Source organism: Lepisma saccharinum, chromosome 3, assembly GCF_977018435.1.
Source record: "Lepisma saccharinum chromosome 3, izLepSacc3.1, whole genome shotgun sequence".
Lineage (NCBI taxonomy): Eukaryota > Metazoa > Arthropoda > Insecta > Zygentoma > Lepismatidae > Lepisma > Lepisma saccharinum.
The window spans coordinates 56,927,984-57,000,072 of record NC_139231.1 but is presented as its reverse complement, the minus strand read 5'-3'; the positions used below and the strand labels follow the sequence as shown (position 1 = coordinate 57,000,072).

Below are 72,089 nucleotides of genomic sequence, written 5' to 3'. Positions count from 1 at the left end.
GTGCCGCCTGAGACTTGATTTCCCATGAGCGGTTAGTCTATTTATAGACTAAATGGGCCTGTGTCGCTTGTTACTTCGGTACAAACCATTGCTGTCGCGTGTCGCTTCGGTTTGAAACCTCACTAAGAGGCGTGCTTTTCACCACAACACAATACGCAGATAAACGATCAACATGCTTGTAACAAAATGCAAGTCGTAAAAATCCTTTCAGGGTACCAATCCTTTCTCGTTCTGCTTGTATCAACAGGTTTCGTCTCTCTACGTCCTTCGGAAACCTACGAAGTGATACTTGACTCAATAAATTTGTTCCCGATTGAACTGTTCAACCATATGCTACACAGCTGACACTCTATTTCCTTGTAAAAGAATCTCCACTTTGCCTTTTCATATTAACGTCCATAGCATCGTAAGCGTAACCGGATGTTCGAGGGGGACAAGACGATTGCGCATGCTCCGCTGTAGCTCCGCCTTTAACCTCTTCTATAACGTTGCACTCCTGCTATTGGCTGGTCGCCAAGGACACGCTCTCCGTAACTCCGCCCGATATCGCTTCTAAAACCGTGCGTCGTTATAGATCTTATAAACCAACCAATGGACACTGACTGATCACTAATCGACTGTATGAATTGTCATACTCTGAAGTCTCATTAACCGATTTTGTTGTACAGATCAACCGGTAAATTGAAGCCACATATTTATATCCTTATTATATTCTAGAACGTTCCGCATATAAAACGATTCGTTAATATTGCCAGTAACTCGACTCCTTCTCTTATTCAAGAACGTTCCCTCTCGCGCTTTCCAGAGATTAAAAATTACAACGAATCGTCCTACTTGTGGCGCTACCTTTGTTGTGCAGCTTCCAAAAACGTTTGCTGCGACAACACCGAAAGCGCAAGGAAAGTTTCCGTGCAATATTATCAACAAAAGGGTTATAGAACATTCTCCGTCTTGTCTTTATAATTAGGTATCTCCTTAAATTATCGTCACATTATTCAAGAAGACAAAGACATAATTTTATGTAGTGTAAACTGAAAATTTCCTGTTTGTGTGGGTGTGTGTAGGGGGATCAAGCCCCCTGATCTCCACCTTGGATACATGCTATTGACAATAACAGGGTTATAGAACATTCTCCGTCTTGTCTCTTGTCTTTATAATTATGTATCTCCTTAAATTATCGTCACATTATTCAAGAAGACAAAAACAATTTTATGTAGTGTCAACGGAAAAATTTCCTGAAGGGGGCTCGAGCCCCTGATCCCCACCTTGGATACATGCTATTAACAATAACAAGGTTATATAACATTCTCCGTCTTACCTCTATAATTAGTACTCTCAAATTATCATCATATTATTCAAGTGCATTTAACCTAATTTTATCTAACGTAAAAAGAAAACAATCCTGAAGGGGGGCTCAAGGTCCTTGATCCGCACCTTGGATACGTGCTATTAACAATAACAAGGTTAAAGAACATTCTCCGTCTTGCCTCGATAATTATTTATCTCCTTAAATTATCGTCACATTATTCAAGAAGCCAATAGCCTAATTTTATCTAGTGTAAACTGAAACATTTCCGGGGGGGGGAGCTCGAGCCCTTGATTCCCATCTTGGATACGCGCTATTAACAATAACAGGGTTATAAAACATTCCCCGTCCTGCCTCGATAATTATTTCTCTCCTTAAATAATTGTCACATTATTCAAGAAGCCAAAACCTAATTTTATCTAGTGTAGACTGACAAATTTCCTGGGAGAGGGGGCTCGAGCCCCCTGATCCCCATCTTGGATATGTGCTATTATCAATAACAGGGTTACAGAACATTCTCCATCTTTCTGCGATAATTATTTCTCTCCTTAAATTATCCTCACGTTATTTTATTTCACACCACAAAAAATCAAAAACCTCATTTTATCTAGTGCAAACCGAAAATTTTCGGGGGGGGCTCGAGCACCCTAAGCCTCCCCCCTTGGATACGTGCATGGTTGCATCTGTTTGTTTTAGAGAAGCAACAAGTAGGAAAGTGAGGATTAGAAAGACAAATCTTGCTTTGGCGTTCATGCCGCGGAAAATTTTAAGAGCAGTGTTTCAAACTGTAAGCAAAATTTACTGAAGAACAATCTTTCAATATTTGCCATCAAAGCAGGGTTGGCAAAATTTGTGTGTTTTTCGAAAAAAAAAAGTTTTTTTTTGTTTTGAACCAGAACAGAAAAAAAACATGTTTTAAATAAATAAAACGTTTAAAACATAATGCCAAGAAGACTTATTTTCTAAAAGGAATCTGTTACTAGTTATAATGTAAACGCTTGATTAACTTCTTAAAATATTTTTTTTTTGTTAATCTTAAAAGTTAAATCACAGTGGTTAAATATCAATATCAAAATGTTTATTCATCATTAAGCATTACAATAATGCAATAGATGTCGTCATTGGTACAATTATAAAACATAATACAAGAATAGTATAAACATACAAATGTAAGACATAATACAAGAATAGTACGAGGGTCACTGTTTATATTTTGAGCCTTGGCAACACTGATTGAAGTTAGGCGCGATTTGACGTTTGCACGGAATCGTCTGGCATTATTGACCATAACGTACTTCAAATGTTTTGTCAATAGCTTCATTTGTGTTGTTTATGTTGCCTTGGAGATTGCGTGACAACAATAAAATGGAATTAACTCGTGAACATTTTCGTGCGATGACTTTTTACGATTTTCGACGTGGATTATCAAGACAGGAGTGCATCGATCAACTTACTTCCACATTTGGCGATGAAGCCCCATCCTTTGCCACTGTGAAACGCTGGTATAACGAATTTAATCGTGGCCGCCATTCGCTCACCGACGAGATTCGCGAAGGTCGTCCAAAATCAGCTGTTGTTCAAGAAAACATTGATGCTGTGCAAAACCTAATGCTGCAAGATCGTCATGTGACATACTGTGAGATTGAGGCAACCATAGGCATTAGTTCCACCAGTATATATAAAATATTACATGATCATTTAGCTGTGAGAAAGGTATGTTCTCGTTGGATCCCACACAATTTGACAAAAACTCAAAAAGACGCTCGCGTCAATTGGTGCAAACAAATGCTCAATAAATAAAATCGTGGTGCTTCAAAAGATGTATATAAGATTGTAACAGGTGACGAATCATGGATATATGCATATGAGCCGGAACGTTAGCAGCAGTCGACTGTATGGGTGTTTCAAGATGAACCCAATCCAACAAAAGTTGTTCGCGTTCGAAGCACATCGAAACAAATGGTCGCCTGTTTTTTCGGGAAAACTGGTCATGTGGCAACTGTGCCTTTAGAGGAACGTAGAACGGTCAACTCTGAATGGTACACAACAATTTGTTTGCCAGAGGTCTTCGGTCAAATACGGAAAACAAACAAACGCCGTCGGATCATTCTTCATCAAGACAATGCCAGCTATCACACATCTCGTCTAACAACCGACTTTATGAACAGTCAAAAAATCGAATTGATGGGTCATCCGCCGTACAGTCCTGATTTGGCACCCAATGACTTCTTCTTGTTCCCGAATGTCAAGAATAAATTGCGTGGAGAACGATTTTCGTCGGCGGAAGACGCCGTTGATGCGTTCAAAAACCATATTATGGAGGTGTCTCAAGAAGATTGGAAAAACTGCTTTGACAAATGGTTCGAACGAATGCAAAAGTGTATTGACCATAAAGGAGAATACTTTGAAAAACAATAAAGCAGTTTTCATTGCCAAATTCCTGTTTTTTCATTGTTAGGCTCAAAATATAAATAGTGACCCTCGTATAAACATACAAATATAAGGTACCTATGGACATGGGTCAACGGAAATAAAGAATATGAATGAATGAATGAATGAATGAATGAGACATAATACAAAAATAGCATGTATATCTAAATATGAAACTTAAAGCATAAACAAGCCTACATAAATAATAAATATATAGGGTGAGCATGGAGAGAACAGTATTACATATATTAAGAGTTTTAGAAATTTAAATCATATTTTCAGTGAAGAATAATTCATCTATTGAGTAGAAAACCTTTTCTCTTAGCCAGTCTTGCAGCACCCTTCTAAATTTTTCAAGAGGTGCATAGTCTCTGGCAGCTTGTTGAAGAGTTTTATTCCTATGTGTTTGTAATTATTTTGTACTTTGCTTAGTCTGGTTGATGGTGTGCATGGGCGTCGCCAGAAATGTTCCTGGGGGGGAGGTCGAATCGAAGATGTCAAGGACACCCCGTCTCCTCAAAAATATTGTGATACATATCAGTAGCATATGCAGAAGTTTGTCAAAGGGTTCATCTTAAAAATTATTGCATTATCGTTATTTTAAATGTTATTATTATTATTATTATTACTACTAGTAGTAGTAGTAGCAGCAGTAGTAGCAGTAGCAGTTTTAATTTAGTTTATTTTAGCATCCAATAAGTTTATTATATGAATAATATAGTACTTGTTACAACCAAACCAACACTGAAACTCTGTTAATTTGTAACTTTCACACGTTTTGAAGCTTCTCATACTACTACGTTTGCTGCTACCCGGTCCCGACTTTTCGGGATCACGCACACCCCTAGCCGTGTCCATTAGGTGGTAGGAAGATTTCACACCGATTCGAGCTGTGGAAGCGAGAAGCAACAAGCGACACGAGTCATACAACGAAGAACGAAGCGACAAGATGCAAGCCTCAGTTCACATGATGGCGACATCCGCTGATTATATATTTTGGAATTTTCCGACTGTTTGTGATCCCGAAAAGTCTGGAAATCATTTCCCAAAGTCGGGATCGGGACGGAAATTTCTTTCTACCGGTAACGACTTCTCTGGTTCCCTTGTACTCCTATAATTAAAAAAATATAAATACAAGAGAGAGAACCAATATAGGATATCGCATATTTTTTCCTACCACTGGGCGATTGTCATATTCCAACCTTGTGTTCCAACATTTGCATAATCTGGAAGAATTTTTTTTTTCTTTCAGTCTGTCCTCACGATTTATCCCCCACACTGTATCGTAGGCCCTGCAGGCTGCAGCAGTAGCATGTCTATGCAGTACGTAGTAGGCGGTTCGCGATAGGAAGTGATAGGATCAAAACCTGTAGTTAAAGCGGTCCTGAGTAACTACCACCGTATACCTGTTCGAGCTGTCTCTGTATCCTTTTCCTGTACGGGAAATTATTTGTGAACTAGTGATAGTGTTGTGAAGTGAACTTGTGCTTGAGTATCGAATTAAATTTACGGGACTGTGAAATAGGCCCGTTATACCATGGCCGGGAATCATACTCCGGACTCCCAATCCGACATGGACGCTGAGAAAGGTTCTAATAAACGTTCTCGCGAAGAAGTGGACGATGTTCACCCCGATAAAATCTCCAGAAGTGATACAATTAATGTGTCCCCCCAGATTCCACCTACATATTGGTATGGCACGGATATGCCGGGTCCCTACATAGTCCTATTTGACGGTATAGACACTAACGAGAAATTTCTTGCCGCTGGAAGTGTTGGTAACTATCTCCGTAAGAAAGAAGTCCGAGTACATTTAGTGGAACAATGCGGTCGTAATCGCGTCCGGGTGACTTTCCCCACCGCTAAAGCTGCTAATGAGTTTCTCACGCGTAGTGCAATGCATCATGATATGGGAGTCAAAACGAGAATTCCATTATTTATTTATTTATTTATTTATTTATTTGAGAAATCCTGAATACAGAGAGGATCCATTTTATATCAGGATATCAACAGCGATAAAAATAGAAATTAACAAATGAGAAGCACGCACACATATGTAACAAGAATAATACAATAAAAATAATAAAAATTAAACAATAATAATAAAACAATAACAAGGGTATAACAAATATTAATTTCTCTTCAGCTGCTTGATGCACGCATTTCTGAAAGCCTGCTTAGATAGATGGAAACCTGGAGGATTAATTAGTGTATTGTACCTTGTTTGTAGCCTATAGAGAAATGACCTTTGTTCTAGGGATAGCCTCGAGGCTTTTGTGTAAAAGAAGTTGTTGCATTTGCTGTTGGTACGTGGGATCCGGATGTGAAGATGTGGCAAGAGTTCGTTAGTGAAAAGTTGTCCATTCATGATTTTGAAAAGAAATGTTAGATCTGAAACTTGACGGCGAAGGGATGGATCGTGAATTTGAAGAGTGGATAGAATTTCATGTTTGGAAAAGTTTTCAAGGGCTGGACATCTATGTTTGACTATTCTGATAAAGAAATTTACCACTTTGTTTGTTCTCTTTATATTGCTATCACAGGCCATAGACCAAATACAGGAACCATATTCAAGAATAGGTACGACGCACGATGTAGAGTAGGTTTTGAGGGCAGAAACATGTGTGATATCTGTAAATCTGTAAATTAGCCCAAGGGTTTTCATGGCTCTAGAGGTTATGTAATCTATGTGGTGGCTGAAAGTGAGTTTGCTGTCGAAAATGACTCCAAGATCTTTGTGCTGTTGTACGAACGGGATGATTTTGTTGCATAATCTATAGGATGGTGCTGTAAAATTGGATTTGAGGGTAAACCTCATAAAAACAGATTTCTCGGGATTTATTTTTAGATTCCAGTCTTGGCACCAGCGTTCAATGTGTGTGAGATTGTCTTGCATGGAACAAGTGTCTTCAACTGAAGCGATGTTTCTAAATAACTTACAGTCATCAGCATACAATAAAATCGAGCATTCTGGAGAAATATATTCATGAATATCGTCCATGAAAAGAGTGAAACACAGGGGCCCTAGAGAACTTCCTTGAGGCACACCGGAAACTACAGGGAGCCATGACGAAGAGCAACCAGATATGATAACCTTCTGCTTTCTATTGTGCAAGTAAGATGAGAGTAATTTAAGAAGAGGACCGTGAATGTTGAATCTGTTTGAAAGTTTATGGATGAGTTGTGTATGAGGGACAGAGTCAAAGGCTTTAGAAAAATCTAAGTAAACGACATCCATGTCTTGCTTGGCACTCAGGCAGTTAACAGCGTTGGTGAGCAAACAAGCAAGGTTTGTGTCACATGAAGCATGAGGAAGAAAACCGTGTTGAGTGGGAGAGAGGAACGGAGTAGCATGCGCAAGGATACGATTGGAAATTATTTTTTCGGCTAGTAGTGCAAGTGCAGGAAGTAAGGAAATCGGACGATAAGAAGTAACGTGAGTTTTGTTTCCGTGTTTGAGTATAGGAACTATATTTGCTTGCTTCCATGCAAGAGGAAATACACCCTCGGAAAAACATTTGTTAAAGATTATGCTGATTGGTTTGGATAGAATATGGGCTAATCGTTGTAGAAATATGGCAGGGATATCATTAGGAGCGTTAGCTTTAGAACATGAAAGAGATTTTAATAATTCGTGGACTTCATTGCAGTTAGTTGAGATTTGAGAGAGTGTGTAAGGAGTGATGGGCTTGACTTCAGGCAGTGCAGTAGCGGTATTATTTGTAAAGTTGCTGTGAAAATACGAGTTAAAAAGTGATGTGCGCTCCTTCTTTGTAGCAGACTTACCGTTCCAGGAGACTTGAACGGGAATACGGTCGTGTTGTCGGCGTGAGTTAATTAGCGTCCAGAACATTTTGTGGTTTTTAGCAGCACTTTCCGTCACAGTTTGAATGTAATTATTATAGTCTCTTTGCATTAAGTTTTTGCTATGTTTTCTTAATTGAGTAAAAGTGTTCCGTGTATGAACGTTTGGGACTTGTTTCCACAGGATCCACGCATTCTTTTTGTTCTTTAGCGTAAGTTTCGTCTCTTCACTATACCACGATGGGAATCGGGATGTTTTTGTTTTCCTTAGGGGCACGTGATATCGTTAATTCAACGGGAAGGACTCATATTCGGCATAGCTCATGACGTGTCAGAACAGGACGTACTCGATGGTTTCGAGAGTCCTATCCCGGCCCTTTCGGCCAAGCGCATGAACAAAAAACTGTGGAAAGAGGATGGATCTTTCCAGTTAGTTCCCACTAAACTCTTTTGCATCACATTTCGCGGTAATATTTTGCCGGAGAAAGTTCTCATTAACAGTGAAATATTCGAGGTTCGACCGCGTATACGATCAGTCCAACAATGCTCCAAATGTTTCCGATACGGCCATTTAAATTTAGTTTGTAAATCAAAACCCAAGTGTGCTAAGTGTGGATTGGACTCCCACCCAGAGGACTGTGACAGTACTTTGTGTTGCATCAATTGCAAGCTACCACATTCAGCCTTAGACCGCAACTGTGCGAGCTGGCGGTTGGAATCAGCTGTCCAAACCAGCATGGCTGAAAACAATTTATCATATCGGGAGGCGAAACTCAAGCTGCAAGGCATATTCCTCCCCACTCCCACTCGCGATGATGTTTATCGACCCCGAGTGACAAAAGAGACATTCCCTGACTTGCAGACCTCCCGCACAAAACCTTTCTTTACTAATCACACATGGCACTCCTCAAACAGGACATATGCCAATATGTTTTCCCCGCTACGTAATCAACCTGACAGAGACTTTCCTGAAAATAAGGATTCTCAAACATCAATGGATTCTTCTCGCTTTAAGGTGCCATCCTTTAAGACTACTTCTCAACCACGAAACACTAAGAAATCCAAAATCCGCCCTTCTCCGAGGAAAGAAACACATCGCCGTCCGCGATGGGAAGACGATGACGTCGCAATAGAGTCCGCTGCTAGTTCATCGACCCTTACCGACCCAGAGGAAGCGACATCCCAACCCATAGGAAACAACGCCTACCCGATAAATAACACTCCTTCCCATTCTAAGAATTTCCAACGCCAATCATATGTGCACCCGATCAAGAGGCATAATAATCCACAATCGCACATTACTGAACGCCCTACCGAACACAGCGAGGTGTACCAGGCTCTTTTAGAAATGATTCCCAGCATGTGGGAAACTGTTAGACACATACGGGACAACGCCCATCGAATTCGCCTCATCCAACACATTCAATTTTTGACAGACAAACTTTTGACGTTACTCGAAGACAACGCTTAAGGTGATATCGGAAATGGGTACCATCTTACAATGGAATGTAAATAGCTTCTCCGCACGGAAACTCGAACTATTTGATTTAATTGCTGAACACCACCCGCTTATTCTTTGCTTGCAGGAGGTTAAAGGTACGAAGCACGAGAAATATAGACTTGCCCATTATCACTTGTACGGCAACCCTACGCATCAGCGTGGTACTGTCATCTATGTGCATGAAACCCTTTCCCATACCGAAATACCAATTCCACATACCCTTTCCCTCGTTCAGACCTTCCAACTAGAGTTAGTGGCTATCAGAGTCAACATTAATGACCGAAATATAGTTATCATTTCCTTATATATTCCCTCCTCAAACAACTCTCAAAGAATCCGTTTTCACGAGTTACAAGAGATCATAACCCTTGCTCCGGGCCCCTACCTCATCCTCGGTGACTTCAATGGCCATCACCCCTCTTGGGGACATCCGTACGCGGACCGTTTGGGGAAAAATCTAGATGCATGGATTACACACAACCGGTTTATACTTTTTAACGACGGCAGCCCTACTCATTATCCATTAAATAGTAATCGCCCCTCCTGTATTGACCTCACAATTACTTCTTCCCGATTGTATCATAGTTTTCATTGGATAAAGGAACAAGATCTCCGTGGCAGTGATCATTCCCCCATTTTCCACATCCTTGTTGCGTGAAAATAGGGAGTCGGTCCCAGTGAAACGTTGGACCAAAGCTTCCATAAAATGGGACGCATTTACAACACAATTTAAAAGCATTTATGATCAAACAACTCCCCACAATGACGGAAAAATAACATATCAAAATTTCCTCCGTATGATTACCATTGCAATAGACAATAGTGCCCATCGAAGCCAATATAGTAGCCCAATTAAATTTCCTTCCCTCAGTTGGTGGACCCGAGACTGTGATTTAATAAAATGTCAAAAAAAAAATCAATTAAAACGATACGAACGAAACCCCTCGCCGGGGAAGAAAATCGAACTTAGGCGACTGCAAGCTAAGGCGAAGAAAATATATTTACACGCGAAAAGAGAAGCGTGGCATTCATTTTGTAATTCTCTTGATTGCACAGATAGCCTTAGTTCCATATGGAATAAATTTCATTCTATTAGGAACCCGGCCCACCCAAAACGGAAAAATCTCGATAGACAGTGGGAAGCAGAATTCACGAAAATACTCACGCCACCCTCTGTATGCGCACGAGAGGCAAAATCCTTTGCACAGAACTTCGATTTCACTGCCGATTTCCCGGCTGTTACTGCTACCGAAATACAACAAATTTTAGAAATCGTGCCGAACACTTCCCCGGGATATGACGGTCTGACCTATGACATGCTCAAACATCTGCCACAGCAAGGTATACAATTACTTGCTCACATATTCAATACCGTCTATCGCACAGGACGAATCCCTATCGAGTGGCGTCACCACATAGTCCTCCCCATATTAAAACCTAACAAACCTCCCGCGGAGGCAAAGTCATACCGACCAATAGTATTAATACCAGTAGTTGCCAAACTTTTCGAACGAACATTTCAACATCGCATTAATTGGGCGTTGGAAAAGAATAAATTCTTTTCGCCAACACAAATGGGTTTCCGCATGCAACATGGAAGCCAAGATGCTATAGCTACCCTTACAGTTGAAATCCAAAATAGCCAGATTACTCATGATTATTGCTTTGGCCTATTCACTGACATAGAACATGCTTATGATGCAGTTCACATCCCGATCTTATATAAAATGATGGTACAAAAAATGATGGTACAACTAAACATACATCCCATAATAGGGACCATAATCTGGAATTTATATCACGAACGAAATTTACAATTCTGGTTTGAAGATAGGTTGGAAGGCCCCCGTATAGCTCGCACGGGAATCCCTCAGGGTTCGCCCCTTAGCCCCCTACTATTTAATATCTATACCCACCAAATACATCACCTAAATATGCACGGCTTTAAATTGTTACAATACGCCGACGATTTGTGCTGCTATAAATGCACCCCTGACGCCACGCAAGGCTTACTCGCTCTAAAGAAAACAGTTCCAATTCTTACAGATCACTTAGATACCTTAGGACTCACTATTTCCATTCCGAAATCCAAAATCATAATTTTTAACTCGAGAAAAATGAGCGGTTACCCTAACAATATCACAGAAATACAGCACATTCCAGTAGTCGACAATGTCAAATACCTGGGTGTATACTTTGATAGGAAACTGAATTGGACAAGGCATATACAATATCTCAAGGAAAAGGGTTTAAAAATTGTTAATTTACTCCGCTGTATTTCCACGACCAAGTGGGGAGGACACCCCCATACAATGCTATTATTTTATAAAAATTGTTTTCGTGCATTATTTGATTATGCAGCACCAGCATATGGTGGAGCCAATCCAAAACTTCTTACGTCTATCGACGTATTACAACGACGAGCCTTACGTACATGTCTAGGACTCATGCCGTCTAGTCCCAATGTTAGTGTATATTTAGAAAGCAATGAATCTTCTTTCTCACACAGACGCATCAAACTCACTGTGCAATATTTGTTTAAATCGTGGGCGCGACACGCTCATCCATTTAATAAAACATTTGCGATTCAACGACAATGGTTTGGCCTCCCGACCCCCCCCTCCCCCCACTAAACGTTTTTTTTTTCTTACAATGTTATAATATTGACCCTGACGCTTACCACCAAACTTTTACCCATCCGGACCCGCTTGTATATCAACTGAATATTCCCACAGAACCCCGAGTAGAGATACAATATGAACCTTTATTTATACTGACGGATCGAAGTCTGCAGACGGTGTGGGATGTGCTTTTTACGTACCATCTCATAACATCACCCGACAATTTTCCCTCCCATCCGATATGTCGATATTCTCGGCGGAATGTTATGCTATCTTTAAAGCACTACAATTCGCCCTGCAGTTACGAATCGATCATTCGTTAATTCTTACGGACGCATTGAGCGTACTTCAAACGTTAGCACGAACAGGCCGGGCAGCATATATATTAACGGTATTTCCTTATCTTATTCTCCGAATCATGTTAGAACTTCAACAGCAGGGTCTGTCAGCGACCTTCACATATATTCGCGCCCACAGTGACCTCAATAAATATCAAGATCGCGTTGATGTAATGGCTAAACAAGCAAGAACGAAAGAAACTGTTACCCCGATGCGCCTGCCGTACACTGACCTCCTCCCACGGGTAAAAATCAAAGTAGAACAACAATGGGACGATTGGTGTACCCAGCAACTCCTCAATACCAATACATATAGATGGCATGCACAAGTCGGCAATAAACGTCCTTGGTTTCAACACATTAACCTACCCCGTGCAGTTTTAGTGTTTACCATGCGAATGCGTACAGGTCACGTCGTTATACATCCCAGTTCATATACCGTGCCTGCAACTTCCTGTCCGTGTGGAGAACCTATTCAATCAATCACACATTTGTTCTTACAATGCCCAATTCGACAACAACATCGTAATACTCTATACAAACAGTTACACCGTGTGGGTATTCCATTTCCGATGTCCCTTTCGACTCTACTCTACGAGCCACGGTCTGATGTCATGTGGATACTGTACAGCTTTGCACGAAAAAACAACATTGTAACATAAACAAACAGACACTTGGAATGTAAACAAACTTTTTTTTTCTAAACAAACTTTCTCATAACAAACCAAATAGGACCCCTGGCAAGAAATCGCTCATAGGCGGTGTGTGCCACTCAAAGAAGAAGGAAGGAAGGAAGCAGTACAGAGTAAACTGTAAATGTAAACTCAAACTGTGTCCATTACGACAAGTTCATATTATTTCCGGTAATTTGGTTACATATAGTTTTTTTTATTATTATTATTTACTTATTTATTATTCTGTTTTGTTTTTGCACAGACTGACTAATGCAATGAAACTCTCTGTGGTTGTTTCAGCTTCCTGCGTCATTATTGTGCGTAGAGGGACAATTAACAAGACGAGTTTATTGTTTTTGACATCTGATTTTTTTTGAATATGTGTTTATTATACTATGATCATTAATTATTTATTCCGTAGAAAGGTATCAAGTTCTTTTGATTAAATGTTAAGTATCCCCGAAACGGCTGGAATTTCTTTATTTTCTTCTTTTTTACATTGGTACTTACGTATTCTGCATTCCTAAGGATTCTTGAAGGTGCCATTTCGTTTTTTCACGCAAATAATCTCAATTTTCGATATATCGAGTAATTATTATGGTTTGTTCGTTTTCGCTTGCGTTACACGCAATATGGCGGAGTAATCTTGACTAGCGTTGTCGATGATCAGTGGTTATGCAGTGTTGCAACCTTCTTCATCGAAAAATACCTACGGTACTAGTTTACTATTGTGCGGACAGATTTCTTCATTTTTACAGAAGAAACTACGGTAACATTATCGTATGAGGGAAACGGATTCCTTCAAATTTACAGGAGAAAGTACTTACGGAAATCATTTTCTTTAGCGTTGTGGAAGTTCCTGAATGTAGATTTGATCCATTTTAATGTGAATGCGTGTTGTTTTCTGCGAAAATCTCTGTCCGACACGCTGTTTCTGCTCCCGCAATTTGTTTTCTGCATTAGAGTGCAATGTTCCGTGTGTTAAGATGATGCAACCCCGTAGCCAGTGTTTCAGCCTCGCCGCGTTTTCACTAGAACATGACGTGTCTGGTATTTTTAATTATTTTTTTTTTAACTATGCTTGCCTAACCTAACCTTACGGAAAATGGTTTTTGGGGTTAACGTGAATGGTTTTTGGGGCTAACATCAGTGGTTTGTGGGGCTAACGTCAATGGTTTGTGAGGCTAACGTCAATGGTTTGTGACGTATTAGCATAATTTCAAATCCGGGCACGAAAGTAGTTATTTTCCGGTGAATGAGGTTGCAACACTGCATAAATTGACAAAACACTCTCAGAAGGCCCCCTAAACCAGTACGCTATCACGGCTATAATGTGTTACAGATTCAAAACAACAAGTAACGGTAAGTACTCGTAAATCTAAGAAATATACAGTGATATGCATTATTTCACTTTAGGAAATGTTCCACATTCGAAAATAACACGTTAGCAATGTAAAGAAGTCCGAAATAATTAACAGTTTCATAGATTGGAGACACATTTAAATCGGATATTTTGTGTTTCTCGTGGTTAGTATTTACCAATTATGTATTGCGGAACATAGTCGAAGGTGCCATTATGCTTTTTGCACGAAAACAAACACATTTTCCTGAATGCTACGGAAAGCACGTCACGGTGCGATATCACTTGCTTTGCGAATAATAACACTTCTTTTGTTTTCAAATATCAGTGTTTCCAACTCTATTGTGCATGAAAATTCCTATGTTCCACGAATTATTGGGTTTTTGAAATTATACTTTCAAGTCACGAAACATGCAAAGTTAGCCAGGTTACGTTAGTTTTGGTTTGTTTAGGTTACGTTAGTAAAAATTAAGAGATTAACTTACCTTCACAGCATCTTTCACGTATTTTCCATGACACATCCTTCTTGCCCACAGCCGGCGCTCCGGCATCCGTAGGGTAAGTAAGTTTTTTTTTTCTACACTTTCTGTCACTAACCATTCACGGGAACGAGGTATGCCTACGAGGTTAGGTTAGGCCTGTTAGGTTAGGTTCCATTAGCACTTATTTCACCCCTAAATATGTGCTTCATCATCGAAAAATGTCCTCAGTACGTTCAATCACGCAAAACCGTGCTAGCAGACAGCCGGCACTCTGGCAACCGTAGGGTAAGTAAGTTTTTTTTTTTTTTTACACTTTCTGTCACTAACCATTCACGGGAACGAGGTATGCCTACGAGGTTAGGTTAGGCCTGTTAGGTTAGGTTCCATTAGCACTTATTTCACCCCTAAATATGTGCTTCATCATCGAAAAATGTCCTCAGTACGTTCAATCACGCATATCCGGACAACATCGGTTTTTCTCGATTTTCTCCTCCAGCAAATTTTTCCTCGCCTTGGGATTTAGTTTGTTGAATTCCTTATACAATAATCCAAGGGATCTTCTGTGCCCGATAATAACCTAAAGTCAAATCCATGACATGCCATTTTCTCGAAAAAAAAGTGCACGTTTCTCGAAAAAAATCGCGTGTTTGGAAACCCTGATTCCACTAGCGAGATCGCGTGACTTCCGATGCTAGAGCCATCTGCAGGTACATCTTGAAACAACGGCATGATGTTGTCTATTTTCACAAAATGCGCAATATTATTACATGAAAAGTGATTATTTATTGTTCTGCTGCATTGTACGATGAAGTTTTAGGAAGAATATATATCGACAAAGGTTGTAAACCTTTGAGAAACTCATTTCCGTAAGTAGTTTCTTGTGTAAAATTGAAGAAATGTGTCTCCGATGCATGAAACTGCGAAATATATGATTCTTAGGTGTTTCCTTCATACGATAATACAGTAGTACCGAAACTACTTACCGTAATAAGTTCCTGTGGCATTGTACGTGTCGTGGATGCGTGGTGAAATTGAGGTAAGTTTTCTGTATCCTGGAAACGGATTTCTTCAAATTTAAGAGTTTGGGGCTCATTTGGGGGCAAGTGACTCCGGCCAATTTCTAACATGCCTTTAACAGGGAGTCTATAGAAAAAGGTGGGGAGCCGGAGGGGAGGCGGGGCCGCATTAGTGGTTGGGGGCGGTAGGTCAATTACCCCAGGGGCGGAGCCCGGAATCGGTGGGAGTTTCGATTCGAAAATTTCAAACGAAAATAGTGAAGAATTGCAATTGCTTTGATAAAAAAAAAAACGTCAATACACCTTAAGGAATGTTCCGCGAAGCAGATAGGTAAGTACCACTCATCCTGTGCACGTCATCTTCTCACAAGTTCGTATTCACAAATGATGCACAGTTACATACGTTCATTTACGTTATACTACTGTTACACAGTAGGAAAACTGCATGTTTGGAAAAACTGACCGGTTGTTACATCATCAAGCGCACACAAAATTTGGTTCACGTAGTAGAAGGACATCAATGAAACAGGTTTCGTGCATCGGAGAGACATTAATGTTCAAAAATAGATGATTTTCCGTGAAAATTCATTCAGTGAGGTGAAAAAGCACTTCCCAGACCTTTATAGAATATACAGAAACTCTTTTCGGTAAGTACTTTCTCCTGTAAAATTGAAGAAATGCGTTTCGGGGAAACTTGAATTTTACCGTCAATTGTATCAGAGATTTTAAATTTTTCTTTGAATTTATTGCTGGAGGCCCCAGGTTCAAAAACCTGGCATGGATGTGTCATTGTGTTTGTCTCATCATCCCATTCCCTAGTTCATCATTCATCTGATTGACTCAAGAGGTAGAAAAAAATACTTGAAACAACTGAAATAAAAATAAAGAATGGACCATGTGTTGTCCTGGTTACTCTGTAAAAATGAAAAAAATAGTTCCATATACTACTTCTAAACACCCAGGTTCAATAGAAAGTTGTAAAACTTTGAGTATTCATGGGTCAGTGGGTATCATCAATCCCAAAATTATTATATTTAATTTTGTATTAGAAGATTAAAGGATTATTTTTGGAAAACACTTTGTATTTACTGTTGTATTGAAAATACTATTCAAGAACTGTGTTTGTATATCAATCTTGTTCTATTTGAACAAAACCTTAAGCCTGTTTCTTTTTCAGAACGAAGACTTAGTGGGCATGCTCAATAAGAAAGCTATGTTTTATCACTTCATAGCATACTTACTTCTACAATGACAACTAACATAGAGAACAATACTGTTAGCTCTACTGCCAGAGAAGTTTGTATTCAGGAGGGAAATGAAGTTTCACCTCAACCAAAACCCAGTATATTGTTGAAACAGTCTGAAATTGATCGCATCATTAAAAAATTCAGCAAGACCAAACTGGTAAGAGAAACATGTAGAGCTGAGCTGATACCGATATTGGAACACAGATTGTGTCCACTATTTTCATGAGCCCCTCCCATACCTATATATCTGCGAAAGCAGTTTTTCAATATTTGTTGTTGTTCACGAAATATTTCAGGGCGCAATGTTACATATGTGTGTGTGTGTGCGTGTGTGTGTGTGTGTGTACACACACACACACACACATGCATACACACACACAGACAGGGTGCTCGGAATTTCCCCTTACAAATTCCTAGGGCTGATAGAGGGGACTGAGTAGACAATATGTGGAATAGGAACCCATGTCCTGAAGCTTACTGTTTCCGTGCTACAACCATGACAATGTGTCGGATGTGCTTGTGTTGGTATGCAAACGGGTAGGCAGTACATGACATCAGAAGATCACCTGATGGCACGAGATGTCTACCCTGCCACGTTATCCTGCCTGGAGCCCCATTCACGTGCCTGTGTGGCTCAGATGAACATGGTTGAGTACACGTTTGCAGAATACACGGACATGATCCGTGTGTATGGCGCAGCAGAAGGGAATGAAAGAGCAGCTCGTCGGCTGTATCAAGAGTGTTATCCACAATGTGCGACTCCATCGCATACCCTTTTTGCCAGCATTACGCAATGGCTCCAAGAACGAGGTACCTTCACTGCCAACAGGAAGGACTGTGGTGCTCCAAAGAGATGCCGCATGCCCGAATTGGAAGAGGCTGTACTGCACCACGTTGAACAGGACCCATCAACAAGTACGCAAACAATTGCATGTGCAATGGGTGTTTCTCGCAGCATCGTGTGGGAGGTTCTGCATGAGCAACAACTACATCCTTACCACCACCAACGGGTACAGGCTTTGAGACCAGCTGATTTTGTACCACGTGTTAACTTCTGCACATGGTTTCTGCATCAACGAGCCCCAGTTTCCACGTCGAGTTCTGTTCACAGATGAATGTAAATTCACTAGGGAGTGTGTTCTCAATTCTCGAAACAGCCATGTCTGGGCAGACGAAAACTCTCATGCGATGTATGTCCGGGGATTCCAGCACAGATTTGCTATCAACGTGTGGTCAGGTATTCTGGATGGTCATGTGATCGGGCCGTATCTTCTTCCAGCCAGGCTAACGTGTGCCGCGTGCTTGATCTTCCTAGGAAGAATTGGCCCTGTTCTTGGATGCTGTATCATTGAACGTCTGTGAGGAACTGTGGTTTCAGCACGATGGCACACCGCCTCACTTTATATGTGACGTTCGGAGACATCTTAACCGAAGATTTGGGCAAAGATGGATAGGCTGATGTGGTCCAACTGCGTGACCCCCACGATAGCCAGATTTAATGCCATTGGACTATTTTTTGTGGGGTCATATGAAGAGTATGGTGTATGAGACTCCTGTAGAGACAGAGAATGAACTGCTTGCATGAGTTATGGTCGCTGCACAAGAGATTGACGGGACACCAGGTGTGATGGAGCGAGTGTATCGGAACATGATTCATCGGTCCAATGTGTGCAACGACGTTGGTGGTCGTTACATCGAGCCACTGTTGTAGTTGAGCAGTGGCAGTGCTGTTTGCGACACATCCAGTGCAGAAGACAGAAACAAATTGTTGTGTTCCACTGTCGACACAAGTGTTATTGACATGTCATTCACTTCTGTACCTGACGTAACATCTCATTTGACATGGTTGTAATAAATTATTACACTTTAGGTCATCAGGTGATCTTCTGACGTCATGTACTGCCTACCCAGTTGCATACCAACACAGGCACATCTGACACAATGTCATGGTTGTAGCACGGAAACTGTACGTTTCCGGACATGGGTTCCTATTTCAAATATTGTCTACTCAGTCCCCTATGCTAGCCCAAGGAGTTTTTAAAGGGGAATTTCTGAGCACCCTGTGTATGTATGTATGTATGTATGTATGTATGTATGTATGTAGAGAAACGTTGTAGAACTTTGTGACAAGAACGAAGAGTTAGCGTAACCTGCAGTGTTGCCAGGCCCTGAAAAAAAGTGTTGACAGTGCCACAAAAAATATAGGTGGTTTTTTCGCCAGGCTTGTCGACAACTGTGAGTGGTGGGGCGGAAAGGTGGTGGTGAGGGTGAGGATAGGGGATGAGGGGCATTAATGGGTGGCCTTGTTCAGGCCTGGGGGGGTGATTGCATTCATGGTCGATATGTAGGCATCCTGGTCCACCACAATCCACCTACTCACAATCAACTCGCACCCGCCCACAAATGCAACCACCCAAGGTGCAAAACCTGCCCCATATTTATCACTTCCTGCACCCTCCAGATCCATACTGACACCGGCAAATTCACCCTCTACCCCCAAAGGAACCTGCTACAGCTCTAACCTAATTTATATCCTCACCTGCAACATCTGTGGGAGCTTCTACCTGGGGGAAACATCCACAGCCCTGAACCTCCGCATCAACAACCACCGCTCCTCCACCCAAAACCTGGACTTTGCTGTTGCCATTCACACCAATCACCACAATATTCCTTTTAATGACTGCTTCCAGGTAGCGATCGTCCACTCCTTGCCCGAATCCACCAACACCTCAATACGTAGAAAATGGGAGAGGGCCTACATATCGACCATGAATGCAACCACACCCCCAGGCCTGAACAAGGCCACCCAGTAACGCCCCTCATCCCCTATCCTCACCCTCACCACCACCTTTCCCCCCACCACTCACAGTTGTCAACAAGCCTGGCAAAAAACCACCTATATTTTTTGTGGCACTGTCAACACTTTTTTTGGGACCTGGCAACACTGCAGGTCACGCTAACTCTTCGTTTATTGTCACAAAGTTCTACAACGTTTCTCTACTCCTGAAGATGTGACATACCATCACGAAAGTTTGAAGTTTTTCTGCGTCCGGTCAGTGTTTCCTCTCTCTCCTCTTTCACTTTTTATATATATGTATGCATATATATATATATACACAACTCTTTTTGTACATTATTTACAAGCATATGATAATATTATGGCAGTAATTTTGGATTCTCTGATTTGTGAAGTCATAGATTCTCTATTGAGTTGCTAATGTGTTATTCTCACCATAAAGCAAGCAATGACTCATGAAGGAAACTTCCCTTTTGTTATTCACAGTATACACAGAGAATACTTTGAATAAAAACACAAGAAGTAGCTAGGAACCTTATTAAGGCTCAATCTTTCCCCTGATTACTTAATATAGTGGAATCCCAGTTTTTACATTCTTGGATTTTACATCCTGCATTTTACGTTTTTCGTCTCGGTCTCATGAAAAACGTAAAATCGAGGTTCTGTAGCTGGTAATTCACAGTGCACAATTCTGTCTCGGTATCAACTCTTTACAATGCCCTTTCTCCTATCCAACTAGTGTTCATGCAGGTTTGTTTCAAATGGCTTCTCAGCCATCGGAAAAGATATTTTATAATTTAAAAATAAAAAGGAGCACTTATGCCTGGCAATAAAGAAATACATGGAACAAAAAAGTACTTAGAACAACTGGCCAGATTCCTCCCCTCTCCCATACACAGCAAATTAAAACCAGAAAATGCATGTAGAATATTAAAATTTAAATATGTCAGGAAGGTGCATAATAGAAGTAATATTGTGTCCATGGAAAAGAATTCAAATATTTAGTTATATTGGGTTGATGCATAAGTTCATAGCGTTTGGGTTTGGTATGGCAACACTGCGGTGTTAGGAGTTTGTTTATCGTTTAATGTTCATCAATTGAAGTGTCATTGTTGTGCTTGTGAATACACATTGAAGTTTACAGATTTGAAGAAAGACTGTTATTTATGGGCAGAAGAACAATAAGTGTCCAGTGAGAAAAAAAGCATTTCCGATATATTTTTCTATCTGAGTTTAACATAGGGGCAAATTCAGTGGAGGAGGCTCAAAACATTTGGCCCTTCTACAGGGAGAATACCAACGGAGAAAGCAGGGCAAGAAAATGGTTTCATCATTCCAAAGAGGGCATTTTTGAGTTAAGTGTATCTCCATGTTCAGGAAAACCACTGGGCTTTAATTAAGACAGTTTAAACACTTTAATCTAAGAGGATCCAAATCAGTCGATTCGAGAATTGGCAAATGTGATGAAGTGTGACCATTCAACCATCGTGCGACATTTGCATTCCATGGGTAAGGTTGAGGATACTGCACGCTTTAAATGAAAACAACCAAATCAGCAAGTAGGCCAGGAAGACACCATCAAGTGCTGAGACATGATAATCCACACCCACACTCCGCTAACATGATAAAAGCTGCTATCGAGGAGCTTGGTTGAGTAGTTATTCCACATCCTCCTTGGGCCATCGGATTGCTACCTTTCAGCTCAATCCATCAAATTTCAAGTAAGCTCCTTTGGTAACGAAAATGCTCTTCAAACTTGGTTTGATGACCCTTTCAACCCCGAATCAGCTGATTTCTTCAGGCATTGAATTGAAAAACTGCCCCAGCGTTGGTAGAGAGTCATACACAATGAAGGATTACGGATTAATTTATGTCTTTTGTTCATCTATAACGTGTACTTGGATCGTTTATGGGAGTTAAATACAAATATGGAAGTCAGGTTGAGGCTGTGGATAAACACCTCGACCAAGTAGCATATAAAGTCTTGAAATTTAGAAACAAAGAACACTGGGTAAAATGCTCGTTTCTACCCTATACAGGGATCTCCAATAAGCCAAGATAATACTTCAAAACAACATTATTGTATTCATTTTACGACATGTAAATGCAAGAACACATTCATCGCCTTCACAACTCATAAAAAATACACACCCAGAATGTTCACTTAATAATATGTTAGTTATGCAGTATACAACATAAGCCTAATGTCAAAGTAGGTACTTGCAATCAATTGTTTATCAAGGAAAAGGCGTTACTTAAGTTTTTAGTTTCAACAATAACAATTTATTATCTAGCATATCCTCGACCACTCATTACAAACATTGAAGAATCACAATTCTTAAATTTCAATTTGTTCAGTTACGACGTTGTATTCTTCATTTTCAAGCTTTTTGCTCATTCATTTTTATGTAACAATTTTATGCAAATTCTATTTAACTTAATGAACAACAATGTTTAATTCATATACATTCAAACGTGAATCTATGCGTAAATTATGCACCTGCGCAACATTACAAATATCTTTGGCATGAATAACTATTTTCAAAAGAAACTGTTTCAAATTGGACTAGATTGTATACTTTCGTCCTACTTACGAGATTCCTTACAATTTTATTAAAATGTAACTTTCACCGTAAGACACTCAAAAATGGTAGATATATGTCTAAATGGCATGAAGGTTAAGAACAGGGGATGTATAGCGCTCTTTCACAATCTACGAAGTTTTAATACTCATGCTCAATACGCACGTAATTTCAATTTACGCTTTAAATTCAATGGTTGCATAATCAGTTCGTTTGTCGCAAAAAAAGAGGGGTGAGATAGTGTGAGCGATTAGTTCATCATTTACAACAGTTAATCCTCCACAATCAAGTACACAAATTTGACTATAAGCACTTTGTTGTATTTCACTGTCAAATCACGTAACGGCACATACTTGTTCGTTAATCTAGCACCCTTTATTCCTCTGGTAAATTTAATATAGCTTCTACAATCTATCGTGCTTCTCTTTCAATCATAAAATTGGTCCAAAACGAACAGTCAAATCCATTTATTGTAGCTTGCATCTAACCATCTGATGAACGGGTGATTTGGCCTCAAGAATAGTTCATCACCCGCATGCTTGCACATCGCTGCATTTCGTGACAAAGGGAGAAGTATCGCATATCCTCAAGTTAACCTTCCCAACTTCTTATCTTCTTAGCAACATAAATCTACGTCGCCCCAAACCTTGTTGCAAGCTTCACAATTCGTAGTTCACTGGTCGCTCCAGTCTTTCTTAATATGCATATAATCGTCACCACATGGGAGGAGAAATGGTAGGTACGCCTGTATTCGATCTAACAGTCTAAAACACCAAAAATATGTGAATTTGATTGAACAACAACTGTTCACAAGAACAAGCAATCACTGTCGTGGCACTGCATTACTATCACGTACTGCGTAACAAAGAGGGTATCCAAAGTTCACGGGTCTAAACTCGCTGCCACATGTAGAAGAACAGTCACCCCAATGCTTCATTATGCATACTGCATTGAATTGCGGAAGCACGAGCCATATTCCCAACTGACCCGGGCGATTACATAAAGAGAATGCTTCGCGTGCTTGCTCCTATCCTGTTACTCGATCAACTGGCAAAGAATAGTGTATGGGTTAAAGAGTCGGTGCTGCCATCTATTGAGAAAAGCACACCGAAAAAATGCAAACTACGCAGAACTATTCTCAAAGCACAGCAGAGAAGATTGTGATGTATTTTTCGAGAGTTGCGATGGAAAATCGTCACACATCTCAAATTAGTATTAAATAGAATGTTAAAAATAGGTTTGCCACGGTGAAAAAACACTACAAACTTATGCATCAACCCAATACATTTGAAAGTAATGAATAAATTTATTTCTATGCCAGTATTTTTATTAATACACATCTCTCAACAATCTTCTTACAATAGAAGTAATATTTACTCTTATTTTTTATGCTCTGGTGATTGTGTTTTGCTTATGTGCATTGCATATCTACTTTCTTTTCTTTTTTGCTAAACATGACAACAATGAGAGATGAGGAGATGAATTAACTCTCCTTCATGCCCATCCTCATTGCAGCACAAATGTCCCGTGCACGGTACTCAGTGCTGATTCATCAAGACCAATGTTATTTACGTCAATTATTGCTGCAAATCGAGGTTGAATTACGCTAGCACTTACTGCAAATCAGGACCGGTCACTTGAGAGGTGTGTAAGCAACTGAAAGAACTGCAGAAGAAAGGTGCCAACGGCTCTATGTTTTTGGGGAATAGTGAAGATAATTTACCTAGTGTTTCCCGACCATTATTGCACTGGTAAGGAAAATAGTTCAAAATTTTAAAAAAGGCTGCACTCAGTGCTGCCACGCAAGTTACGGAGGGTTAAATAAAAGATAAAAAAGAAAATACTCCCAAGCTTTGTCAGCATTTTACTCCTGAGTTGAGCACTCATCATTTTTTGATGTTGATTTGGTATTTTCATTTTTAATTTTACATTGCCTCTTGGTTGGCTTGAAGTAAGGTACCAGGTTTGCCACAATCAATGAAACCAGGACCAGACTGGGATACCGGGCAAATTCCCTGTGTGCCCTCTCAGTTCCTTTACAAAAACACACATTCGGTACCCTTTTTTCCCCACAATCGGGTGCCCTGTTGAGGAAAATTGTCACCACCCTCTTGGCAGTTCCAGTCCGGTCCTGATGAAAACTGTTGAGAAATGATGCAAATGCTGCATTTAGTGTTAAAATGTGTAGTCTAAACATAAGATTTGTAATATACAGGTGTTCAGTTTGGCTTGGGGCCGAGATTGCATGTGACTGCAGATGCCGAGGCATGGCTCAGATGTCAGCATTTTCAATTCATAACATCCTGCTTATTTTTACGCACGTCTTGAGCATGCAGACAATGATATTTATATTACATAACAAGTACTAATCTGTACCAAACTGGTGGCAAACTACATTCACATATTCCCAGCATCTTTTGTTGAAATTTTGATTAACAGGCAAAGTTCCTCGTGTGGGGATTGTGTCTGTAGACTATTTTTTGTGTTCTCTGTAAGGTTTCAGTTTCAACAGTTAAGTAGCTGTATGGGCTGGTTTTTGAAATGCCTACAAACAACTCAACATGATTCAGTTTTCACATAAGTGTCATATAAAAATTATTTCTTCTAACATGAACTTTTCGGCTGGCATTTCAATTGTCTCACAATTTTATTAAAACACACATTGAAATTATACAGGGAAAACTAACGCATGTGATCTATGAGAGACTTATCACACTCGACAAACGTGCACACACACAAACTGAAATTAAACACAGATAAATTACACTGCACGCTAAGAGGAACAGAGCTGTACTGATAAGCGAGCAACAACAATTAAGCCTGCAACGAGAGCTTCAGGGAGATTTCACACTGAAGAAACACACAACATGTGTAGCTTCAGGATTTCACCAATCGAACGCAGGCTTCTGAGGTCTGCCATGCCACTACACTGTGAAACGTTGCTGTTAATTGGCGCATTCCCATGTAACATGTGTCGCTTGTTGCTCCAGTCTGAAATCTCCCTCAGACAGTGTGTGGCTTTGAGCCCTGTCCTGGCACCTAAATAATCATCTTTTGCATGTCAATGTAATGGCATTTTCTTTCACAGAATGATCAAGAATAACAACACAATAACTGCACTGACAACTTGTGTCTAGTGTTTTACAATGGCAAGAAAACAGAACAAATATGAGGGCAAAAAGTCTTTGCACCTAACTATTTATTGCCAGATTACAAACCATAAAAGAAAAACAAGATATACACAATCTTCTACGTACTTTTTGCTATTTTTCCGCATAATTACCACACCTGTTGAGGAACTTTTCCCACTGTACCACAAGTTTTGAAATGCCCATTGCACAGAAGGTGGCCGGCTGATCACAGAACCAACGACGAACAACGTTCATCATCAAGAAGCTTAGGAACCCACCAACACAATACCTTGCAGTATCCCAACGAATCGTGAACAATGTCGTAAACACTACCATAGGAAATACCAAGTTCAGTGGCAATGTCCTTCAGATCAACACGTCGATCAGCTTTCACCATTTCATCAACAGGGGTAATGTTGTCCGGTGTCAGCGAGGAACGAGGTCGGCCCGATTGCTCATTGTCCTCCACATTTTCCCTCCATTTTCAAACTCCTTGCACCACCACTGCACACTTTGCACTGATAAACACTGGCTCCATTTCCCTGTGGATATCTGTGGCTGTTTGTCCTTTGCACCATAAAAAACGAATAACACTTCGCTGCTCATATGGTGTGGACTTCCTGAGCACTCCGGCCATCTTTACCAACGATAACAGCACCATGTCATGGATGAAATCGGAAGTTACAGTAGGACCGTTCCAAGAAAAGCCTACTGCATCACTCGTATATTTCACTTTTGTAATAACACTTATAACAAGTTAGAAAAAAAATTTGGCGCAAAGACTTTTTGATTTGCCCTTGTATATAGATTAAAATTTCATCAAAAGATGCTGGGAATGTGTGAATGCAGTTGGCCACCAGTTTGAACACTTCTTGTAACACAGGTTACTACTCATTATGCAATATAATTGTCATTGTCTGCATGCTCAAGATATGTGCGTAAGAAGAAGCGGGACGTTACAGATCGAAAATGCCAGCATCTGAGCCATACCTTGCCATCTGCAGTCACATTTTTCAGTTTCTAATAATTTAATTTGTGAGTGTGTGTGTTTTTTTTTTCTATAAATTTATAAGATATTTTTCACTTCTATACTAGCAGACAACACCAAATAGATACAAAATAATTTTAGCACAGTTGGAAGATGAATCTGAGGGTGGAGAATACTGGCAAACACTGAAAGTCGACGAACGAAGAACTTATATTTTGGATGTTAAAGTCAAGGAAAGTGACATGTATGTACATGTTTTGATCCTTTTCAAGATTACTACATGTATGTATGTATGTATGTATGTATGTATGTATGTATGTATGTATGTATGTATGTGTGTGTTTGTATTCAGGAAAACTAAAATTGCAGGCAATGATAGAATGTTTTGTGTTTAGAATTTAAAATTACATCTTAGTATTATAGTTAATGTTTTTGAATAGTGCTCAGCAGGGGCAGATTTAAAGTGCTGCTACCCCTGTGAATGTTTTGTGGATTGTGTGGATATAAAAGCAGTGAATGCTTTAATAATTAACATTTCTTGGTGTTTCTTAACCTTACACTTACCGTGGACTGACCCTCTTTTAAATATCTTTTGATGTTGTAAATCCTGAGACCTTAACTAAATATTCAAAGTTGCAAAGCAAAGCACATGAAATATCTCTTTAAAAGTTGCTCATCAAGTGATTTTATTGCAAGTATACAATACACTTATAACAACAATACTATACTGAACAGTGAACAATATCTCTCTCATGTGTGTATACGTATAATGAAACACACAAAGGTTGCTTTGTCTGTTTTCTCATGCCTTTATGAAGTTATAAATGGCCAGAAGGTCTAACTTAGTGCAGTTCATGTTTGGGGAATAAAAGACACGGTTGATAATAATTACACGTGAGCGAGTTACTAACGTTTTCTATGAAACTTACTTAATTTTGGTGCCCCCGGAGCAGTGACGCAACGAGTTCTCAAGCAGATGGTGGCAGTTGCGACCAAAATTATTGGAACATATTCAAGTAAGTTTCATGGAAAAGTTAGTAACTTGCTTACATCTAATTAATAATTGGTACAGTTCTTGCAATCTAAACTGTCTTTCCTTCAAAGGGGAAAGCAAATAATATCAATGAACTATTCAGACCCTTACGGGGTAAATTCTTCCCCTACCCCCAGCAAAGAAGAACAGAGCATGTACTGTCTCCATTGCTCCTGTCAGTGAATGAAAGGACTTGCCGGCAAGATCTACCAACAGTGAGGTAATTAAGAAATTATGTGTGTATATATATATATACATACACACACACACATATACATACATATAATTCACGTGCGTATATATAACTTTGTGGCCGCTACAGGAGAGGGTTGTGGGTGGGTGTCCTGACAATTTTACATGGTAAATGGGGTCAATTCACACTTCGTTTTATGTCACTCAACGTAAGCTTTGAAGAAAACATACTCTATGTGATCAGAAGTCAGACACCCTCCTGAAATTGAAGTACAAGTTTGGTCCACCCTCCATCGGGAAGACTGACAGTCAATACGGTGTTGCAACACCCTTTGCCATGATGACAGCCTTCACTCTCGCAGGCATACTTTCAATCAGGTGAAGGAAGGTTTTCTGGAGAATGGCAGCCCTTTCTTCGTGGAGCACCGAAATGAAAAAGAGGTATCGATGCAAGTCGGTGTGGTCTAGCACGAAGTCAGTGTTCCAAAACATCCCAGAGATGTTCTATGGCATTCAAATCAGGACTCTGCACAGGCCAGTCCATTAGTGCGATATTGTTGTCGTCAAACCACTCCCCCACAAGTCCTGCAGTATGGAAGGGTGCTTGGTCGTGTTGAAAGATGCAATGGTCATCCCCGAACTGGTCTTCAACAGTAGGCAGCATGAAAGTGGTTAAAATGTCAACGTAAGCTTGTGCAATTGCAACAAGGGGGCCAAGCCACCTCCAGGAGAAACATGGCCACACTAACCCCGCCACCCCCAAATTTCACTATACAGGCTGGTAGATATTGTTCACCAGGCATTTGCCACACCCTACCATCAGATCGCCACATTGTGTATCGTGATTCATGACTCCAGACAACAGTTTTCCACTGTTCTATGGTCCAGTTTCAACGCTACTTGTACCACGTGAGGCAGTGTTTGGCATTTGCCTGTGTGATGTTTGGCTTATGGGCAGCTGCTCGGCCATGGAAACTAAGTTGCACAGTCATGGTGCTTGGAGTAGATCCTGATACAGTTTGGAATTCCTGTGTGTTGGTGGCGATGGATGATTGACGATTAAGCTGCATGACCCTCTACAACACTCAATGCTCTCTGGAGGTCAACATGGGAGGTCGGTCTGCACGCTTTTGGGTTGTGCACGTCCCTTCACATTTCACTTCACTGTAACATCGAAAACAGTGGACTTAGAGATGTTTACAGAGGTTGTTCAGCGTATATTTGACCAAACGCGATTCCTCCCCCCTGCACTCAGAATGAACTCACCCAACCTTGGTCAGGCATGTTTGTCAGTGTAGTGTGTGAGCTGTAAAAGAGTGGTTGTGTTTTCTCACTGGGCCAAAAATCCCGCCCAAACTGAGCCACTTTTTGGGAGGAGTGCATTGTATAACTTTCCAAGTGTTTGCATTTTCTCGCTTGGCCGAAAATGCTGCCAAAACAGTTGCTTTTGGGAAGGTTATGTTGTAGCCTTTTATGACGCAAAGTTCAGTGTGTCAATGATCAGGAAGTAGTGTAAGAGCAAGGATTGTGACGTTAGTTTGACTTTATTCAAGAATGTGATCGGCAAGTATAAGGATTGCATGGCCCCAGCGTTCGGTTCTCCAACAAAGGGGATGAGAACACAGCCGTGCACACAAGCCACCACCAGTATGCAGGTGCAAGGTGCAGTTAACAGTTTCCAAAGACATATTTAGATGATTTTCTATCTGTCTTTGGGTCGGTGGATTCTCTTGCATGCCCATTCTGCGAAGTTTCGCCTGCATACTGGTGGTGGCTTGTGTGCACGGCCGTGTTCTCGTGTACAGTGTTGCCAACTCTGTGCCCTCAAAATATACATCATAAAAGGCTACGACGAGCCTCAAGTGATGATTCGAGCCTCAAAAGATTATTCAGAACTGTCTTATTGTGTCTACTCTTGGTCAGGCATGTTTGTCAGTGTAGTGTGTGAGCTGTAAAAGAGTGGTTGTGTTTTCTTACTGTAGCTTTTTATGAGGGGGGCCCATTGCCCCCTGTTTACATCTGGTAATACTGCCGTAGATTTTTTGACAGTGTTGTTAACCTACTGGGTTTTTCACTGTAAATTTTCATCAAAGGACCTGAGGGGTCCATGTATTTTTTATGTCTGGCAACACTGTTGGGGGCCTAGTGTTGACGACCTGTGGGCTCTTATTGTAGCTTTTTATGAGGGGGACCTATTGTTTTTTTTTATATTTGGCAACTCTATTGGATGTTCCTTCTTTGAGGCTTGGGTTTTACCAACCCATCCGAAGAAAATTCCACTATATGATTTTTCACTGGCTAAGCTAACCTACAAATAGGAGTTGGCAGCACTGACTTATAAACCCACTGGGTTTTTTTGGCATGTTTTTTCATGATGTGTTGCTAGGCTATTGGGCATCTTGGCGTATACAATGTATATATTTTGAGGGGGGGGGGGGTTATGGCTTTTTATGCTGTACGAATACTGGGAGCTTGACAGTGACAACCAACAGAATAGGTAAACCTACATCCAGGAACTGGCAACACTAGTTTCTGACAGTGAATTTGAAATAAATATATTAAACAAAATACATGAGTAAACACTGTGGGTACAAATAGTACCAGTGTTGTACCCCCAACTCCAACTGGGCAACTAGGGGAAATAATTGTACAACAATTTGTACCTAATTGTACAATACTTGTACCTAATTGTACAACATACATATACACAGACATAAAAGAGAGAGCCTTCCCGCAACTTACTTCATGTACAATTTATATGATTTTACAACTGTGAAAAGAAAGCATATGTGTTCTGTATGCACACATTTATTCTTATTTTTCGAAGTTGAATGAAAGCACATGTTTTTATGCTCTCGTAATACTAACCTTGCTCCACTGATTTTAAATTGCTTCCATCCGCTTTTTTTTTCTGTGTTATTTCCGTATGCACGCAACATTCGCTTTCAATAGTATAATGAAACACAGAAGGAATGTTAGTATAGCAGACTCCGAGTTTACAATTTATTAAATTAAACAATAATTTATGTAAGAATATACTTGTACTTACCGAACACAAAATAATAAAAGCACATGTGAATATTTGTGTGTGTTCATGTTATATGACGACTGAGTAAAAAAATAATATTGACTCCCCGAAAGATAAAGTTCCTAGTTCGACATCAGATGCATGCAAATTTTATGTTTTGCTCTCCAAAATCTTGATTTTATGTTTGTGCTATTTGTCATACAGCAGAGGGGGAGGAGGGAGAGGGAGGGGAGGGGGTACTATCAGTGCCATCTATTAGCAAACAATAGAAATAAAAAGTAAGTCAAACTTTTTCAACACCCAAACATTTTAAACGTCTTCGCTTAGTAATACGATCTAGCTGAAGACGTTTAAAAGAGTACTCTTAGTCGACGAAGCTAATTGCTAGGGCCCTTATATTACTAAAATATTCTTTAATTTGCATATTTCTCATACCGCCATATGTTGTTCTAGTTGACTTCTTCCAAAAAAAAATGCTAATTAGCGAGAGTTAATTAAGCAAGGCAAGTAAAAGAAGCAAAATAGAACAACATATGTGCCGGCGTGAAAATATGTAAAAAATCGATTCAGAGGTGGATCGAATTAAAATTGGGGGAATATTTTGCATTTTTTCCCTATAATATACAAAACATTTACCGTACATAATCTTTTCCATTTACAACAGTATAAAATAAGAGGAATGTGTGACAATATCCATATTAATTAGGAAGGTATGTTGTATGCTAGGTTAGCTAATTGTGTCTTCTACAGCTTCACTGTATAGAGGGAAGATGGAAAAAGAGAGCTCTACGGAAACTGACGCTCTTAACAATATTGTACGCCCGTGAAAATTATATATAAATAAGACTTAAGCGTATTATCTGCTTTCATTTCAGATTTTGCCAACCTGTAAGCTGTAGTGTTTAGGTGACAAGCGACCTGCTCAAATATGATACTGTTGACAAATATTGTACGCCCGTGAAAATTATATATAAATAAGACATAAGCGTATTATCTGCTTTCATATCAGATTTTGCCAACCTGTAAGCTGTAGTGTTTAGGTGACAAGCGACCTGCTCAAATATGATACTGTTGACAATATTGTACGCCCGTGAAAATTATATATAAATAAGACTTAAGCGTATTATCTGCTTTCATATCAGATTTTGCCAACCTGTAAGCTGTAGTGTTTAGGTGACAAGCGACCTGCTCAAATATGATACTGTTGACAATATTGTACGTTCGTGAAAATTATATATAAATAAGACTTAAACGTATTATCTGCTTTCATATCAGATTTTGCCAACCTGTAAGCTGTAGTGTTTAGGTGACAAGCGACCTGCTCAAATATGATACTGTTGACAAATATTGTACGCCCGTGAAAATTATATATAAATAAGACTTAAGCGTATTATCTGCTTTCATATCAGATTTTGCCAACCTGTAAGCTGTAGTGTTTAGGTGACAAGCGACCTGCTCAAATATGATACTGTTGACAATATTGTACGTTCGTGAAAATTATATATAAATAAGACTTAAGCGTATTATCTGCTTTCATATCAGATTTTGCCAACCTGTAAGCTGTAGTGTTTAGGTGACAAGCGACCTGCTCAAATATGATACTGTTGACAATATTGTACGCCTGTGAAAATTATATATAAATAAGACTTAAGCGTATTATCTGCTTTCATATCAGATTTTGCCAACCTGTAAGCTGTAGTGTTTAGGTGACAAGCGACCTGCTCAAATATGATACTGTTGACAATATTGTACGCCCGTGAAAATTATATATAAATAAGACTTAAGCGTATTATCTGCTTTCATATCAGATTTTGCCAACCTGTAAGCTGTAGTGTTTAGGTGACAAGCGACCTGCTCAAATATGATACTGTTGACAATATTGTACGCCCGTGAAAATTATATATAAATAAGACTTAAGCGTATTATCTGCTTTCATATCAGATTTTGCCAACCTGTAAGCTGTAGTGTTTAGGTGACAAGCGACCTGCTCAAATATGATACTGTTGACAATATTGTACGTTCGTGAAAATTATATATAAATAAGACTTAAGTGTATTATCTGCTTTCATATCAGATTTTGCCAACCTGTAAGCTGTAGTGTTTAGGTAACAAGCGACCTGCTCAAATATGATACTGTTGACAATATTGTACGTTCGTGAAAATTATATATAAATAAGACTTAAGCGTATTATCTGCTTTCATATCAGATTTTGCCAACCTGTAAGCTGTAGTGTGTAGCAACAAGTTATTACGTAATATAATGATGTCATATCAGTCGTGTTGTTTTCTGATTGGCTTAGTGTCTCGAGTAAAAAACAGAGATTTTGATTGGCTAATAATTTATACGTGGTGTTTTCTGATTGGTTTAAGTAAGCAAGATTTCTATTGGCTGTCTAAATCTCACCTTTGCTGGATTGACAGAGGAACCCACATGGCGGGGGATAGAACCTGAACGGGCTCCACCAAAGTATAGGAGACTAGAAGCATATAATTTGGCGGAAAAACCCAAGTAAGGTCATAGAGAATATTTCAAAAATAGATTTTTTTTTAAAAAAAATTAACAATTATATTTTGCATTGCACAGCATTGGGTATTAAATAACATACCCCCAAAAAATCTCTGCATTATGCGTTCTGTAAAAAATTGCCCTACGTGCCAAACTGCTGTGTCAAGTAAAAATTTTCAAAGGCACTGTCGTACTTGTGTGCCGGGAAAGCGAATATGTGCGACCAAACTGTGCTCTAAGTGTGGAAAAAATATTACTATTGTCAACTTCAAGCGACACCAGCTTACTTGCAAGAGCACCGGAACATCTCTACCGCAACCTTCCAAGCGAAAGGTAGAAGTAACCTCCCTCGATGCATCGCCACCTGCCAAACGCGTCAAGCTGGCAAAGAAAGCAGACCGGTTTGCGTTTGAGCATTTATTAGAAGACTTTGACATAACATCAGACAGCTTCTGCGATGTGCGTAGTTTTCTGGAGAGCGAGCGAGCTAAGATAATATCCATCCTCAACGATGCATTGGCCACACACTCCACTAAATTCTATGCTGTGCTATGCTGCAAGTATAAGAAACCGTCTGATGAAATATATAAATTCTTCCATGCCACAAAAGCAAAAACACTGCATCAGGCAGATGTCACTGACCTCGACAGCATCTACGACAAGTTTGTCGAGGAGCTTGTGGCAAAGCACGAGGAGCATCAGGCTGAAGGCTCGGGCGGTTCGCTGTGTGGCGACCCCCACGAACTTTGTCTGACACTTAACAAGTTCCTGCCACTGGCAGGGTCTAGTTATATTGCCCTGCCACCCGAGGTTGAAGCAAGGAAAGCTGTTCTCAATATTCAGAACAAAGACACCAAATGCTTCCTCTGGTCGGTGCTGGCAGCATTGCACCCTATACCTTGGGAAAACAGTCCACGCTATGTTGCACACTACAAGCAGTATGAGTCGGAACTGGAGGATGCAATGGCCGGGATTGCCTACCCTGTAGAAGTCTCGCATATTCGCAAGTTTGAGGTTCGTGCTCGTGACTTGTTGGGCCTGCAATTAGCCATCAATGTTTACGGTCTCACCGAGGCAAACATCGTCTACCCTATTCGGGTAAGTGATGTAGATGATGATAGTGCACAGCAAATTGACCTTCTTCTTATCAAGAATAACGCCTGCCACCATTATACGCTTATTCGCTCTTTTTCCAGACTTGTTTCAAATCAGAAAAATAGACATAATGGTCACATCGTGGTGTGTCGCAGGTGCCTGTCCACTTTCGACAACCGAAACCATTATAAATTCAAACACTCTCGAGGACCCAACATTGCTGCTGAGAAGCTAGCTCGCCACATGCTCTACTGTGGTACCAACAAGCCTGCACGAACTATCCTGCCCGAACCTGGTGCAGTAGAGTGTTTTCGCATGCACAGTGCTATGGTGAAGCATCCTGCCTATATTGTAGCAGACTTCGAGGCCTTTCTTCAACCTCTGTCTAACTGCCATCCCAACCCCGAAACATCCTCTACTATTCCTTTCCAAATCCACGAGGCCTCGAGTTACTCCTATGTTGTGGTGTGGCGAGACCAACATATTGCCTCCGATCCCTATGTGTATCGCGGTCCCGACCTGGTCAAACACTTCCTGGAGAGAATGCAACAGGAAGGCATCAAGATAGGGAAGGTGCTGTTGGCCCCCAAGCCCATGCTGCCTCTGTCTCCGGAAGACAAGCATCAGCACGAAATGGCTCTAAATTGTCCTGTTTGCAACTCAGTCTTGAATGACGATAACAAAAAGGTCCACCACCATGACCATTATGGGACTGGAAGCTACACTGGCCCGTGGTGCAACAGGTGTAACTTGAGAGCCAGGGACCCGTGCTTCATACCGGTTTTTTTTCACAATGGCTCGGGATATGATTTCCATCACTTGGTCACACATCTAGGGTACGACAATGCAAGAATCAATATCCTGGCACAAAACGAGGAGCGTTATATTAGCGTCAGCAAGTGGGTGCCGATCCCCGACTCAAAAAGCAGGAGCATCGAGCTTCGGTTCCTCGACTCTCTGAGGTTCCTCCAGGCAAGCCTGGATGCTCTTGCTGGGAAGCTCAGAGACGACCAACTAGCCATTACCACATCAAGTTTCCCGAACTTAGATGTCGCACTCATCAGACGTAAAGGGGTCTACCCCTACGAATACGTCACCGACCCTTCCAAGTTCGAAGAAGAGTTGCTGCCTCCCCAGGATAAGTTCTACAGCCAGCTGAGAGGTTCAGGTATTACCGACGAGGAGTACAAGCATGCTCAGTCTATGTGGGTCAAGTTGGGTTGCCGAACTTTTGGTGATTACCACGTTGCATACCTGAAGCTTGATGTGACGCTTCTTGCCGATGTGTTCCAGGCGTTTCGGGCGACTGCGATAAACATTTACAACCTGGACCCTGTATATTTTTACAGCCTTCCTGGACTGGCATGGTCGGCCATGCTCCTGCTGACTAAAATTAAACTTTCACTTATCTCCGATATTGATATCATGCTTTTCATCGAGAGAGCTATCCGGGGCGGCATGGTCCAAGTGTCGCAACGCTTCGCACACGCCAACAATCACCACATGGCCACTGGTTACGACCCCTCCCAACCATCAAGCTACATCATGTACACTGATGTGAATAATCTTTACGGGCACTCCATGATGCAGCCACTCCCAACAGGACAGTTTAAGTGGGTTGATCCTTTATACCACGACATCGAAAAAGAGTGCGACGAGTTTGGGTTTTTTGCCGAGGTGGACCTTGACTTCCCCGAGAAGCTGCAGGATACATTCTGTGACCTTTCGCCTGCTCCGGAATTCAAGTGTCCACCTGGCTCGGATCAACCGAAGCTCGTCATGGACTTGGAGCCCAAAAAGCGTTATGTGCAACACTACCGGAACCTCCAGTGGTTAATGCAGCAAGGGGTCTCGGTCAAAGCAGTTTACCGCGTGCTCTTGTTTAGGCAGTCTCCATGGTTGAAGCCGTACATCGAACTGAACACCAAACATCGCACTGCTGCCACTTCGGAACTTGATCGCGATTTTTTCAAATTAATGAACAATGCGGTATTTGGGAAGACCATGGAGAATGTGCGAAATCGCGTTGATGTGAGGTTGGTGACGAAGAAAACACAGTGTCGTCGACTTGTTGCAAGCCCGCTGTTCAGGTCTCGAACAATTTACTACGAACAGATGTCTCTGATTCACATGAACCGGGGCGAGGTGCTACTCAACAAGCCCATCTATGTGGGAGCTGCAGTTTTGGATCTGAGCAAGTTGTGCATGTTCGAGACATATTACGGCATACTACGTGCACACTACAACCACAATATCTCGCTCCTCTACACAGACACAGACAGCTTGGTGTACCATGTTCGCACGGCCGATGCGTATGGTGATATAGCCAAAGTTCCAGCTCTTGTCAAGCTCTTCGACACATCGGGCTATCCCCAGCTAAACACGCCCCGGAACAAAAAAATACCCGGCAAACTCAAGGACGAGAAAGACGGGGATGTGATTGTGGAGTTTGCTGGACTTCGTGCCAAAGCCTATGCGATCCGGGCTGAGGGTTCTGTAACAAAAAAGGCAAAGGGTGTAAGCAGGCAAGTGGTTCGGGAGCACCTCAAGTTTGAGGATTACCTCGAGTGCCTCAGAACAAAATCGCCCATTCTACAAAAAGAGCATCGTATCCAAAGCGTCGATCATGTGCTTACAGCTAATATTGTCAGGAAAGTTGCTCTGGATGCACACGACGACAAGAGGTGTATTCTTGAATGTGGGGTCCATACACTTCCGTGGGGCCACTATCGCCTCCAAACTAGTAAGGCCTGCCCAGAGTGTAACAAAAAGTAATAGGCAATGCGAAAAAAAAAAAAAACAATTTTAATTTACTTCCACTTCCTCGATTACATGCATGCATGGCACAGCAAAATTAAACTTCTGGAAACTGCTAATTGCAATTTGTACTTATATATATAAAATTCCACATTTCTTATTGTGTGCTATTTTTTTTTATTTATTTAAAACTGTTCAGTCACTCTTTCATTCTTGACGTCATACACAAATGTTTTCTCTGCAATAAGAATGACACTGCACAGAGTATCTGCAGGCAAGGCGTCGTGGAACTCGCATACAATCTTGATGTTGGTACGATCGTTGACCACCACTTGCTTTCTTTTCGTGGTGTTGATAACGAACATCGGCCTGCGTGTTTTGAATTCGCTGGGCGCGTAGTACACGTCCACGCTTCCCTCGGTCACGCGTTTGTAAGCCGTGTAAGCTTCGTAAAGTTTGAGGTAATCGTCTTTGGTCATGTCGAGGTTGTAATTCTCGCGCGGGAACACTTCGTTCCTACCGTTCTTCAGATAAACGTTCTTGATCTTGCAGTCGTCGAACTTGCTGGAATCTTTTTCCTGATTCTTGTCCCTCCCGGTCTGAAAAAGCACTACGACGAAATCTGGCATGTCGAACTGTATGTTGTTGAACTGTGTCGTCACGTCGAATTCCATGTGACTTCCCGACGCCATCTTCTGCACGCACTGGTAACCGTGAAAGTGAATCGGCACCTGCGGGCTTTTCAAGATCTCCGCTTTGTACTTGAGGGCGTAGTTCGTTTCGTATTCCACCACCGGCATTCTCAATTCCATGCTCCGGATGACGCATTTCGCTGCTTCGGGTAAAGTATTGGCTATCGGCGTGGTGCCGTCCGGACCCAAAGTAGTGTATCGCATTAGTGCGTCGTTGTCGTTGGCCGCTCTTCGAAACGTGATCCTCAGTCCTCCCTTCCACATGATCTCCTTGTAGTCCGAGAAGAAACCAGGCAGCAGACGCATGGGAAAGAGCACCGTGTGACTTCTCGTCGATATTTTGGTCCCGGCTTCGAATCCCCCGGCCTGGTAGTACGCTGCGTCCGTTTTGGATAATTTCAACGTTCCCACTGCCGTCGACGTGATGCCTGGATAATCTATTCTGTCGATGACGGTGTTGTGTTTCCTCACCTCCACCTGCGAGAACAGGTGAGGCACGAAGTTGTCCACGAGTATCAAGTTTGCTGCTGCAGGAAACGCGTCTCCGCTTTCCTTCTTCACCACGTCGAATTGAAGGTAGAGGTCCGCTCTGTGAGGATGAATGAACCCGTCGCCTACGTCCACGTCGTATTCGATCTCCCTGTTCGCTTTGTTCAGATTGGCGAACGTGCGACGGTTGGGAGGGAAAGATTGCAATTCGTAACTTTCGATTTGCTCCATTTTACATGTATGGTTATTTATTATACGTTGATCTCCACGATGGCCGTCGTAGTGGCACCTGCGAAATCCACCACGTCTCCTTTCTCGTTCGTCACCACCAACTCTATGTCTATGCGGTTGCGACATACTGGAAAATAGATCGGCGAAGAGGGCATGTAGATGATCGGTTCCATGAACTCGGAACTTGGTTTGAAAGTGGCTATGATTCCCGTCTGCTTGTGACTTCCTAATAATCCGTCCGAAGATTTCGTGATCATACCTTCGGCCACGTTGCAGTGTACGTTCAGAGTCTCTATGGCCAAGAATTTAGGAATGTTGGTTGCTACGTGCTTGATGCCAGCTTCGAGTTTTGGGTGGTTGTTCTCGAAACCTAAAAGCTCTCCCATGGTGCCCAGGTCCACGGTCTCCGTCGCGGATAGGATTTCCACTCTGTGCGTGACCGAATTTTGAGAAAGGTATGTGCCTTTGGGTAATTGAGCTTGCAAAGTGGAAAGATTGTATTGTCCTGGCGTGACGACGATGTGTTCGCTTCCGACGCTAATTTTGTTGTTGTGCTGCGTGACGTTAGGTATGAGGTACATGCTGTAGAATGCACGCAGAGCCACGGATTTAGGATAGACGATGTCGTCGTGCAGCGTGAGTTTCAAGATTGAAGATTCGCTCGTGAGATGGAACACGCCCATCCTAGTGATGCTGTTTGAGGTTCCACAATGCTTTCTGGAAATCCTCGATCGTAGGGTTATTTATTTTAGAGAGAAACGCGAGCACGGAGAGGCAGAGATGACCGCAGTTCACGTCTCCGAAATTTTGAATGCGTTCGTCGTTGTAGTATATAGAGGTTTTGTTCGTTTTCAGATAATGAATTAAATTTGTAGGTGGAACACCTCCGAAAGAATCGAAAACGAATGCTTTATCATCATTTTTGTGGTAACATATCCAATGCGTGCCTGGATTTTCTTGACCGTCCAAGTTGACTACTCCGCATTCTCTTCTTTTAACGCTTGAAGGTAACGAGTCGGACATGAAAACTCCTCTGAAGTGTTTGATTTGTAACGGTTCGATCAGAGATTCAATGTCTCGGTTGGTGAGTGCTGTTGTTTCTTTTTTTTAAACTTCTTCATCACGCCCTTCCCCCCTTTCTTCTCCATGGCCAGGTTGTGACGTTTCTGTTCTTCCAATTCCGCCTTGTTCTTCTTCGAGTCGATGACGGTTTTCGCGATGGCGGCACTTCCGCCAGCCAAACTTCCAACGGCCCCCAATGCTGCTAGGATGGCCGGGATGCTGAATATGAAACCTCCGATCTTTTGCTGTTTCCGCGAACGCTGCAAGCGTCTCAATTGAGGTGTGCTGAGAAGTAATTTCATTCCGTGTCCTTTGCTCAAGCAAGAACGTTTCTTCTCGCGTTGTTTCTTGGTGAGTAACCCATCGAGGGCACCTAGATTTTTAAGATTGGAGTATGGTATCTGGTACACGACACCCTTGGGCTTCATGTTGATGCTCTATGTGTTATTTTCACGGTATGTTATTTATATATATATTCTGAGATTTTTTCTTGTGTAGTTTTTTTACGGTATGTTATTTATATACCCCACCCCAATTTTTGTTTCGTGTTCATGGCGATGGTGGTACCCAGTGCGGCGACCAGTTCACCCAGCGATGCGTCTCTGCTCACGAACCTTTCGAAAGCTGCGTGCTCTAACTTTCTGTCTGCTTCGTGACGTGCATCCAGATCCGTCTGCGTGGTGTTGTAAGCGATGTCGTGATCTTTACATGCGGCGTCCAACGGATTCACACCCTTGTCTCCTCTCTCCAATCTTTTCTCGAGTTTGGTACCCGGTCCGCAGTACTGGTAGCCAGGTAGATGCATCTCGAAAGGTAACTTGTTGATGATGTCGTTCACGAGTCCCTTTCCTTCGGCCACGTTCCAAAATTTCGGAGGCAGCGTGTTGATGATTTTGATCAGGTAACCTATGCCCTTGTCGTCGTTCACGATGAAGTTGGAAAGTTTCGTGCTGATCATGTCCACGATGCCAACCTTCTCGTTGTAGAAATTACGATTGCCTGCATTCTCTTCGCCGGCTATCACCAACAATCGGTCCACGAGTTTCCTAACGTCGTCCACCCAAACGAATTCTTTGGGTAACGTGTTGTAGCGTTTGACGCCGCTGCCTGTTTTGACCTGGTTCCAAATCGGTTTGATGAGATTCCTGTACTTCTCGCCGCTGCTCGATTTCACCCTATTCTGCGAGGCGTCGTTGTTCTGGTACAAGGCATCCGTCATGATCAGAATTTCCTTGTAACTTTGGTAATCTTCGTCGGTGTAATCTTTCGGCTGCTTTTTGGCAACGAGTTCCCACAGTCCCACCGTACCCGGATACCTGGTCCAACTATCCTTCTCGCCTAAATTAACTTTAATGTCGTTGCCTTCGAAGGTCACCTTCGATTTCCCAATCTTCCACACCACACCACCGCCTTCGTTGGTTTCCATGCTGGGATACAATCCGAACACTTCATCCTTGTCGAATTTCCCCGTGCTCAGGTAGTCTCGTGCCAAAGGTCCCAACTCGATTTTATCCGAAGACGTGCTGCCTATGGCTCGACGTCGTGCCGGTGCATCCTTCAGTTCGAACGGCGTCGAAGGAATGCTCGAAATGGGCGTGGGTACGGCGTAACTTTTAGCTGCGAGCGGTAGGAGTTCGTTGATCAAATTTTTATTTTGTTCCGTGACACTTTTAATTTCTTTACCTAGACCGCTGATGGCATCGATCACAGGTTGATCCTGACGTTTCTTCTCTTCGTAGAATCCGCGATTCTCGGATTTCCAACCTTTGAAGCGTTTCGCGAGGTAATCGCGAAGCTTGAGATTTTCGTCTTCGATTTTTCGTTTCGTCATGACGTTATTTATACACGTCGTTTCTCACAACGTTGCAACGTTTAGAAAGTCGTTGATTTTGTTTCTGTATTTTCCGTCGTTGGGTTTCCTCGTCATGTCGATCGTCGCGAATCCGAAATCGTCACCGTTCCAGCAAGTAGAGCAGCAGCGTTCCGAAAATTGATTGTAGTTCATGTCTCCGCCTACGTAGTCATCGTACGCGTGCTTGAGGTTGGTGTGATCTTGACGAAACAAACATATGAAATTAGCGTTGTTGCGTACTAACTGTTTTGGAATTTTGGAAAACGTTTGAGCTAGGTAGAAGCAATCCATTCCTTTGTGACGACCTTGCGTGAAAAAGTTGCGAATTTCATTTTGATTTTCCAGGATGGCGTCGTCGAACACAACGACTGAATTTTCACGACAATCGTCGAGTGGTTTTATTTCCGAGGCGAACGTTGCAATGTCCAGACCATCGTACAGTTTCATCAGTTGCTGGTATTTGGATTGCTCCAAACTTTTCGAGAACACGTACAGGTGCCTGTTCTTCCAATCTAACCAATTCGGTGCGAGGAGAAAATTGTCCACGAGCAGTGTCGTTTTCCCACACCCCGAAGGACCTACGATCAGACAGCGGATGCTGTCGGGAAGCAACTTACCGTTCTTTTTTTTTCTCGTTTGACTTTCCGGATCCGGTAGACGCTTCACCACGTTCCACGTAATCACAAGATCACTTCGTTCGCGTCGATCCAACTCTTTTCCGGAAGTCCCAGCCATTTGACAAACAGTTTGTCACCTTTCCTACGCAATATTTTCTCGATGAGGTACGTGTCGGGGTGTTTCGTTTTAGAGAGTTCCTCTTCGTAAAATCTTCCTTTCAAAATCTCGCCGCTACTATCTTTTATTATATTCGTGTGTCGGTTTCCAGGTAAAACTCGAACCACCGTAAAGAGTTCCGTGCTCCAATTTTTTGTGAATCCCTTCTCGAAGGTGCGTTTGAATTTGCTGATCCTCACCTGGTCTCCAATTTTGTATTTAGCTTTTTTTGTCGTGGGTGTGTACTTTGGACAGTAAACTGTAGAAATTAAACGCTGCTCGTCGGACTTGGTAACGTCGGCTGGCTTCATGCCTATCGTTCTGTGTACCGTATCATTATAGGTGTCGACGAGTTCCGGCAGGATGTCGACCCATTTGTAATTTCCCCGAAGCGTGAATCGTTTCCACATGTGTGTTTTCAAGGTTCGATTGAATCTTTCCACGATGCTGGCTTTGATGTGACTGAAGGTCGAATAATGTTGAATCTTGTGTTTTTGAATAAACTTTTGGAATACGGCGTTGTAAAATTCTTTACCGTTGTCCGTTTGCAGAAACCGTGGTTGTCTGCCGCCGCTTTCGCGAAAAATTAATTTGAATGCTTCCGTGACGCATGTTCCTGTTTTCGCCTTCAAAGGTAGAGCCCATGCGAATTTCGAAAATGTGTCTATGACGGTGAGGAGGTACTTGTTGCCCTTGTTCAATTTATGTACGTTTTTCAAATTGCCGCTACTCATCTCCACGAGGTCACTTTGCCAGAGGTCGTCGATGCCCTTGGTTACCACAGCCAAACGTTCGTAGTTACGACGTGCAGGTTTATGCAATTCTTCGACGATGGCTTGCCTAGACATTTTTTTAGAGATTACGTTTCAAGAGAAGCACAAGCGTGATGGGATTCAAAGAGGGTGGCACTTCGCTCGTGTTTTGAATGATCAGCTTATCGCCGGCACTCACGTCGAAAACTGTAAGATCTTCGTCTTCGTGTATTTCATATATGTTGCGCGTTTCGTTCCAACGTGCCAGAGGAATGTTTCCTGCTTTCTGGACACCACGATTCGATATCAAAGTCATGGTAGGAACGCTAGCTTTTCTACCGTGAGACCAGTACGAAAATTCGTCTATCTGAATCGTGCCATCGAGGAGAAACTTGTAGTACGGATGATAAGGATGTAACATGTACAGTTTGTTACCTTCGACGAACGTGGAGATTCTCTGTTGATTGGGAACGCTGTTGATTTTGATGGCTTGCAAGGTGAACAATTTGGCGAATTTAGTGTCGACGCCGAGCAGATTACTGTGAACGTGTCCGAGTTTATTTTCGATGGGCAGCAAATGCTCGATTATGGTATCCGTTACGGCAGAAAACGACGGTTTGATTTTCACTTCCACGTTCAACTGCTTGTAGTTTTCGTTGAGTTCTTGCAACTTGGCACCGAAAGAGGCCAGCGTCGATTCCTGCGTGGATTCCAGCACTCCAACTTGATCTCTGATGTTGACGACAATGTTCTGAAGGTTCTCGACTTGATACAATTTCGAGCTCTTCTCGGTAAGATCGTTCACGATCCTTCGCATCTCTGTAAACTGCGTGTGAAGGTCGGCGACGCTCTGCGAAGTGGGCAGCGTCGACACCAGCGAACTAATTTCGTCTCGAATCTGTTCCACGTTCGCCGTTTCCGTTTCTAGTCGTTTCAGCATTCGAGATATGTTTCTTTTCAAAGCGTGCAATTCTTTGGAGGTGGGGAGATTGGCCACCCTACTCTCGAGATCGCTCAATGAACTTTTGATGTCGTTCGAATCGGATAGTGCCGTCACCGCCGTTTTCAATTTTTCCAAATCTTCGCTCGAAGGCACGCTCGTCCGTAACGATTCCAAGTCACCCTGTATGTTGTCGAGTACGTGATGAAAATGAGCGAGATTCGTTTCGACGTTCAAATTTTCTAAATATTCGATCTTCTGCTGAACCGTGCTTAACGTGGCTTGAATGCTCGTCAACGCTCTTGCTTCAGCGTGAATATTTTTAATTTCTTCGTTGATCAATTCCAAGGACGCCTGAAGCGTAGCGATGGTGGTTTGAATGTGTTCGAAATCTCGATACACCTCCAATTGAATTTTTATGTTCGCGACGCTTTTACCGATGACCTGCAGTTCGTCCGACGATGGTAGGTTCGTCATTGTATCTTCCAAAGTCTGCAACTTGGATTTAATTTCTTCCAACGTGCTGGTGAATTCTTCTTGTAATTTGGAAACGACGACATGTAAGCGTTCTGCATCTATATCGTTCACGACGGTTTGAAGTTCAGAGAAATTCTTTTCTATTGCGGAAGTTCGTTCTTCGATTTCGAGTTTCAATTTTTCCAAATCTTCATTTTTCGATTGAAATTGCTGTAATTTGGCCAAATCATTTTGAAGCGAATCCACGCTCAACTGTATATTTTGAACGTTGTCGTAAGAAGGTACGTCGACATAATTTTTTATCAGCGTCTTCAGTTCGGAATCGATTTTCAGAATGGGGTCGAGACATTGCGTTTGGAGCGTAGCGATTTCCGACTCTAAACTTTTGTTTAAGGTCTCCTGCAAAGCAATCAAATCGGTCCTCAACTTCTTAACTCGAATGTCCAACATGAGAATCTCTTCTGCGTGGTCTACACGCTTGGTGTTGCCGAAAATGTCGTTAGGCATTTTTGGTTAACGGTTATTTATAATAGGATAGACGATTCGTAATTCTACAAAGAGAGGAATGAGTTTGTCGTAATCTCCGAGAAGTTCCATGTAAAGATAATCTCCTGCAGAAACATCGTACGTAATGTTAGAAAGCATCTTGTCGTGCTTGATTCGAAAAATATTCTTGCCGGTAGAAATTTTGATTTCGCCTGCATTTTCCGGATTCACGGTGATTTGAAGTTTCCCGTCGATCGGAATTTCGTAGAAATGTAAATTGTTATTAAAAACATAAAACATCTTGCCCACATCGTCATTCAGTTTCGTCCAAATGCTGTTGAGATGAACAATCAGTAAACCATTGAGTTTAGATAACACGGAAGGTAAGAGGTTATTGAAATTTGGCGGTGCAGTCTCCATGTTGATCTGTTTGCGGAAGCCAAAAAGATTCATTGTCCTTGTTAGTTATTTAAGAATACGGTCAAAGTTTTTTTTTTTGTAATGACAGGCAAAGTTTTTTTTTTGTTTGCTTGCGTCACAATACAGGCACGCGCGCGCGCGTGTGTGTGTGCGACACATTGTTCCCGAAAGAGGTTTACAAAGGTCACGATATATAAACATTTGGTCCCACAGTTGGAAAATTACGATAAGGTGCATTCATCCTTCAAGGATGAGAGAGTGCATTTCGTCACAATACGCGCGCGCGTGTGTGTGTGTGGCACATCGTTCCCGAAAGAGGTTTACAAAGGTCACGATATATAAACATTTGACCAGGACTTGGAAAATTACAATAAGGTGCATTCATCCTTCAAAGGATGAGAGAGTGCATTATTTACTCATCACGCTGTGTCAGCGCAACGAATAAATGCGCGGAACGTGGAGAGAAAGTGAGGTTTTGAGGTTTTGATGAAATTTTCGTAGGTTTTGCAACACTGTGGCTTACTTCAGTGAATTGAAGTGAGTTTTTTGATGTTTTGGTGCTGTTTTCTTCGCTGCGAAACATCATCACCGCAATAAATAAGTCGCGGAACGTGGAGAGAAAGTGACTTATTGAGGTTTTTTTTAATCCTCACTTAATAACGTTCAACCGGCCCACCTGCACTACTAAAGCCCTTTTTTTTTTTTACCTCCTACGTATGTTTGCTTCGTACAAAAAAAAATTAGGTTAAATTAACCTCTCTCCGAGAACTGACCCCGAGCGTCCATTTTCAGCGAGCATCATTTCAGCAAGCGCCATTTCAGCGAGTTTAGTGTTTTGTAGAGCGAGTTGGTAATACTGTTAGTGAGGTTAACATACATTATCAAAAGCACATCGTGAAAAACTACGTTTTGTTCGGGCACACGTACACTCACACACACAAAAAGCTAAAAAAATTATACACCGTGAAAGGCTACAACAAGTTGGAAACACTGCTAGTAGGAAACACTGCTAGTAAAATTAACATACACCGTGAAAGGCTTCAAAATATCATATAGTGGAATTTTTGTAGAGTGGGTTGGCAGCACTGACCAGGCTCGAATTATTATTTGAGGCTCGAATCATCATTTGATGCTCGTCGGTGTTGCCAACTCCTATTTGTAGGTTAGCTTAGCCAGTGAAAAATCATATAGTGGAATTTTCTTCGGATGGGTTGGTAAAACCCAAGCCTCAAAGAAGGAACATCCAATAGAGTTGCCAAATATAAAAAAAAACAATAGGTCCCCCTCATAAAAAGCTACAATAAGAGCCCACAGGTCGTCAACACTAGGCCCCCAACAGTGTTGCCAGACATAAAAAATACATGGACCCCTCAGGCCCTTTGATGAAAATTTACAGTGAAAAACCCAGTAGGTTAACAACACTGTCAAAAAATCTACGGCAGTATTACCAGATGTAAACAGGGGGCAATGGGCCCCCTCATAAAAAGCTACAGTAAGAGCCCACAGTGTTGCCAACTCTGTGCCCTCAAAATATACATCATAAAAGGCTACGACGAGCCTCAAGTGATGATTCGAGCCTCAAAAGATTATTCAGAACTGTCTTATTGTGTCTACTACCAAGGTTGGGTGAGTTCGTTCTGAGTGCAGGGGGGAGGAATCGCGTTTGGTCAAATATACGCTGAACAACCTCTGTATGAGGGTGGAAATCTCACACACAGACTTCTTACACAAGTGGCACCTGAGCTCGTTGAAAGTCCGTTAGTTTCTCAGTGCTGTCTGCAGACTACTGAGTTCACTGACCATGTGTTCCACACGGTAGATGGCAGTACTGTGTCGCCCTCTATGATAAACACACGTTTTGCGGTGTGTTCGGATACTTTTGATCACATAGACTATTTTTAATAATTACTGGAAATTTGCCGATTTAAATTTGTCTTGACAGAATGAAAGTCCACTTCATGATCAGAACAAGTAATCGTGACTGGGCCTACAGTTTTTAAAGTGAGAATTTGACACCTTTTGGGGGAGTGCAGAATCCAAAAGTTTTCTACCCCAAGCCCAAGACTACTTTGCTAAATTACTGTAACATTTGCAAAATCATAAAAATTATTCATTAACTTGCTTCTCAGGTCCCAGGAGCTTAACACAAGTTCCATTAGCTTGTTAATTCTGAAAATTTGTTAGTTGGTCAAGTGCCTCCACCAAGTTAATCCTAATTATAGAGTGTCTCAACCTTAAAAGTCAGTATGGAAGTAAATGGAGTACAGTAGAGTCTCGCTTATCTGACATAAATGGGTCGGCAGATCTTTGGATAAGCAAAAATGTCAGATAATAGGGAGGTGTTAAGAAAAAGCCTATTAAACGTCAAACTAATGTTATAATTTTACACATTACGAACCTAATACAGTAATCATGTTTTACAGCAATACAGAAAAAATTAACTGCAAAAATGAACTTCTGAAGTTAAACACAATATGTACGTACAGTACTTCAAAAGTTCAGTCCTGTGATGACTGAAAGAAATTTTTGCTCATAGTCTGCTTTCCTGACGATTGCCATTTCTTTACTACCAAGTCTCGCCATCTTTGTAGCATCATTATGTTGATTCCTGTAGCTTCTTCTTGTTGCTCAATGTATTTTATTGCAGTTTCTACAGCCTTAACTCCGTCGTTATGTGAAATTCTGCGAGGCTCAACAGTTGGTGCTTGATCTGGATCTTCAATTTCGTTGTCTTCGCAATTGACAAGAGCGACAATTTCTTCATCAGTTATTTCATACTGATCATCATCCTTCATCCAAGTTTTGATTTCTTGCAAAGATGCATCCTCACATCTAGGGATACGTTGCACTAAAGGTAGAATGGTTTCTTCATTCCATAAATATCAAACTGCTTGAACAACTTCGCCAGTTTTTGTTTCTATGGGATCCATGGTGTTTGTAGATATGATATTCTTCACTTGAGTGAATTAATTTGCTTACGAAGAGTAAGCATATATATATATATATATGGTTAGTGAGAAACAGACCAAGCAAGAAAAGTGTTGACCAATGTTTGAAGTTATTTTTAGAATGCATTGTTCCTCCACAGCACAGTTATTTATTGCGAAATCATAGTTTGTTTATGCGGGCTGTCTCGCATATGAAATTCATTGCGTGCCACCGAGGTTACAATTCAGTTGCAGCCAGGTGTCCCGGTTCTTAGGAAGTGCAGTGTGCTGTGTGATAATTGTGGATTTCATGTAAGTTACATATTTCGTTTAATAATGGATAGAGAAGTTGGAAATAGACGCAGTATTGGTAAACTTTGAGGTAAAGAACGCGCGCATGTTAAATCACTTTTTAAAGTCAATGAATATCAGCAAGGCAGTTAAGACAATGGCTCATGTTACAGAGTGTTCTGAACATCTTATATACAGAATACGAAAGGAAGAAACCGAAGGTCCTCTCAGAACACCGGGAAAAAAGAAGTCTAAAAGAATGGGGTAACAGAATAATGCCAGAACGAGAAAATACAATGGCATAGAGCAAAGTGGAGTGCGTTGCATAGTTCATTCCTTGCTTTTCGAGAACATTCCACCCACTCTGAATTTAATATTGAGGAGGGTAAATGATGACAGTTCATTACCAAGTATATCTTAATGTTTGTTTTTGCATTTATTTAATTCTGTTTATGTAAAGGATACAACATTCAACGAAAGAAGTAACAATAGTTGTGTGTATTACACATATAATGCAAGTGTAAACTAGTAAATAGTTATGTCGAAATATAAACTTTCACATGCAAATCTTGAGGTAACTATCGTTTTTCCCAAAATGCATCAAATACATAGATTTTGAAGATTTCCTGTACAATATTAGAGAAGTAAATTTGTCGCAATCGTTAGCGATTAACAGCGACTCGATGTGCCTCCATTTATTGATCTGGGAACGCCATGCTCCATTTAACCCATACTGACTTTTATGGTTGAGACGCTCTATAGTCCAGGACTCCTTTAATACAAGACAATGGCGATTACCACTACTATATATCTAACTCCCATCATTCTGTCTGTAATTTCATGATCAACTGTTGTTACTGTACTCATCAAGAGAATGAATTCATGAATTCAATATCAATTCTTCAACATTTTTAGTCATGATATTTTATAAATGTGTTTAGCTTGCTGCAGAATTACAAAACTACCAACTTGACAACACATGCTGAAACTGAAAAATATTTCCAGCAAAGGATACCACCTTCCAACTCGCCCATGTGTTTTGATTCAATGATGTTGAAAGATTATGTATGTGTAACTTTTCGTCACTAGATACATCAAGCCATGGCCATGTAATTTTCCATTTGTTAAATAACAACCAACAATCAAAAGGAACTCACCACTTTAGTACTACTGGTTTCTTGTGTAGATGCACTTGCAAATTTTCACAACCGATCCTTTGTTCAACACACTTTTCACCGCCACCTGCTTTCTCAGATTTCGTTCATTTCGAAGGTAGATTCCCAATAATGCAGAGTGTGGAACTTGTAATACTTACTTTTCTCACTAACATTCTAGCTTCACAAAGAAATCTAGCTCCATGTTCTATAATAATAATAATAATAATAAAAAAGTTCTTTAAAAAATAACTTTGTAAAGGGCTATCACTCTCGCGTCAAAAGTTCCATGTAGGCTATCTTCATGTACTATTGTTCCACTCACACAAATACAGACTTTCTGTGGCGACAAGTTCATCACATGACAACTCACTTGTAACTTTCACATTCATTGGGGTGGCATTTTTCTTCCAAATTCCGTGGGTAAAGAAAAGGGTAGAGGGGAGGTGGTCTTCAACACTGGCTACTTGTTTGACAGTTCCAGGAATATAGTACCGCTCGAGGCCACATCTGTGTTCACCAAATCGAGCTTCCAGTTGTCTGACAGAAAAGTGTTGCGATTGAATGGGGAAGTGGGGAAAAGTAAGTGAATTGACGATAATTTGTTTCCCCCCCAATATCTTTCTCCCCTGGGATAAAACTTATCAAGCAGAGAGGGGGTTTCCCTCTCATCTACCTCTACAAATACCACCCTGTCTACCTTCAGATGACGGAACACTTAGTGGCAGAAAGTATTTCAAGAAAAACCTCCTAAGGTACAGAGCAAAGTTCTGTTAATAGAAATGATAAGAATATTGTCACGTTTTTATTCTAGCAAATCAAGGAACTTACTATTTTTCTAACTGGTATATTTAATAACTCAGAATCTATTTTTCTCGAAACTTCGGGGCAATTAAAAAGTTGAGTTGAGCTTTTGTTTGAAGTCCACTTTATGCACAAGAGGCTAATCAGGACTCGACCTACAGTTTAAAATGGAATCTGAAGTACTATGTGCCTCCACCTGGTGCAGTTTAAAAGCTTTTAACATTTATTCAAATATTCTTGAAGCCCTGTGAGGACACAACAGCCCCCTGGGTGTCTGCAGACCGCACATTTAGAACAACTGACATACGTAATTTGTACTATTGCATTAACCATAATTGGGAGATGTGATGAGTTATGGGATGGACAAGAAGAGTAAGGATGTGTCATGGTGCTTGGTGAAAGTTCCATAGTAGCAATTTGTCCTCCTCCGTGGCTGTGCAGTCTAAGGTGCTGTGCTTTGGACTCCAACTGTGGGACAGCATGGGTTCAAGTCCACCTGGGTTCAGTCTGGGTTTTCGGCCTGTGTATAGGACCGGTGGCAACCCACCATCATGTGGAAAATGGGGAGCGTAAACCGGTCTCGGAAATTTCCTATAACGGCTGAGAGTTCGACATGCTGACCCCACATCACCCCATTGAAAATGAATTCCCTACAATTCTAGTTTTAGTTTTTCTTGTATGTACGCATTGCTTGCATTGTAGAATTATTTTCCTGTAGTTTACGGTTATTACAAGCATAAGGAAACAGTTTTTCGTTGTGACGTTTCAGGAGTATGCATTTTTAACTCCAGTATGGAGTTTTCTTTTTCACAAATGGAGTAAGCCACCATCTTTAAAATTTAATGTAACAGAAAACATCAAGAGACTTTGTGAAAACAATGATGACTTTGAATTACCTGATGATATTTAGGATTCATAATTTTAAATAAAAAATAATGTGATCAACATTTTTTTATCTGAAATAAAAATAAAACAGACTGCTTCTTTTCACAGTTAAGTTGCTATATTACAACAATGTAACATTGACAACATCCATTTTATAACTGATTCTTATGGTTTAAAAAATTACTAACCATTGTTATAACTGTATCTTTAGTCAAAATGAAAATAAATGTCTAATGAAGGAGCTTGTGTTCTCCGGAAATGTCACAATGAAAAACTGTTTTCTTATGCTTGTAATAACTGTAAACTACAGGAAAATAATTCTACAATGCAAGCAATGCGTACATACAAGAAAAACTATTATTCATCTATTACGGGGAGAGAGGTATGTACATTCCAGAAATATCAAATCAAGATTCAAACAACACTTCAGAGAATCAGATTTTTGAGAAGATGCAAGTTAAACAATATAGTGCCAAATTTTTTGAAGTTGAAAGTTAGAACTCGTAATACCTACACCAGTGAATTTAAAAGAAAGCTACAAGTGTTAATGATAGAACGACTAATTAGGGACTCGTACTCAGAATTATACAGCCTTTCTCGAAAGACATATGATCTTCACATAACATTGTCAAATTCTTTGCATCCACTTATATGGGATAAAGTAAACAGAGCTACACAACAAGTTGTAGAACAGTACAACAAGCTTTCAGAAAGGAGACTTGATAGGAAATTCTACCAGCTAATTCAGGAGGAACAAGTTATGTACAACAACAAGAGCGACTGTCACTGGTGACAACAAATTATTTATAAATCTTACGGATATTGAGGTACCTGATGAGTATATAGAAATTTTTCAATTCGGAATGAAATTTTCAGTTGGTAGTGCTTATATACACAAGGAAGATTTTGTGATTTCAATATAAAAAGCACTAAATTTCTTAGAAGATGAGGAGGAAAAGAGAAAATTACGAAGTCTCACACATGATGCTCTTGATGAACGGTTAAGTTTTGAATACAACAGAAAAAATAACAGAGGTCCAAAATACACAGAACGGGAGAAAGAGCATATAAGGTTGGAGAAAAAAGTTCATAATTTCAAGATCTGGTTGAGAGAAAACGACATTTTCTTAATAAAATCGGAAAAGGAAAATAAACGTGTCCTTATTCGAATTAAGGACTATAAAGAAAAAATGGAAGAATGTTTCAAAGTAAACAATTTCACAGAAAGTTCTCAAAACCCTATAAATAAAATAATAAATGAGGTAAAGAAAGTAATTGAAAACAGTATCACAATAAAAAGAGAAATGAAGAAAAAACTCATTGTCAAAAATTCAACCCTGCCGATTGCCTTTGGACTACCAAAAACTCACAAACCGGGAACTCCAATACGACCCATCATTGCAACTTTCTCACATCCTGCATACAAACTATCCAGATATTTAGTTGAAAGGCTTGCTATAATTAAACAACAAACACCATTCAGTGTTAAAAATGCATATGAAGTGACACAGAAACTAAAAAATATTGTTTGGAATAATGAGTATCGTATTGTAAGTTTTGATGTTGAAAATTTATATCCTAGTGTCTCAATAGAAGGTGCCACAGATGCATTACACAGATGGCTTATTGAGATGAAGGTTAACCCAGTAAAATCATGGGAAATAGTTCGATGGTTTACTGTATGTGCAAATTACAATTACTTTATATTTGATGGCAAAATCTATCAGCAAAATAATGGTCTATCAATGGGAAACCCAATATCCGGAATCATCTCCAGCATTTTCCTTCATTACATAAAATCTCCAATTGTTAATGAGATAGGTGCAGATATCATACTCTACATCAGATATGTAGATGATGTGCTAAGTATTGCTAAAAATGGGAACACCATCATGGACGTATTTAAATTGTTAAATGAATCACATCGTCGCATAAAATTTACTTGCGAACTCATTAATAACAATGTAATTTATTTCCTTGATCTGCAAATTAAGACAACTGACACAACAATTCAAACATCAGTCCATAGGAAAAATTAGCAGGGGAAAAATACATCCATGCCAATTCAGAACATTCACGTACAACAATGGATAATATATTTTAATTTTTTTTTCCTGAGAGCACAAAGACTATGTTATAATAATAAGGATATCAAAAATGAAGAAGAAAGGCTTTTTAATATAGCAAAAGGAAATGGCTTTCACACTAACAGAATAAACCAAATCAAAAAAAAGTCGTAAGAAAACTAAAGGAAAAGAGAAATACAGACAAAGATGAAAAATCTGTTGAAAAGAAATTTGTGTGCATTCCATTCCACAAGGGATTCTCACATAAAATTGCCAAAATTTTTAGAAGATTTAATTTCAAAATTGTTTTTAGATCACCAAGAAGTTTGGAATGTACATTTAATGGATTCAAAATGAGAAACTCTCTACCAGATGTGGAAACCACAGGAATATATAAGATAAGTTGTTCATGTTCAAAGGATTATGTAGGACAAACAGCAAGGAAAATGACAATAAGATGGCACGAACACGATTTGGACATTATATATCTAAACCCAAGAACAGGTTTGTCAGCTCACATCATCGAAGAGAAGCATTTGATTAAAAAGAGAAGGGTTTTAAAAAGATTGACGGCAAACAGAGTTGAATGTCTGGGAAGCTACGTTCATTGCAGAAGAACACTGGAATAAATTAAATAATGAAAATGGTAACATAGATCCAGTACGGAGTTTTCTTTTTCACAAATGGAGTAAGCCACCATCTTTAAAATTTAATATAACAGAAAACATCAAGAGACTTTGTGAAAACAATGATGACTTTGAATCACCTGATGATATTTGGGATTCATAATTTTAAATAAAAAATAATGTGATCATTTTTTTTTATCTGAAATAAAAATAAAATAGACTGCTCCTTTTCACAGTTAATTTGCTATATTACAACAATGTAACATTGACAACATCCATTTTATAACTGATTCTTATTGTTTAAACCATTGTTATAACTATCTTTAGTCAAAATGAAAATAATTGTCTGATGAAGGGAGCGTGTGTTCTCCTGAAACGTCACAACAAAAAATGTTTTCTTATGCTTGTAATAACCGTAAACTACAGGAAAATAATTCTGGTTTTGTCGACTTCACTTTAAAAATAAATGCAGCATAAATTTCAAATTACATGATTTTTTGTACATCGCATAACTTGGAATTAGCTGGTTCAGTGGCCAAGTATATTAAGTGGTTTCATCTTGCCACAAAAGGTACTGTGTTCAAGTCCCAGCCTGTGCTCTTTATATCTGTAAGTGTACCTTCATCAATTTCATCCAATTATTCACTCATCCTCATCAATGTAACACATTGTAACATTTACAGTTTAATGGGGAATGTACTGCAATGTACAGTAACAAAGAGGAATAATACTGAAGTTGGAACTTTGTTGTAAGTTCAACAAAATTTATTTTCTGAGATATATACATGGCCTTCCAAAAGTTAAGCACGCAGTGCAAATTTTCGAAAGTGTATTTGAATTGAGTGGTTGAAAATCACTGCGGATGTAGATGTCAGTTTTTATGTGTAGCTTCCTTTTTGTAAGTAGAGAGTGAATCATCTGTACCTAGGTGCTTAATCTGTGTTCTTGAAATAGCATAAAAGCGAGAATTTCGTGCAAGAATCATCTCACACATCATTGAAGATTCCAGCATTCTGAAGGGTTTGAGGTGCATTTAAAAGCTGATACGAAGTGTTTGTAACTTTTGTAAGATTAGTTTTGATAATATTCGTGTTCCTATGGCTGAAAGAAGACGAATGATAGATAGAGAGCGCTGGCGTGCTGTCGGATGCATTGAAGCAGGACAGTCAATCAAAGATGTCGCTATATTTCTTTGGCATTGATCGTTCGTTAATTTCTCGAGTATGGAAACAAGTCAAACAGTTGTCCGGAGACCTGTGCCCGGTTGTCCAAGGGTTACCGCAAACTCTGATCAATATATTGCTATAGTAGCCAAGTGGAATTAACTAGCAACCTCCACAACTGTTACATCCATGGTTGGAGCAGCACTTGGTAAGACAATATCTGCCAGTACTGTGCACTGAAGGCTCCACATGAAGGGATTTTACTCCTGAGTACCACGTGTTTGTGTTGCACTAACCATCCAAGCCAGAGGGGCAAGATTAAAGTGTTGTCGTCAACATGTCAATTGGACTGTCTCAGATTGGTGCAACGTCCTGTTCCCGGATGAGTCCAGATTTGCCCTGGAATCAGATGATAAGCATGTAAGGGTTTGGAGAGAACGAGGCACACTCAATCAGGCCAAGAACATCACGCATTCAGAGATGGCAGTGTCATGGTGTGGGCTGGAATTTCAATGGGATATCGCACTGAGCTGCACATCTTTAAAGGCGGTTCTGTGACGGCTGCGCGGTATCGGGATGAAGTCCTAGACCCCATTGTGAGACACTACGCTGCAGCAGTTGGTCCTGATTTTCTCCTTATGGGCGATAATGTTCGTCCCCATTGAGCCATCGTCGTTGACGAGTACCTGGAAAGTGAGGGCATTTCTCGTGTGGATTGGCCGGCGTATTCCCCCAACCTTAATCCCATTGAAAACCTTTGGGATGCCCTCCTCCAGCCAGTCTCAGAGAGTTGGAAACTGCCCTAATGGAGGAATGGCCATTGCTTGCATCTGCAATGTTTGATCACCTCATTGAAAGCATGGAATATCATTGTAAAGTGGTCACATGCCATATTAATGTAAGTTTTGTTTTGGTCACATACCATATTACTGTAAGTTTTGTTTGGTTTGTTTGCCTTTAAACATCATTATGTTAATGACCCAAATGTGACGTCATCATATAACTTACGAAAGGTAAATATTTTTTTTTCACCTTTGTACACAATTCTTGTTTTCTTTAATACATAAACACATTTGCTACCTTCATGTCCAATTTTGTGTTAATCAAAGCTTTACTTTTCCATTTTTGTTGATTTTACCATCACGTGCTTAACTTTTGGAAGTGTGTTTATATTATTTAAGCACCTTAAAATATGTAAATAATATTGCATTAGAGTTTTTGAATACACTGGAAACAGTTACAAGACTTTGTAGTGTTAATATTTATGTATTAAACATAAATTGAAATAGGAAAATGTCTTGGCATGTAGATATTTCATCATCCTCAAATAAGGACTTTCATAATGTAGTCATACAGCTTCCTAAGAATTGTTTTTGGAGCATATAATTGCAACATATGTATGCATGTGTGTGATGGGAGCGATTCGTATGAAAAGAAGTGAATTTATGAGTGTGAAATGAATTTTTCAATTAATGCAAAGAAATATTTTAAAAAAATACACTCGCTCAGTTTCCAAAGTGGTGTATAGAATGAAGGAACAAAACACTCAGAAGAAGCTAGGTGTATAAAGAAAGTTAGTTCTTCATGCCTTGAGAAAGTGAAAATATGCTAAATATGAGCAAGAATAGTTAAAATATGCTCCATCACATAGAAATAGCAAATATACGTAGGCTGATTTTTTAGTAGTGGCAACTATGCTATAGCGATGCCGTGCAACCGAGCCAGGCAATGTCATTGATACTAAAAGGTTAGTTACATGTGTATCCTCCCTCAGAGCAAATGAACTCGCTCTTCCCACTCCATGTTTGTGGGCAGTGACAACATGAACAAAGCAGTTGTGAGTGAGCGGTCGTGGAGTGCAGTCATGATGTTTACAAACCAGGAGCAGCAGAGCTGGTTAAAAATTTAATGTGCTAGAGGTCACACAGCCTGACAGTGTCATCATGGACTGCAACAGGCTTAATCCCTAAGATGAAGGAACCACTTCATGGGATTCGCTTGCGAACAGTTAAGATACATTCTTCTGGCAGTAGATCGCTCTCTTCACACTATCAACAGATTAGGCAGTGCCAACAGCATCCGACAGCTTCCACATCGCTGGCAACACGTTGTACGCAATGCTGGGGACTACATCGAAGGCCTGTAGAACTTAGAACCATGTATGTATTCTATGTGTCTAGAAAATAAATAGTTGCCACTACTAAAAAATCAGCCCTTGTATGTACATGTCACATGATGAACCACCATAACTGAATTAGTTTTTCATAACATAAATTTCTGTGTTTTAGGAATGTATCACACTTAAAAAAAGACAAAGTAGTGATAATCCCAACCTTAGTTATCAGATTAAACAACATGAAATCAATTAAGGACGTGAAGCAGGGTTTCCTTTTTTGATTATAAAGTTTTGAATGAGAGAGAGAACTATGCAACCCCCTGTTGGATGGACGCTAGAATTACACATGGGTGCTTATGAAAGTATTTTTTTATTTGCTCTAAGAGCATGTTCCATAATAGAACTGTACAGTAGGGTCGATCGAAAAACCGTTTTTTTTCTAAATCGGTCTGCGGCTAGTGGCTAAAGTTTGTGGTTGGTAAAAAGGTAAAGTGCTCCCCTGTGCTTAGCACCATGCCATGAAGGCCTATAGGGGGTGTGGGGGTAACGCCCCACACTTTCTTGATCCGATCGTGAGTGGGGGTGATGTGATCAGCATCACACCCCTGACTGCCTTTACCCCCCAGGGTTTCCCCCAGGTGCCCAAGTTATTCGACGCTGGTTGGCAACGGGGCCGCTTCCATCGTTAGAAAAGTTCCCGGATTTGAACCGGCCGGGGATCGAACCCGAGACCTTTAGCATGGTAGTCAGACGCGTTTGTGGTTGGTGGTCCTTATAACCCATAAAACATTCCAACTTGATCGGATAATATCTCCAGGCTGCGCTTTTTAGTCAAAATTTAAAATTTTTTTGAAAAAATATCAAAAATTTGCAGTTTTTCCTGATGGTTTCTCGATGTTTCTGGAGTGATTTAATGGCAAAAAATACATATATTGCTTGTATGTTGCTTTATATTAACGATTTAGTGTGTTTGAATCAGGGAAAATGGTTTCTTAGTAAGCCAAAATTCATCAAAAAATGCCAAATATACAGAAATGTTACGGATGTTGGGTAGGCAATAACCCGCTTTAATTACTTGACCCCACGGACTTAAATTTACCAAAAACAATAAGGTAATAGGAAAGGAAGTAAACTGCAGCTCTTAGTTTATCGACTAATCGACTATCCAACACTTACCATGAAAAGGTAGATGCAAATACATTAATAACACCAGAACGTGCGTTGCTTATATCTTGCACCTGTAGGACTCTTCTTCCGTCACCCTAGTGCTCCCATCGCCCGTGCGATTTTTTTTTTCATTTTCAGAAGTGCAGCAAGTGGACGAAGCTGAAAATGTCGAAGACACGGAAGACTTACCTGGCGATGATGAAGATCAAGAATTTATTCCGCAAAAGAAGAAGTTTAACTCAGGAACAAGTAGTCAGACCAGGGTCAATCTGAGTTCATGTTTGCGTGCATGTGAGAGGCATGGTGTGTCAGACAGAGTAGCTGCACATTTGGCATCAAGTCTTCTGAGTGATATAGATAAAACACTACCTCAAAAGGAGAAATTTAACATTGTTATAGACAGAAACAAAGTCAGGCGACAGCGCTCACGAACGCGACAAACACTACAAGAACAACAATGTCCCCAGAACAAGAAAATTTTGTCGCTGTACTTTGATGGAAGGAAAGATTCTACTTTGGTGAAAGAGACATGCGAAGAGACGACTGGAAAAACGTACCAAGGAACTTGTCAAGAAGAGCACATTTCTCTCATTGAGGAACCTTGTTCATTCTACATTAAGCATGTTATGCCCAAAACAGCCAACACAGAAGGAGCAACTGCCGCTATTTGGAACTTTCTCTGCGAAGAAGGCATAGATTTGACGGAATTGTCGTGCATAGGATCCGACGGAGAGAGGAAGAACATGGGGAAGCGCACAGGCATCATCCGGCATTTAGAAGATTATATCCAGCATCCTCTCCAATGGATTGTGTGTCAATTGCATTCAAATGAACTGCCCATAAGACACATTTTTGAGAAAATTGACAGCAAGACATCTGGCCCGAAGGGATTTCATGGCGGCGTAGGAAAGAGCTTGTCTACCTGCGAAGACCGGCCCATCGTCCAGTTTGAAAAAATTGAAGCAGTTCTTCCTGATATTGACGTTGATGTTCTCAGCACAAAGACCAGGCTTACCTTTACAAAATGTGCGAGGCTGGAAACAGTGGAGTGTGTCCAAATGATCTTGCGATGTGTCTTCCTGGGCCCATTCACCATGCTCGATGGCTGACTCTTGTGGGGTGCATCCTTCGACCAGCGGCGTAGTGCCCACGTCAGGCTTGTAAGTCCACCTTACAAGTTGAAATTATTGAAGAAAACGTATTTCATTCCCGTATTTATCGCTTGAACACACATAGCAATATCAGACTTCAAGTAGGCTAGAACTTCTAACGAAACAATTGAGGACTTGTTTTGATTCGAGTTGTTTCTCTGTAAGACCTCTTGAGAGGACTTACGCGCGGGTGACTGGAAGAAATGATTTGAACTCGCCCATGGCGGGTGTGTTTGCTTACGTAGTATCTTCTCAACCAATCACAGGGTGCCCCGATTCTCACGCACTGTAAGACATTGGTAAGACGCATTACGAGTGGGTGCTAACTGGCGAGATCTCTGTCCCCGCTGCGTCTGTTTGCCACGGTCGGAAGAGAACCAAGAAAATCGACTCCATTCCTTGATCGACTCCCGTGTTGTTTCAACAATGCTTGACGGGAGGTGTAGCTAACAAAACGGGTGTAATTTTAAATGTGTAAACTAACTATTAAGTTCACAAAGAGATGGTTGAATGTTGGATATTACCTTCATTAGAAGCAGCGAAGTTAAAGATAAAAGAGGAATGTCTGGCAATCCTAGATCCGGCAGCGCCCGCAAAGTTAGGCACATGCATCCCAGTTGCCCGTAATGTTAAAAGCATATGCGTAATACTTAGCGTTATGATTTACAGATTTGTTTTACCTTTTCCTTTGACTAAGTTGCTTGATATGCTTTTCAAAATGTGCGCAAATATCGTAACCATGATAATGAGTAATATTCTCGAATGCATTTGCATTTGCAAATTGTATCCTATGCATTTCCCACAAATGGCTTTTTAGTGAAAGAAAAATAATAATAAGAATAAAAATATTACATGGCCTTTCCTGAAGAAGAGTTTGTGTCCTTAACTAAGCTGTATGCGAAATTTGTCAATTGCTACCAGTTGAAAGTTGAGCTACAGGTAATTTATTCTGAAGCCGAATATCAAGTAAAGAGTGTGTTTGAACTTGATGAGTACTTGCGTACTACCCATTTGAATGAAGCTGTTGAACAAGTGTACAAACTAACAGAATTCTTCATCACTGTTCCTGCCTCAAGCTCGTCGGTGGAAAAGTAGTTTTCTGCACTGAAGAGGATTCACACATTTCAACGCAGCACACAGACTCAGGCAAGGAAATCTGACTTGGGACTGATATCCATTGAAAAGGAGCTGCTAAAGAAATTGACCAGAAACTCCCGATTCTACGACGACGTACGTGATTGAGGTGTTCAGACTAAAGGATCGTCGGAGAATTTTCATTAAGTAATACATATGCTATTATTGTTAACATAGAATGTGTGCATTTTGTGTTTGAAATTGAGTATGCCCATGCATGACTTACATTCAAATAGCTTCAATTTAGTTAAAATATCTTTGGGTTTTCTTTATCCAATATTCCCGGTGGAGGCACAAGTGGTTCGGATCCCACTTTAAAAACTGTAGGTCCAGTCCTGATTAGCCTTACTGTGCATAAGGTGGACTTAAAGCGGCAACTCAAACAAAACTTTATCCAATATTCAGATCAGGTTTATCTAAGGAAGCCTTACACCTTTCATAGAATCACGCTACGCCACTGCCTTCGACTGTATGTAGCAATGTCAAATCCATCACCTGCTCTTAAGACATTGACAGAATTTGTAGTTAAAGTTTACGCTCCCATGTGGTTTTACATCAAATGCAATGGAACTATCAAGGACGCGTCAAAAAACCTGTGGCTAATATTACAGAAAATGGAGTACTTACCAAACGATTTAAAGACTTTTCTCTATGAACGTCTTCAAAATCATGATTTCTGGGGGCATCCAGAAAACATACTTGTTGGTATGTTGGCAGACAGTCGCCCAAATGTGCGTCAAAATGCGGCGAAGAAGATCCTGGAAGCAAGAAAAAGCCAAAGCCAACCAAACAACACCATTAGAAAATTTGCACCCCCAGTGATTAACTTTAATGCCAAAGATTACACAGATTTAGTGTACTGGGGAAAATAAGAAATAACATCGCCTCCAGTCAGTGGCGTCTCGTCCCTTGGGGCTTCCGGGGCTTAGCCCCTAAAGAAAAACGGACGTATTCACGTAATTATCAATCACCATAACGCATAACTATCACACAGTCTTTTAAAAGGCGATTTTAACCCACATAAATTCATCGTCTGTTGCAATGGATACGACAGCGCTCCTAGCGGCATTGATGTCAATTATCACTTTTCGGGGCACGTCACAAAGGAAGGCGTGGCCTACACCCACCTACACTACAGTGAAGGTCACATGCTAGCAGAGAGAGGAGGAGAGAGTGCAATGGATTTGAGTGCTGATTCGGGGCTAGTTCCGTTGTGTCGCGTTCGATCTCGCGTGTTGTTCTGTAGTGTTTTGGTGGCTTTCATTCGCTATGTTTGAGTGAGTTTGGCAGGGTTGATGTTCAAACACAAATTGATGAAGGACATAGGCTGTCAATTACAAGACACAATGAATTTGTCCGGAAAAATAGGCATATATTAAATAGAATTATCGATTGCTTAAAATTCTGTGGTCGACACGAACTTGCTCTACGAGGACATAATGAAAGAGAACAATCTTTAAACAGAGGCATCTTCCCAGATTTATTATCCCTTCATAGAAGAGGTAACTTCGTGTTCTTTATTGTAGTGAAGAGTTGAAAAACATAAACTCTATCAGTAGATTGCATTCATTTTTTATTTAAAATTATTTAGAGGGTACCTTTTCAAAAACAGTAAAAATGACAAACATAGTTTTAATAACTCCAGTGGCAACAGCTGAATCTGAACGATGTTTACATTGAAGCTTATTAAAACCTGCTTAAGAAATGCAATGGGACAAGACAGACCAAATGCCTTGGCACTTGCTTACAATAGAGATAGAATACATTTCAAACATAGAGGGCTTCAACGAAAAAGTAATAACAAAATTTGCTGATCAGAAAAACAGGCGTCAACGTTCGTAGAAAGGCATGTCTCACAACAATATCTGTTTCTTTTGTAATCATGTGAATTGTCATTATATTTTAAATTCTTTAAAAAAAGAAGTCCAGTTTTGTAGTTTAGAAGATAAATACCCATTTTTTTGTAATTCATGTAATTTGTCATTACATTTTAAATTCTTTCAAAAAAGTAAGTCCAGTTTTGTAGTCTAGAAGAAAAAATACCTATTTTTTGTAATTCATGTGAATTGTCATTATATTTTAAATTCTTTAAAAAATAAGCTCTGGTCAAATTTGAGGCCACGAGACGCCACTGCCTCCAGTAGCACACTTACTTACTAGTGAAGACTTAGACGAGATCGCAGCAGGAAGAGACAATTCCCTAGGAAAACTGCAGACTTTTTTTGATCTGCCGTGCCATAGCCAGGCAGTGGAACGGTGCGTCAAAGATGTAACTGCTGCATCAATTGCTGTATGTGGTTATGACTGCCGAGATGGTTATATTAGAGCTCGATTGGAGGACAGGAAAATATTACCAAAGCGGACTTTAAAACCTAAATAGGCCAGTCTATATGGGTGGGTGGGCGGGTGGCACTCGATTGCAGCCACCTCCTCGTGGTGAGTGCTGGATAGTCGATTAGTTGATAAACTAAGAGCTGCAGTTTACTTCCTTTCCTATTACCTTATCGTTTTTGGTAAATTTAAGTCGGTGGGGTCAAGTAATTAAAGCGGGTTATTGCCTACCCAACATCCGTAACATTTCTGTATATTGGCATTTTTTGACGAATTTTGGTGAACTAAGAAACCATTTTCCCTGATTCAAACACACTAAATCATTAATATTAAGCAACATACAAGCAATATATGTATTTTTTGCCATTAAATCACTCCAGAAACATCGAGAAACCATCAGGAAAAATTGCAAATTTTTGACATTTTTTCATAAAAATTTAAAATTTTGACTAAAAATCCCAGCCTGAAGATATTATCCAATGAAGTTGGAATGTATTATGGGTTATAAGGACCACCAACCACAAACTTGAAGCACTAGCTGCAGACCGATATAAAAAAAAAACGGTTTATCGATCCACCCTACTGTACAGTGCACATAAATGGAAATGGGAAAGGTTGAAGATAACAATGTGAGATGGAAAATGCCAAAATGTGTCTTTCGAGTAGTGAAAACATGAATTTTGGGGTGGGGGTGGGGTTCTAGCTTAATTGCATAGGGACCTGCTTTCATCTGCCACAAGAGGATAAGTACGTATTCTGAACGGATGTCAAGCACATTTGGACATAATTGAAATAAACTTGCACCTTATGTGAAACTTTATATCATACTCTTCAAGTTTTACTACAAAGTATGAGAAAGTCTTCTTCTTCTTCTTCTCTTCCATTCCCTTATGCCGTTAAGCGTCGGGTACCTCGTTCTGTCCATCTCATCCACTCCGTCCGGTCTCGACTCATTCTTCTCATTTCGTTCTTAGTTTTTCCATATTTTAATCCTATCTTTTCTATTCTATCTTCCCATGTATTTCTTGGCCTGCCTCTTCCTACTCTACCCTCAACCCTCATCTCCATCACTTGCTTGGCTTTCCTATCTTCATTCATTCTATTTACATGTCCATACCACTTCAGCTGGCGTTCCTCTACTACTTCAGTCATTGTCTTCTTTTGTTTTACCTCTTCTCTTATTCTTTCATTTCTTATTCTGTCTCTTCGAGTTTTCCCCACTGTTCTTCTAAGATATTTCATCTCTATTGCTTGAAATTTACTTAGATGTTTATCTTGGAGTGCTAAGCTTTCTGTGCCATAGCCCATGATGGGAACTACAATTGAGTTGTAGAGTTGCATTTTTGTTTTTATATTGATCTCTCTTTTTCCCACTAAAGTATTACTCATTTGATAATATGCTGATGCTGCCTTCTTTGTCCTATTCATTATCTCTTGATCAATTTTCCCACTGCTACTTATGATAGTTCCTAAGTATTCATATGTTTCTACTTTCTCTAGTTGTTTCCCTTCACATATTATATTCAGGGCTTCATTTTCCTTGTCCTCTTTAGTCACAAGCATTATCTTACTCTTTTCTATATTAATCTTCATGCCTTTCCTTTTAAGTTCTTCATACCATTCTTCCACTGCTTGCTGAAGTCTCTCAGGTGTATCTGATATCAGTACGATATCATCGGCATATAATAGTGCTTGGATATATACTGGCCTTAATCTCCACATACCTATCTTCGTTCTGTGTGTTCGTCGTTTGCATATTTTAGCAATTTCGTCTAAAAAGACGTTAAATAGGATTGGACTGAGGCTGTCTCCTTGTTTTATGCCTTTCTCAATGTCAAATTCACCTGAGTGTTCGCCATCTACTCTAATTGTTCCTACAGGATTATTATATACAATTTTTATTGCATTCAATAATCTTACTGGTACTTTCTTTGCCTCCAATGCTTCCCATACATATTGCCTAGGTACTGAATCAAAAGCAGCTTTTAGGTCTATAAAAGCTAGATATGTGTCCTTGTTCTTGGCAATTCTTTTTTCCATAATCGTTCTTATAGTATATATATGATCTTGTGTTTGCCTTTTAGGGCGGAATGCTGCCTGCTCCTCCTCCATATCTTCCTCCACCACTTTTCTGAGACGTCTTTCTAGTATCCTTGTGTACAATTTATAAGCGACTAATGAGAGGCATATTGCTCTGTAGTTATTACAGTCATAGCTACTGCCCTTCTTATGTAGTGGGATAATGATATTTTTCCTCCATTCATTTGGTATTTTGTTTTCCTTCCATATTCTTTGAAACATCTTGGTTAAATTCTTAACTACTTCCATACCTCCATATTTTATTAATTCTGGATTTATTCCATCTGATCCTGCTGCTTTTCCTGTCTTCATCAGTTCTATTGCTATTTGTATTTCATCTTCCTTTATTTCCCCTTCTATATCTGAGTCTTGTACCTCCATGTATGGTCCATATATCACCCCTACCTCCTCTGGGTTATTATTTTCTTTCTGGAATTTTTCACCATAGTGTTTCCGCCATACATCCAACACATCCTTTTTTTCTGTGATCAATTTATCTCCATCTTTAATGGTTCTTATTGTTTTCCATATTTTCCTCTCAAGTTCTTTACAACTTTCCAAAATTGCCTTGTATTCTTTTCTCTAGCTTTTTCTTCAACCATATTTCCAAATTTTTCCCAGGATGTTATTTTAGCTTCCTTCACTATTTCCTTGACTTCATTTCTTTTTTCAATGTATTTCCTTCTATGTTCTTCTGTCTGAGACATAATATATTTTTTCCATGCTTCCTTTTTGTTTTTTACTTTTTGTTTCACTTCTTCATTCCACCAAGACGTTTTCTTTTTTCTTGTATCTACTATTTTCTTTCCGCATACTTCTTCTGCAGATTTTATGAGTGCCTTTTTAATTCTCTTCCATATTTCTTCTATCTCTAGTTGCTCTACATCTGGTCCTTCTGTCAGTCTGGCTGTTACCTGTTCTTTATATTCTTCCTTCTTCTCTTTTTTCTGTAACTCATTTATCTTAATTGTTTGGTATTTTTTCATTCTGGGCTTTGGTGGTCTCGTGAAGCGTGTGTCCACTATTAGTAATCTATGATCTGTACCCAGTTCAGCACCTCTTATAACTTTAACATCCATTATGTTTCTCCTAATACTACTGGTATATATTATGTAGTCTATTATGCTTTTAGCATTTCTTCCTTCAGCCTGGAAGGTTATTTTATGTGCCTCCTTATGTGGGAAGAAGGAGTTTCCAAGAAGCAACTGATTTTCTACACAAAACTCCAGTAATCTCTTGCCATTCTCATTCAATGTCTTTTCTCCCCTGTAGCTTCCCATACTACCATGGGCTACCTTCTTATCTTTACCTGTTCTTGCATTTAAGTCTCCCACTATCATTACATACCGTCCCTCCATTACTTCTTTATCTACTGTCCTCTGGAGTTGTACATAAAATTCTTCCTTATCAAGCACAGAGGCATCTTCTGTTGGTGCATATACTTGGATATATGATATTTTATATTCTATATCAAATTTAACTACAATTATTCTTGAGTTAACTGGTTCCCAGCCACTGACCTTTGTTTCATATTCCTGACTTGTTACAATTCCTACCCCTTCTTTTGCTCTTCTGCCCTGTCCAACACCTGAATATCTCAAGGTATATCCCTCCTCAAGCCTTTGTATGCCATTTCCTTTCTTTCTTACTTCACTAATTCCCATTACGTCTATCTTACGTATCTTCATTTCCTGTACTAATTCAACTTCTTTTCCTAATATAGTTTTAATGTTCCACGTTCCCATTCTCGTTTTCCTTTTCCAGTCCGGTCGTTGTTGTGTTGATCTGTCCATTCCGAGGCTCCTGTTTTTTCTCTGAATCCGTTAATACCCTTGTGTGGGGGATTGGCCCAACGCAGGGTGGATTTATTTAGGGTTTACTCCCCTAGGGCAGTTGGCTCTACCATGCCTTTTGAGTCTGCCCCACCCTTGGTTTTCTGTCAGGGTATCCTTCCCTTAACCTTTGGAGATCCCTCCCCTCCCTGCAAGGCAGCAGGGGCAGTGCTTATTTAATGGTGGCACTTCCTCGCCATGTCACAGTGCTGTCAATGGGCTTTTCTGGGTTTTAATGAGGATGGTCCTGCCACAAACCAAGCCCCCAGACCCTGTTAGCACTGCCGCCTCGGTCCGGGACTGCTTATTTGGCATTGCCTTATTCGCAGCTAACCACCATATCTGATGGCCGTTCGCTATCCGCCACCTGCGACCCGCCCGGTTGCTGAGGCTCGCCCCCATAGGAGGCCGGGGTATCAGAAAGTCAAATGGGCAAAATCCATTCTCTAGTTATAGGAGAAATTAGTGAATGAGTGATATCTAAATATTATTGTTAATATAGCTAATGAGTGATATCTAAATATTATTGTTAATAGAGCTAAGATAGTTGAATTATTATGCAAACTAAATTTTCTATCCTTTTCTACAGAACAAATTTGTCTTCTCCATCGTCTGAGAAACACCCAAATGACCCCATAATTGATGTGAGCTCAGTAACTAACTCCCATGGCAGAGGTGAATCAGAAGTTGAACAGAATACTGAATCTCAGCAGCCCAGAATTAAGGAAGAGCAAATTGATGAAATTGAAGACCTTGTCACTTGTGAACAGGCATATTTGTGTTCAGGTTGTGAAGAAGTATTTACAAGTGAGCAGTTATTGATCAGACATCAACTTACAGAACACTCCGATGTTAGGTTACAGTGCTTTAATTGCTCCCAAGTTATAGTTGGTACAAGGGAAGATGTTGCTAAACATATTATTATGTGCAAGAAAAGAGCAGATATCGAACTTTCCACTTGTGATTCGATGACTGAATATAAATCTCAGTCAACAGAGGCAGGAAATACAGAGTTGGACGGAGAAGATGATATTCAGGTAGCCAGCATTGCAGAGTTTTCCATTGAAATAAGATCTTCCCGGTCAAGCACATTGGATGATGAAATCCTATTCTCAAATCTAGCTCAGAAGCTGACCGGTGTTGAAAGCAATGTGAGATGCAAAATAATTGATGCGGTGCGACAACATCTTCGTAGAAAAGTTTTGAGAGAATCAAGAAAGCCCTGTGAGGCATTTGTTTGTGATAAATGTGGGAAGAAATTTGATCTTCATAGAAGTCTGATGACTCATTTAAAATCACATGATGAATGCGTGTGTAGCATCTGTGGACTGATCCTGAAGAATAAACGTGCTTTAGAACGTCACGAGAAATATCATTCAGAAACCCCAAAGGAAATAATAAAATATCCTTGTGAGAAGTGTGATAAAGTGTTTATTAAAAAGTCTGCCTTCGAGAAACATCTTGTCAGACATAGTTTAGGACATTTGTACATGTGTGATAGATGTGGCATGCAATATGACAGGTATCAGAGTTTTCAAGTACACAGAAGGATCGGCAAATGCAAGGAAAGGGTGCATGTATGTGATGTGTGTAATAAAGGTTATAAAAACTCCTCCGCATTAAGGGTACACAAGGAGTCTCATCTGGATGTGGAAAGCAGGAAGAAATACACTTGCGAACAGTGCGGAAAGTGTTTTCTGCGGAAGAGCATGGCAAGGGACCATGCAAGACTCCATACTGGTGAGAAACCATTTGTCTGCAGCATGTGCAATAAAAGCTTCCATGCTCTGAGGAATCTTCGGCAACATGTTGAAATTCACTCAAGCTTGCGTCCATTTCAGTGCAACTTGTGCGGTGTGAGTTTCAAGCGGCAAGGTAACCTGGCAAGTCACTGGAAAAGGCATGGATCTGCGCCAATCATTTGCGAGATTTGTGGCAAAACGTTTCACAATCCTTCCTCATTCAAACATCACATGCAGAATACTCATGAAGTGATATGTGATAAAGATGCTAGTTCTCCACAGGTGAAAATTGAAGAGGAAGAGAAATATACCTGTGACTTTTGTGGACAAAACACTATGAGTAAACAAGATATGGAGTTTCATTTGACATCTCATGCAGGCATGAAATCTTACTTGTGCCATTATTGTGGAAGAGGTTTTAATTCAAAGGTAAGTCGCAATTCCCACCATCGCTTGCATACAGGTGATAAAACATTCTCGTGCAGTGAGTGTGGAAAGTGGTTCACAACCAAAGGTTCACTTAAGGTCCATTCAATCATCCATTCGGGAGAACGTCCTTTTCCGTGTGAATATTGTAAGAAGCGTTTCCGAAGACGAGATCAACTCGAAGCTCACGTTCGTACCCACACAGGACAAAAGCCCTTCGTCTGTGATGTGTGCAACAGAGGCTTCGCTCAGAAAACGGACTGTGTGAAGCATAAAATGAGACACACAAAGCAAAAGCCCTTTGCTTGTCAATTCTGTGCGAAAACATTCTTCGAAGCAAGGCTTCTGGATAATCACACAAGAATTCAGCATTCTGATAGAATTTTGTAAATAAATTTTCCAGTAATATTTATGAATTGGTCACAATTAATTGACCATATTTAAGTAGTTCTACAAAGTCACTACAAAAATAATATTTTGTTGGTGTTATCATTGGTAAGTATTTGTAAAATAATTGTTTTCGTGTTGCAATACTCTGCTATGAAAATTGCTCTGTTATAGATTGGGTACACACAAAGGACACAGTGCACAACTGTATATAAATCAAATAGATTTCAACTGAATATATGAATTCCCATAATGCATTATGGATATTATTGATTCTTTGATGCCTTAAATACTTTAAAGTAACATTAAATGTTATATCATACTTTTGAAGAATGTATAAAGTTAAATCCTGATTTTTATGTTTCCGGAATTGACTTCTTCTTCTTTTTTTTTTGTACATTCAGCCTTCATGGTCCCAAAAGATCAACATGTTATGCATATGAAGTATCAATGTATGACATTATCCAGTACTGATAACTGGTATTTTTTCAACCTGTTACAAACAAATCCTAACCTTAACACCTTTGGGTAGAAGAGGATCAGAGTAAATAAGTAACAAACAAACAAATCCTAACAAATCCCCCTTAAGTAGTGCATGACTCCAATGGAGTTTGCATTATGTTCAAAAGCCTGCATATTAGAAATCAATGACATTCTAGAACCAGGAGAAAATAACCATTGTTAGTAGTATGGTGGGTATTGTTCAAAGAAGACCTTTCGCCAAAAATTCATGTTAATTTTTGTGTAGTTCTGGGAATTTGTTGATCATGATAAGAAGCTAAAAAATCAACCTATTGCCATTTTTTTGATCCACCTACTATGACCACTATCTTGGAAAAATTGCCACCATAACCAGTAAATTTTAATGTTTTTAAAAAGTTTGAAACAACACCAAAAGTGTGTGAAATTTTGAAAAAAAAAATGTTTAATTTTATTGATAACTGTTACTGTTTAGCCAAAAATCATTATCAAAGTTTTAATTTTTGTGGAAATTTTCTACCAGAGCCAAAAAACGTATTTTCAGTGTGTGTAATCAGGGACGACCAATTCTTCGTGACTTCGATGTGTGTATCAAAGAATGCCGCATATCGCATTTTCAATGATATCCAGCGGCGTGCATTCAGGATACGCAAGGTACTCACTGCGTACCCACAACACAGTAAGAAAAAATAAACATTTTTTCGTCTTCCCCGAACATGAAAATTCAACAATTATCGCTCCGAAAGCAGTTCCACTGCAAGAAATTCCGATTTCCACACGAACACGCTGCTGCCTTCCTGAAGGCAGTCCCGAATGATCCCGATTGTGACCGACACCCACCCGATCCGCGTTCCTGCCGATTTCCGCAGAAAGACGCTGTTTCTTCTGCTTGGTACCCTAGAAATTCGGAAGGTAACCCCATTGGCTCATATCAGCCCGACCACGTGTTTGGGTCTGCCCGCGCTTACCCTCTCTCCCACTTCTTTCCAGGTTCTAAGCATCATGGGTACCCAAGATTTTGACAGCGTATGCAGTGTTGACAGTAGTCAACATATTTTTTTCTGGAATGCTTAGCTTACTAGCATTTAGCAGCCACGCGTAGATAGATCACTGTTGGGTTGCAATAAAAATACATTATAAAAAGTGATACAGGAATCAGACAGGAGGGCAAGAATATGTAGTGGTGGAAGATCATATTTAATATACGCGTAAACTATCACATATAAAATATTTATGTGAGGTTAAAGTTACACTAGCAAGTTTTTTTTTCGTATAGGGAGGTGAGGACCAGAATGGACTGTCACTGTGTCGAGGGGAAAATATGTGAACAATTTGCAAGTTTCGCATAATTCTCAGAGTATGAGAGTATCTGTTTATCTCCTTTCGGGATCAACATTTCCTTTGAGTTCCATAGCATGGGTGTTGATTGTTGACCCAACGATATGAATGAATGATAAAAGAAAAACATAATAAAACACAATGCTTACAATGGGATTAGAATGAGCCCCCCCTCTTCCGCCAGACATTGCAAAGTGATGTACGGTAGTTTAGCTTTTGAAGTGTTCTGGGATGTGTGCTGACGTATTTTCTACTTGTCCTTAATTATCTCCCTTCTACAAAATACTTTGTCGACTGGCAACTCCGATTCATTCGTCCACAAGAACGCGTGGTTTTCGGGCATAGCGGACCGGACACAACGTACTGTGGGAGGTTGACTTTTGCTTTCTTCTGTCGTGTGAAATTTGCAGCGAGTGTTTCGTTCATATTATTTACATTACAGGATCTCTATTGTTTGTCGGTGCTGTGAAGTGATAAAATAGGGGGACCGGGAGTTATTGATGACATACTGGAGAAGGGATTTTCGGAATTTACGAAAAAAGTGTAAACAATCCGAAATGGAAGGTCTGTTCCTGATTTGGAAAAATTGTTTCAGGCAGGAGTTGTGAAGGATGGTAAGTAGTATATTAGTCATTTTGATTTTTGAGAAGAAGAAAAAATATCTCTACAGAGTGATTGACTGAGTAGAAAAACAGTGAAACTTTATTGTTGGCCTTATTCGTTGGTTTCCTCTGCGAAAGATGTTGTGAAATAGTACAGGATACTGAGATTTATCAAATTTATTACATGAAATTTGAAAGGACGGAAAATGATTGAGCCATTTCCTTCCCGCTCAATGTTCATCGCACTGCATGAAGGAAATAATCAAAGTTGAATTGTTGGACTCTACGTAGCTACTATCAGAATATATTTGCGAATATAAAATAT

General features: G+C 40.3%; 1 protein-coding gene across 7 annotated transcripts; it reads left to right on the top strand.

Annotated features, from left to right (window-relative positions):
* Positions 1-12,748: 12,748 nt before the first annotated feature.
* On the top strand, positions 12,749-69,591 carry LOC145985062 (uncharacterized). 7 transcript variants are annotated; one of them, XM_083118617.1, is made up of 4 exons: positions 12,749-12,863; positions 16,710-16,936; positions 26,388-26,521; positions 67,379-69,591. In XM_083118617.1, exons 2-4 carry the CDS (start codon positions 16,781-16,783, stop codon positions 69,345-69,347), a joined length of 2,259 nt encoding a protein of 752 aa, XP_082974743.1. In that variant the 5' UTR covers positions 12,749-12,863; positions 16,710-16,780; the 3' UTR covers positions 69,348-69,591. The 7 variants fall into 7 exon arrangements, with proteins under 7 accessions (XP_082974743.1, XP_082974737.1, XP_082974740.1 ...); XM_083118611.1 differs by having other exon boundaries at positions 26,385-26,521; XM_083118614.1 differs by lacking the exon at positions 12,749-12,863 and adding an exon at positions 12,955-12,991 and having other exon boundaries at positions 26,385-26,521.
* Positions 69,592-72,089: the final 2,498 nt, after the last annotated feature.

Bases quoted from the DNA above. Each gene is read 5' to 3' on its own strand.
- LOC145985062 (XM_083118611.1), top strand. From the start codon at position 16,781: ATGACAACTAACATAGAGAACAATACTGTTAGCTCTACTGCCAGAGAA. The intron at 16,937-26,384 runs GTAAGAGAAACA...CTTCTATACTAG, and splicing joins AATTCAGCAAGACCAAACTG to CAGACAACACCAAATAGATA. The intron at 26,522-67,378 runs GTATGTACATGT...CCTTTTCTACAG, and splicing joins AAAGTCAAGGAAAGTGACAT to AACAAATTTGTCTTCTCCAT.